The sequence below is a fragment of the Capra hircus genome, chromosome 11 (assembly GCF_001704415.2).
Source record: "Capra hircus breed San Clemente chromosome 11, ASM170441v1, whole genome shotgun sequence".
In the NCBI taxonomy this organism is placed as follows: Eukaryota; Metazoa; Chordata; class Mammalia; order Artiodactyla; family Bovidae; genus Capra; species Capra hircus.
Window position 1 is genome coordinate 100345567 of NC_030818.1, and position 60948 is coordinate 100406514.

General features: G+C 48.7%; 1 protein-coding gene across 4 annotated transcripts; it reads left to right on the forward strand.

Moving 5' to 3' along the window:
• Nucleotides 12792–60564, forward strand: FUBP3 (far upstream element binding protein 3). 4 transcript variants are annotated; one of them, XM_018055987.1, is made up of 20 exons: nt 12803–12905; nt 13796–14646; nt 24435–24540; nt 33855–33888; nt 36257–36306; nt 36657–36728; nt 38141–38198; nt 40226–40388; nt 41206–41304; nt 43924–44028; nt 45027–45129; nt 46180–46280; nt 48638–48779; nt 52587–52747; nt 53491–53564; nt 53884–53964; nt 54120–54196; nt 56976–57047; nt 58174–58301; nt 59195–60564. In XM_018055987.1, the coding sequence occupies exons 5-20, from the start codon at nt 36294–36296 to the stop codon at nt 59201–59203; spliced, it is 1458 nt and encodes a 485-aa protein (XP_017911476.1). In that variant the 5' UTR covers nt 12803–12905; nt 13796–14646; nt 24435–24540; nt 33855–33888; nt 36257–36293; the 3' UTR covers nt 59204–60564. The 4 variants fall into 4 exon arrangements, with proteins under 4 accessions (XP_017911472.1, XP_017911474.1, XP_017911476.1 ...); XM_018055983.1 differs by lacking the exon at nt 13796–14646 and having other exon boundaries at nt 12792–12905; XM_018055984.1 differs by lacking the exons at nt 12803–12905; nt 13796–14646 and adding an exon at nt 18276–18384.

A 60948-nucleotide genomic window follows, 5' to 3' on the forward strand; every position in this document is an offset into this window, starting at 1 on the left:
CATTTTGGTGAAAATGCAGCCAGGTTACTTCCTGCTGCCACATGGGGTAGCATTTTCTTTGGAAGCATCACATTTTTCCTGCTTCATGGCAGCCTGGTTCTAGAGAAGTGGTCATTGTTTTTCCCCCTGGCCTCCAAATCCAAAGCTGAGCCAAGTACAATACCAAGCTGAAGAGCAGAAACCCGGTGTTTCTAAGATGGACATAACATAGGAGCAGGACACCCATGTGACTGGGAGAGAGAAACCTGCCTGCCTGCCATGTGACTGGGAGGGAAGCCTGACAGATATTTCCAGGCTTCACTAGGTTCAGCACACACCCACACACACACACACTTTTAACTCTATCCCTAATCTGTAGGACCTGAAGACTTGAGGATCTCTAGAAATCTCCAGGTAACAAATAGAGCTTATGCTCTTACAGTAACTGTTCTTTTCCTTTATAACCAGCAAGTGGTCCCCCCCGACCCCCACACCAAATGCCTACTTTATCCTTTGCAGTGTTCACCACTGCTACCGCCAGCACTCCAGCCATTTCCGTCTGCTGACTCATGTCTCTTTCCCATCACAGATATCAACTACAGGCTTTCTTTATGGTTTGGTGATTATCTTCCGTCCTTTGTGACTCCTTCCTGGATTTTGTTTCCAGCCCTTGTCCTAACTATCTTGTTCCTGACACCATGTTGTCTTGGTGAGGATGGATTATTGCAGGCAAGAGACTTTCAGAGACCATACCTCAATAATCTATACACAGGAAGAGCCTTTGTTGGGTGGATGGATGGATGGAAGGAAGGAGGTTTAATGTAACAAACCCTAGCAGTCATTAATTACTCTCTGCGCAGAAGGAAAAAGTTTCACAGGCAATCAAATGATTTTGAGAAAGCCTAGCCAGGAAAGAAGCTGTCTGTTCAGTGCATAGTTAAGCATGAGGAGGGCTGAATGTGTCTAGTGGGGTACATGTATTTTATTGACGTATAGTTGATTTACAATGCTGTGTTAATTTCTGCTATACAACAAAGTGACTGGTTTATGTATCTATACACACACATACATACACACACATGGATATTCTCTTTCATCTTATTTTCCATGATGGTTTATCACAAAATATTAAATATAGTCCCTGAGGGCACGTATATTTTTGAATGCTGTCTGAGCATGACCCATTTAAATTCATCTTCTTTCAATCAAATCTGTTTCTTCTCTCACACACTCAAACTGTTTTGGGGTCACTATTTTTAGTGGACAAGAGTTGTTTTTTCCATTGTACCCTCTTCTCTCCTGGTACAAGCTATATTTTCTTCAAGCTCTTCATTCCCTTCTCAGGTCTATGGCTCTGAGATCTCTGAGATCTTACAACACTATGGCTGAGATCTATGGCTCAACTTTCTTCCCCCAAGATGGCTGATGTACTCTTTTATTCCCAGCGTATTATAACAAAAGTTTCAGATAGGCCAAAATTGAAAGAATTTAATAGTGAACACCTATTAACCCCACCTCAGTTTCTCCTATGAACATTTCACTACATTATCTTTGCCTCCTGTCTATTCACTTACCTGCCCCTCCATTAAGCACTTAATCCATCTTATTTTTGTTGCCTCTCAAGGTAAATTGCAGACATCAATACATTTCCTCATAAACCTGTATCATTCAGTACATTTCTTCCTAAAGGTGTATCATTGATTAGAGTACAATATTTGTCTGCATGCTTTTTCTTTCATTATAAAATTTACATACAATAAAATACACCAGTATTGACATATGCTAAATTCTGTACACATTGTTCGGCCCAAATTCCTATGAATATGCAGAACATTAACATTACCCCAGAAAGTTCCCTCATTCTCCTTTCCAGTCAACCTCCATCCTCAAATTTCAGAGGCAACTACCATCCTGATTTTTCCACTTGGGCTGTTTCCAGTTTTAGGCTATGATGAAGTTATTGTGATAGCTACTGTATAACTTTTTTTTAATGGACACATGTTTTCATTTCTCTTAGGTAGATATGTAGGACTGGAATTGCTGGGCTAAAGAGTGGGCATATTTTTAATTTATTAAGAAACTTCCACTCTTTTTTCTTTGGTTGTACCATTTTACAGTTCCCAAAACCATGCGTGAGCATTCCAGTTGCTCCATACCTTGTCAATATTTGATATCTTTTCAGTTATGGTTTTAGCCATTCTAGCCACCCAGCCATTCGGGGTGTCTAATGGTTTTAGTTTGTGTTTATTTAATGACTAATAATGTTGAGCACATTTTCTTGGGGGATATTGATCATTTATTCATCTTCCTTTGTGGCGTGTCTAATTTTCTTTTTGCCCACTCAAAAAGATACATTCACTCCAATGTTCACCGCAGCACTATTTACATTAGCCAAGACATGGAAGCAGCCTAAGTGTCCATTGGCACATAAATGGATAAAGAAGATGTGGTATGTTTATACAAAGGAACATTATTCAGCCATAAAAAGAATGAAATAATGCCATTTGCAAACAATATGGTTGGACCTAGAGATTATCATATTAAGTGAAGTAACTGAGAAAAAAAGACAACTATCATATGATATCACTTACATGCAGAATCTAAAAAAATTATTCAAATGAATTTATATACAAAACAGAAATTGACTCATAGACATAGAAAACCTATGCTTCAGTTCAGTTCAGTTGCTCAGTCGTGTCGGACTCTTGGCTACCCCATGAATCGCAGCAGGCCAGGCCCCCCGTCCATCACCATCTCCCAGAGTTCACTCAGACTCACGTCCATCGAGTCCGTGATGCCATCCAGCCATCTCATCCTCTGTCGTCCCCTTCTCCTCCTGCCCCCAATCCCTCCCAGCATCAGAGTCTTTTCCAATGAATCAACTCTTCACATGAGGTGGCCAAAGTATTGGAGTTTCAGCTTTAGCATCATTCCTTCCAAAGAAATCCCAGGGCTGATCTCCTTCAGAATGGACTGGTTGGATCTCCTTGCAGTCCAAGGGACTCTCAAGAGTCTTCTCCAACACCACAGTTCAAACAAATCAATTCTTCGGCACTCAGCCTTCTTCACAGTCCAACTCTCACATCCATATGTGACCACAGGAAAAACCATAGCCTTGACTAGATGGACCTTTGTTGGCAAAGTAATGTCTCTGCTTTTGAATATGCTACCTAGGTTTGTCATAACTTTTCTTCCAAGGAGTAAGCATCTTTTAATTTCATGGTTGCAGTCACCATCTGCAGTGATTTTGGAGCCCCCAAAAATAAAGTCTGACACTGTTTCCACTGTTTCCCCATCTATTTCCCATGAAGTGATGGGACCAGATGCCATGATCTTCGTTTTCTGAATGTTGAGCTTTAAGTCAACTTTTTCACTGTCCTCTTTCACTTTCATCAAGAGGCTTGTTAGTTCCTCTTCACTTTCTGCCATAAGGGTGGTGTCATCTGTATATCTGAGGTTATTGATATTTCTCCCGGCAATCTTGATTCCAGCTTGTGTTTCTTCCAGTCTAGGGTTTCTCATGATGTACTCTGCATATGAGTTAAATAAGCAGGGTGACAATATACAGCCTTGACGGACTCCTTTCCTATTTGGAACCAGTCTGTTGTTCCATGTCCAGTTCTAACTATTGCTTCCTGACCTGCATACAGATTTCTCAAGAGGCAGATCAGGTGGTCTGGTATGCCCATTCTTTCAGAATTTTCCACAGTTTATTGTGATCCACACAGTCAAAGGCTTTGGCATAGTCAATAAAGCAGAAATAGATGTTTTTCTGGAACTCTCTTGCTTTTTCCATGATCCAGCAGATGTTGGCAATTTGATCTCTGGTTCCTCTGCCTTTTCTAAAACCAGCTTGAACATCAGGAAGTTCACGGTTCATGTATTGCTGAAGCCTGGCTTGGAGAATTTTGAGCATTACTTTACTAGTATGTGAGATGAGTGCAATTGTGTGGTAGTTTGAGCATTCTTTGGCATTGCCTTTCTTTGGGATTGGAATGAAAACTGACCTTTTCCAGTCCTGTGGCCACTGCTGAGTTTTCCAGATTTGCTGGCATATTGAGTGCAGCACTTTCACAGCATCATCTTTCAGTATTTGAAATAGCTGAACTGGAATTCCATCACCTCTACTAGCTTTGTTCATGGTGATGCTTTCTAAGGCCCACTTGACTTCACATTCCAAGATGTCTGGCTCTAGATTAGTGATCACACCACCGTGATTATCTGGGTTGTGAAGATCTTTTTTGTACAGTTCTTCTGTGTATTCTTGCCACCTCTTCTTAATATCTTCTGCTTCTGTTAGGTCCATATCTACTACTGCGGGCAGGAATCCCTCAGAAGAAATGGAGTAGCCATCATGGTCAACAAAAGAATCCAAAATGCAGTACTTGGATGCAGTCTCAAAAATGACAGAATGATCTCTGTTCGTTTCCAAGGCAAACCATTCAATATCACGTTTATCCAAGTCTATGCCCCAACCAGTAACACTGAAGAAGCTGAAGTTGAATGGTATTATGAAGACCTACAAGACCTTTTAGAACTAACACCCAAAAAAGATGTCCTTTTCATTATAGGGGACTGGAATGCAAAAGTAGGAAGTCAAGAAACACCTGGAGTCACAGGCAAATTTGGCCTTGGAATGTGGAATGAAGCAGGGCAAAGACTAATAGAGTTTTGCCAAGAAAATGCACTGGTCATAGCAAACACCCTCTTCCAACAACACAAGAGAAGACTCTACACATGGACATCACCAAATGGTCACCACCGAAATCAGATTGATTATATTCTTTGCAGCCAAAGATGGAGAAGCTCTATACAGTCAACAAAAACAAGACCAGGAGCTGACTGTGGCTCGGATCATGAACTCCTTATTGCCAAATTCAGACTTAAATTGAAGAAAGTAGTGAAAACCACTAGACCATTCAGGTATGACCTAAATCAAATCCCTTATGATTATACAGTGGAAGTGAGAAATAGATTTAAGGGCCTAGATCTGATAGATAGAGTGCCTGATGAACTATGGAATGAGGTTCGTGACATTGTACAGGAGACAGGGGTCAAGACCATCCCCATGGAAAAGAAATGCAAAAAAGCAAAATGGCTGTCTGGGGAGGCCTTACAAATAGCTGTGAAAAGAAGAGAAGTGAAAAGCAAAGGAGAAAAGGAAAGATATAAGCATTTGAATGCAGAGTTCCAAAGAATAGCAAGAAGAGATAAGAAAGCCTTCTTCAGTTATCAATGCAAAGAAATAGAGGAAAAGAACAGAATGGGAAAGACTAGAGATCTCTTCAAGAAAATTAGAGATACCAAGGGAACATTTTATGCAAAGATGGGCTTGATAAAGGACAGAAGTGGTATGGACCTAACAGCTGACCAACTTAGACAGCATATTAAAAAGCAGAGACATAACTTTGATGACAAAGGTCTGTATAGTCAAAGCTATGGTTTTTCCAGTAGTCATGTATGGATGTGAGAGTTGGACCATAAAGAAAGCTGAGCATCGAAGAGCTGATGCTTTGAACTTTCATGTAAGAGAAGACTCTTGAGAGTCCCTTGGACAGCGGGGAGATCAAACCAGTCCATCCTAAGAGAAATCAGTCCTGATTATTCATTGGAAGGATTGATGCTGAAGCTGAAGCTCCAATAGTTTGGCCACCTGATGTGAAGAACTGACTCATTGGAAAAGACCTTGATGCTGAGAAAGATTGAAGGCAGGAGGAGAAGGGGATGACAGAGGATGAGATGGTTGGATGGCATCACTGACTTGATGAACATGAGTTTGAGACAGCTCTGGGAGTTGGTAATGGACAGGAAGGCCTGGCATGCTGCGGTCCACGGGGTGGCAAAGAGTCGGACATGACTAACTGACTGAACTGAACTGAACTGAGATGTTCTGGAGGTGGATGGAGGTGGTGGTTGCACAGCAATGTGAATGTACTTAATATCACTGAACCGTACACTTAAAAATAGTTTAAATGGTAAAATATGTAATCACAATAAAAATTAAATATTTATTTTAAAATTGATCAGATTTCCAAAACTAAAAATCATGATATAAACAAGTGTCAGCCCAGAGGAAGAGTAACAAGAACTCATCTGCGGCTGGTGGGATGTGGGTCTTCCTTTGGAAATACTGTCCACGTTGGAGGGCAATTGGGCTTCATCTACCAAAGCTGACGAGGTGTATTGCCTATCACTCCCCCCAACTCCCAGGAATTTCACCCCTGGGTGTACATCCTAGAGAATCTGCCAAACACTACATAAGCAGACAAGTTCAAGAAAGCTCATTGCCACATCATTTTGTCACAGAGAAAAGAAACATGGAAACTATTTAAATAGTGATCCATAGGAGAAAGAATATATAATTTCTGGTTTATTCATATAAGGGGATCACGGAGTGAAAGTATCTAAAATATGGCTACATATTTGAACTTGCATACACCTCAAAAATACATGTGGGGCCAAAAAAAAAAAAAAGACGCAAAGGATATATAGAGCATGATACTATTTATATAGCATTTAAAAGCATTACACACACACACACACGAACACAGTGACCATTAGAATGAATTTGTATAATTTTTAAAGGCATTACACACACACACATGAATACAGAGACCATTAGAATGCATATCACCAAGTTCAGGAAGGCAATTACTACTGCAGAGGGAAGGAACAGGCAAGGATCATGGGGGGTTACACCAGGCTCTTCACTAGTAACTGCAGTGCTGATTTCTTATGTTGACATTAGGACATGGCTATTCATTACATTATTCTATATAATTTGTGTATGTCTGAAACATTTCATAATAAAAATAATAGATCAGAGATTAAGATAATATGATGGGACATTGCCAAAAGGGTCTTTTCGTTAATTTACAGGAATCATTGCTCTTTGAACGTGTTTAGTTCAGTTCAGTCTCTCAGTCATATCTGACTCTTTGCGACCCCATGAATCACAGCACGCCAGGCCTCCCTGTCCATCACCAACTCCCGGAGTTCACGCAGACTCACGTCCATCGAGTCCGTGATGCCATCAAGCCATCTCATCCTCTGTCATCCCCTTCTCCTCCTGCCCCCAATCTCTCCCAGCATCAGAGTCTTTTCCAATGAGTCAACTCTTCGCATGAGGTGGCCAAAGTATTGGAGTTTCAGCTTTAGCATCATTCCTTCCAAAGAAATCCCAGGGCTGATCTCCTTCAGAATGGACTGGTTGGATCTCCTTGCAGTCCAAGGGACTCTCAAGAGTCTTCTCCAACACCACAGTTCAAACACATCAATTCTTCGGCGCTCAGCCTTCTTCATAGTCCAATTCTCACATCCATACATGACCACTGGAAAAACCGTAGCCTTGACTAGATGGACCTTTGTTGGCAAAGTAATGTCTCTGCTTTTGAATATGCTATCTAGGTTGGTCATAACTTTTCTTCCAAGGAGTAAGGGTCTTTTAATTTCATGGTTGCAGTCACCATCTGCAGTGATTTTGGAACCCCCCAAAATAAAGTCTGATGCTGTTTCCACTGCTTCCCCATTTGAATGTGTACTTGAGCTCAATACTGGGGACACAATGGCAAATATGGACATAGCGCTGCTCTCTTGGAAGTGACGGTCACGTGGGAGCATTAATCAGATCATCAGGTGAATGAATGCATGATTAAAATAGGTGCTCTGATTTCCAGAAAACGGATTGAGAGTTTTCTATGTGGAGTCTAACTGGCCCAAGAGGAATGGCTTAAAGATGCTGATGCTGGGAGATGCCCACCAAATAGCCCAGTTGGACCATTCTACACTGAAGTCCACAGTCAACAATCCTCACCTATGCTCACTTAATCAACCACTCAGAAGCATGAACAGGCCACCGTGTATTCCAAAACATTTGAGGAAAGTCTGCACCATGAAAGATAGGGGCCATAAAGCCTACCTACTTGATTGATAGATAATTACATGCATACATACAATATAAGAACAATAACCTGTAAGCCACATGAAATGTGCAATGAGAGTAAACTTTTATTTTAAAAAACTCTTTATCATCCTCAGAGAGACAAGGAAAGATAGTCTACCCAGGAAACAAGAACAAAATGCTGCTTTTTAAAGAAAGGAATGTTGGGAGAGCACAGAAGAGCTCTCAGGAATTAAAAACATGAAAGCATAAATGAAAAACCCTACAGAAAGACAGGAAGATCAAGTTGAGGGAATCATAAAGAAGAGCAAAAGACAAAGAGCAGGGAAACAGAAAAGATAGAACAATTCGAGGACAAGTAGAGGAGGTCTGTTACTCAAATGATAGCTCTAGAGAGATGAATAGAGAAAGTGAGGGGGGACATCCTCAATGAAATAGTTCAAGATAATATTCCAGAATTGAAGGACATTAATTTCCACATTGAAAGAGTAACTGAGGGGCCAACATAATGGATAAAAAATATATATCCACTTCAAGATACATCACCATGGAATTTCAGAACACTGTAGGAAAAAAGAACCCTGGATATTAGAAGACAATGAATGACGTCGTTGATGTTCCAAAGGATAATTATTTGCAATCCCAACTTCTACAACTATCTGAACAGTTGAGAGGGCAGAGTGGAGATTGTTTTGGACAAGCATGGTGACAGAAAATTTACCTGTGTGTATCCTCACAGGAACTTACTTGAGGATGTAGTACTGCTCTAGGAAGAGCAGGGTGGTATGGGGGCAAGACTGATACTCTTACTATGACGGTGAGATACAGGGTAACTTTGTAACCATCCAATCACTTAACATTGCTCTTAGGAATGTCCCTATTCCTCATCAGTGCTGGAGAGTCTTAATAATTTTCCTTTACTTTTAGATTTGATGTTGACATGCTCTTTAGCCTGCATTTGAAATCCCAGTGGAAGCGTGACATTAGAAAAGAGGACCTATGAAAACCTCTAAATGGAGAACACCCTGCTCACAAAGAGTTACTGCTGTGAATTCTTTATGCCTCATGGAGGAAGAAAAACAGTGCAGACCCTGAATACCAAGTTTCCCCAAGTTACAAATGACCAGATGCCAAGGATCCTTTGCATAATGAATACTGAAAACACCCATACAAAACCCTTTACGGTAAGGGTCTACCCTACAACATTCCACCTTCATATTTTGTTTCTCTGAATTTTTTTAGAAAATCATGTTACTGTTCAGAAATAGTTGCCTTTTCTCCCTAGAGGTGGATTGGATTTCTCCACCATTTGGCTGGTACTTGACCACTTGGCTTGTTTTGGTCAGTTAAGTGTAAGCAAATGTAATGCCTATCACTTTTGAGGCAGAAGCTTTAAAAGACAGGTCGTGCCTTACCACATTTTCTTTCCTTTTTGCCTTGATGATGTTTGATGTTTGAGACATAGGCTGTTCTATCAGCTCTGGTTGAAGAGTGAAGACAACGTGTTGCAGAGTTACAGTCTGCCTGTGATGTTCATCATGCAGCATGAATGTTCATGCTCCAGTGAGAAATAACCTTTCTTGTTATAAGCCACAAAGGTTTTGAGGTTTGTTACTGAAGCACAACCTAAGCTCTTCTTACTGATATAATGTCATTTCTGAGTGGCTTCTAGTTGCTGATATCTAAGGAGGCATTTCATTGTCATCAGGAATGTCTTTCTAAACCTCTGAGTGGGAATAGCCTATTTACATGACAGTCTCATATGCAAAATGAGTAACCACAGAGTATGTGATTTTTTTTAACTTCTGAGAATCTTCTTCCTACCCAATATGAGCAAAATCATTCCCATTCATTAATTTCAGAAATATTGAGAGCCGACCAAATGCCAGGCATTGTGTTAGGTATTAGGGAGAACAATGAACAAGATGATATAGTCCTGGTCTCAGCAGAAGTGTTTTATTCTAGTAAAAAAAAAAAAGACAGATAATAAGTACACAGTGATTTAAAAGCAACTGCAATACAAGCTAGGATGATGAAGTCTAGGGTGTTAGTAGAACATAGAACACTGACCTGACTGGGTCTGGGTCATTCTCCTTTTTGGTGCATCCAGAAATATTAATGAGAGTTGTCCAAAGCTTTTCAATCACTAAACAGGAACAATGGGAACCTCATTATCTTATTTAGGCATTCTATAGTCTTTGGAATAAACCTTGAACTGTGTCTTATATTTGGACCAATCACCCTGTTTTCATTCAAAGGGCGAGCCAGCTGGAATTTGAATGAATCAACACAGCACTCAGTCGTGTCTGACTCTGTGACGCCATGGACTGTAACCCACCAGGCTCCTCTGTCCATGGAATTCTCCAAGTAAGAATATTGGGATGGGTTGCCATTTCCTCCTTCAGGAGAGTCCAGACCCAGGGACTGAATCTGAGTCTCCTGCACTGGCAGGTGGATTCTTTACCACTGAACCATGGGAGAAGCCCATAAATCAATGTACTCATCTCGGAATTTTTTAAAATATTCAAAACACAAGTATCACTGATACTGGGTCAGCAGAGCCATTCTCATTTGGGAAGGTTGATGCCATATCCTTGATTTTTGCAAGAATAAGAAAGTTAAAACACTAGCAAACCCAGCCTGGACCACAAATAGATGTGTTGGCCTGCCTCATAACAGCATGTACACAGCAGCAACACAGCCAGCTATGTGATTTCCAACATTTCGGCCAAAAGTGATCATCTCCAATATTGCAATCTTGCCCAATTCTTTTATTTTACCATAACCTGAGGAGAAGGAAATGGCCACCCACTCCAGTACTCTTGCCTGGAGAAGCCCATGGACAGAGGAGCCTGACTGCCTCCAGTTCATGGGGTCGCAAAGGATTGGACATGACTGAACAACTAACACTACACACCATAACCTAGCAATTAATCCAACTTGGTTTTATTCAATTCAAAATAAGTTTCTAAGTACCTAGGGATACAGGGAAAGATAAGACTCAGTCTCTGCTCTAAAGGGACTCACAGTGGAATAGTGAAGTCACTAACAAAGGAAGAATTGCTCTTGGATTATTGGCCAGTTATGGCTCTTGCTGCTAAGTTGCTTCAGTCGTGTCAGACTCTGTGCGACCCCATAGATGGCAGCCCACCAGGCTCCCCCATCCCTGGGATTCTCCAGGCAAGAACACTGAAGTGGGTTGCCATTTTCTTCTCCAGTGCATGAAAATGAAAATTGAAAGAGAAGTCGCTCAGTCTTGTCCGACTCTTAGCGACCTCATGGACTGCAGCCCACCACGCTCCTCCATCCATGGGATTTTCCAGGCAAGAGTACTGGAGTGGGGTGCCATTGCCTTCTCCGGTTATGGCTCTTACTACTTTGCAAAACCTACAGTCTCCTATTAGTCTAACAAAAAGGCTCCAGAGAAGTCACACTAGATTTTATCTTTATTTTCCCTTTCTTAGCACTCATCTTCCTTCATAACTTCAGATAGCGCATACAATGGTTGACAACATGACTCTCCATTAAAATTCAATTCCTTAGCACTATAGGGCTTGGAAATATTAATCACGAGGGTTAAGCCAAAAAGGGGCACCCCAATTTGGACCTGCCACTGACACGATGGGACTCCCCTGGTGGCTCAGATGGTAAAGAATCTGCCTGAAAGGTGGGAGACTCAGGTTCGATTCTTGGGTCAGGAAGAGCCCCTGGAGAAGGGAATAACTACCCAGTGCGGTATTCTTGGGGCTTCCCTGATGGCTCAGTTGGTAAAGAATCCACCTCCAATGCAGGAGACCCTGGTTGGATTCCTGGGTTGGGAAGATCTGCTGGAGAAACGAAAAAGTTACCACTCCAGTTTCTTGCCTGGAGAATCCAATGGACAGAGGAGCCTGGCAGGCTACAGTTCATGGAGTCACAAGGCTCGGACACGACTTAGTGACTAAACCACCACCACCACCACCACCACCGCGACCACTGACAAGATGCGTGTTAAGCCCCTAAATCTTGTTTCTTTGCAGGGGCAGGGCGTTTGCTCATCTGTAAAAATGCACCTCAAAAGCTCAAGGTGTCTCAGTATTAAGATTCCGTCCCTCGCTTTGAAATATCCGTTATCTAGTTACTTAAGCCTTCCAAGAAGCCCTCTGGCAACACTGTTTTGACTCAGCAAGCAGTGAAGCAACGATGGTCCGGTGGTATTCCGTTTCCCCTGAGCCCGAGTTCGTGAAGGAATGTGCCAGAAGACACAACCGCTGGCTTCCACAGAAGCGTCCTTTCAGAGCCGTGTCGCTAAGCAACGCCAGGTGTGGCATTAGCTCATCCTACTGCAAACTGATGAGGCTGCAAGAACTCGGGCCCAGGATTCTGCAAACGTGGGGCACTGACATTTTTCTGGTGCTGTTGCTTGCCCTCCAGCCACCCTCTGGGTCCTCACGGTGCCATTTCAAACCGCTTAGTCCCAATATTCCTAATCGATGGTCACTTTCTGAGAGGGACAGCCAGGGTGCCGTCTAGGGAAAGCCACGTCACTCCTCTCTGGGTTTCCAAACAGCCGACAGCCGGGCATCTCGGACCACAGACACACGCCTCAAAAAGTCTGTCACGACATCGTCGACGGCCCTAGATGAAGTCGCGTCTGGAAATGGCCAGGGAGCGACCGGTGCCCTCAAGACCAGACGACAGGGCCAGCCCCTCCACTTCCGGCTGGACCGCGGTCACGTGCCCCGACCCAGCCCCGCAGACGCGGCTCCTCTCGCGTCGGCGAGCGTCCCGGCTTCCCTTCCGCCGGAAGCGGGGCGACTTTCCCTTTCCGGCTACGGGTCCCCAAGTGGAGCGGGAGGCCGGACAGGGTAGCCGAGCGGCGGTGGCGGCGGCTGCGGCGGCGGCGGCGGCGGCGGCGGGCGGCGGCGGCGGGCGGCGGCGGCGGGCGGCGGCGGGGGCGGTAATGGCGGAGCTGGTGCAGGGGCAGAGCGCTCCGGTGGGGATGAAGGCTGAGGGCTTCGTGGACGCTCTGCACCGGGTCCGGCAGGTACGCGCGCGGCCGGCCGGCGGGAGCACAGGAGCCCGAGGCGGGGCCGGTCGGGCCTGATGGGGAGGAGGAGGGGGTCTGGCCTGGGGGCGGGACGTAAACCTGGGCTGACGCCCCAGCTGGGAGCTTCGGCAGTTTCTTGGGGCGCCTGCAGCCGGGAGGAGCCATGGGATGAGGCGCCAGTGGGAGGACCAAGGCCCAGACTCTCGGGCGGGTCTCCTAGGTTCTTGCAGCTGCTGGGAAAGGGTTGATCCAGGACGCCTGGGCCCTGTTGCGCCCTCGCGCCGGGGCGGGGGCTGGACCCGCAGGGCAGCCAGCCTGGGATTCTGAGGTTTACAGGGGTAGGGAACTGGGGAGCTCACGGAGTGAACCCGAGTCTAGGCAGAAGGGGCCTGTCTCAGGCCCAGTAGCTTCTTAAAAGTGGGGAAACAGCCTGTTCAGACTAGGAATTAGAGGGTAGTTTACTTTTGAGTGTGCTCTGGGAGAGGGAAGTTGTTAAGTAGATGTGGATGGTCCATAAGACATAGACATTCCTTATGGGCCGTAGTTTTTCCTCTTTCAGGGAGCATGTGATAATGGAGTTATTCCAGCAGTGAAATTTGACCATCTGACAATGTCGTGCATTTTGTCAGAGTTAAATAAACTGATTTTTAAGAGATTGCAAGCTTCCCTGGAGAATGAATATGGGACCTGCCAGAAATACTCTTTGGTTTCTGGTATGATGCTTAGAACAGAACCTGTATTGTGTGTGAAACTTAGCGATAAGTTAGCTCTAACACTTAAACTTCTTTGCTGAGTGTCTCATACTCACCTTTTCCTATTAATTGTAGGCATACTAACGGATTCTTTAAAAGTTGGGCTATAACTAATTACTGCTTGATTCCTAACAGAAGGCTACAGGACCCATTGTATTAGAAGAAAGTCTCAACTCGGTCGCTTGAAGATATGGTCTTTACACCTCTTTCCAGTATTCCAGGGAAGGGAACCCTACCTGTTTCCCAGATACTGACTTTTCATTTTAATACTGATGCTCCTGTAGACATTACACTGGATCCCAGAAGTTTCCAAACCTGTGGTTCAGCCTAAAATTTTGTCTGATGACTTGTTACTTACTGCCTAGGCACCAAGCAGTATGCTAGTGAGTGTCCATCTTAGACTTCAGAGCAGCCAGTGGCCGTAATGGATGAACAGTGCCATCCAGCTCCCCTTCCACCACTCTGCTTGCCGGCGTGTTACACTGCTCTCCTCTACAGTACAGGGTCCTGAACCTTGTTTCTCACTGGCTACTAATAGGTAATGGCTTTTCACTCTGTGCTGATGTGTGACAATCACCTTGTCGGCCTCTGTATCCAGGAAGAAGTATAGTCACTACCCTAAAGAGCTCAGATCCTCAGTTTGCAGAAGGCCTATAGTTGAACATAAATGAATTTTGAACCTTTGAGAAGACTTTCTGCTTCTCTTGAGCCAGTGGTTGAACTCGTATTCTTGGACAACCTGCTCAAGAGGGAGGGAGACCCTCTGTTTATATGCTGACCTAATGTGGATTGTTGAAGCAGTGGTGTTTACTACTAGCAGAGGAAACTTCACTGGAACTGTTCCCAGCTCTGAAATGCACCATTGACTGGAGCAGTTATAAGCCCAATGGAGACAGTGCTGTAAGTGTATCACTTCTGAATGTTAACAGCTGGAGGTCGATACTATCTCCAAGGACTGATGGCCTTAAAAACTAAAGAAAACACAGGTTTGTGGCTGATTTTAGGTTTATTTATAGATTTGCACTGGGCACGAATGGGATGTTAGAAATCTAAAATATTGTGTGCTTATAGTAAAGCTTACCTCAAAGGGCCTCATACTCTTTGGGCATCTGATGGTGGTGTTTCTACTTTGCCATTGTATACACAGCATGTTACAGAGGTGTGATCTCCCCCGCCACCGCCCCACCCCCCCAACCCCCCCCACCCAGTAATTGGAGATAAAAGACCGTGTATTTCTTTAAATGATTGCAAAGCTTCCCCTTCTCTCAGGTACCCTTGTAAACACCAGGGTCTGTTGGTAAGGCCCTCATAAGTTAGTCAGGGAGCACTGAGCTGTCTGATGCTCAGTTTATCCAGAATATCACAGTAGAGTCTGAGTTGACCCTGCTGGGATTTGAACCTGTGGTTTCTCTTCAGTCTGGTATGTGGAGTTCAGCACCTAATCCACTAAGCTTCCCTCCTAGCCTCTTGAAGCCTCTTTTCATATCCTTTGGACGCTTTCCAACAAAGGGAGCCAGTTGTTGCTGTTAGTTCGCCCTGAGCCTGGCATTCCTATATCTGAAGGGAATCTCTGAAGATGTCATATAAAATTAAAAATCTCTGCAGCATCATGAAGTCCGGTGAGTTAATAGTGTTTGGCCAAAGGGCTCACATAGCCATCTTGTAGGAAAGTACACACACATGTAGAAAGGTGTTCTAATTCAGTCCCACTGGGGAAGATCTAAAACTGCTGGGTGCTTCTGCTTCCAAATGATTGTGACCAAGCCAGTGGAGAGTCTGTGGAAAGTAACATTTTGACCGGTGTTAAGACCTAGGACCTGTTCTTCACCAGCACATTTTTCGGGAGCTGGTGGGCGGCACGGGGCCTCAGAAGTCCCACAGTCTGCCCGGACTTGCTTTCCAGTGCCGCCAGGTCACACTTTGAGCCTGAGCAGTCGATGGTTTGGCCCCTGTGCTGTGGAGACACACCACGTGTCCTTTAACAGACTGTGTGTCCATCATTTAAAGGGCTGTGTTCATTTCCTGCTGCACACCCCTTGAGGAGGGATGCCTTTGCTCACCTCATGTGTGATGTGTGTGCTTCACGGCAGAGTCATGGGTACTGAATGCTCAGTCGCTGTGCATCCACTGAGACCATCTCAGGCATGCCCGCTGGTTGAGGAGCTCAAGTCATCATCTCACAAGGGGCTAATTCTGGTGTGTGCATTCTTTTGAACTTTCTCAGACACTTGAAGAAAAGCAGCATCTGCAGGACATCTGTGGGCTGCTCGGTATTTTACTTTGGTGGGACCCAGTAGAGGACCCTACAGGGAGCAAGTTCCTGGGTAAGGGTTTTCATGATGCGACTGAGTCCCTTTGGGTCACCAGACTTCATCTTTGGTGTGGAAAAGAGTAAATAATGCATTCCACTGGATGCCTCTTAACACCATTCTCATTTTCAGCTGAGGCTTCTTTATCTTTCTCGTAAAATCTGACAGCCCATGTGTATCATCAAACTAATGTTTCTGTTACATGTCCCAAATTCAAATTTGCCTAGACCAGAGATTTCAAACTGGTGGCCTGTGGACTAGAGAAGGCTCAGAGTGGTCCTGCAGGCCTGTACTGTTTGACCGCAGGGGTCCACCACTTGATAACCAGAACAATTCCATGCGAAAATGGAAATTTCCAGCTCAGCCCTGGCCACACTGCTCCCATGTTCTGCAGTGAGCTGGAGCTGAGTAGCAGGAGCTCAGTAGCAGCTGCCCCTTTGCATGTGATGTTGACTCTCTGGGTTGCCTGGGTTCCCACCACCTCATTTTATGCTGCCCATTGGATTGCCTAATCGGCAGCTTTTCCCCCTCATCTTTGTCCAAATTGTAAGTCCATACTGTTACTTGAAATTTCTAATGGAGAGAACACTGGGTGGAGAGTTAGGACATCTGAGTCTCCTGCAAATAGCTACATGACCTGGGGCCAGCTTTGCCTTTCCCAGCATTTGATCTACAAGCTGTTCATAGGTCTTCCATGGAAAGGGCTCATGGCCAGAGAGGTTTGGGGATACAGGGTTAAATAAAGGTGAATTGGCTTCTTTACTTCAGGACTTCTCGGAGCCCTTGTTGTGTTGTTACGCTCAGTCTTGACTAACTCTTTGCAACCCTCTGGGCTGCCAGGTTCCTCTGTCCATGGAGTTTTCCAGGCTAGAATACTGGAGTGAGTTGCCATTTCTCAGAACCCTAAGTTTGCTTCTATACATAAAGTCATACTAGGGTTTGGGATATGCATTGTAAACATGCCCAAGATCTATCACTTTTTACCCTCTTTTCATGAAACCAGATCATCTCCTGTGGATCAGACCTTAGGAAACATTAAGCTAGATAATCTCAATGACCCCTTCAAGCTCACAAACATTCAGAGCTTCTGTCTAGCTAGATCTGAAGAAAATTTTGACGGTATTATTTTGATTCTTTTCCTTTCGAATGTGTTGTGTTGGGTGTCTATTCAAGCTTCCCCTCTCCCTAGCTTTTCTGTGCAGTTCTTTCACTCTGTTAAGAATCACCTCTTAAAAATGTTTTGTGTGTAGAGTTCAGTTACAAGGATACTTGGGAAAGAATCGCCAATACTTTTGGAAGCATGAACTGCATTTTTATCCTAATGTCAGATGATAGCAAATCACTTGCAAGACCGAGTAGTGTTCATGGAAATGGTGATGTAATTCAGGTTGCCTGCCGCTATTTGAGGATCTGCTCAGCCCAGGACCCCTTGCTGGGTGCAGGGGCACCAGTAATGATTAATAAGACAAGCTTACCACTGGTTTTATCTTACCGGGATTAGCTCCTCACAACAACCAAGTGAAATAGTCAAGATAAGAGCTATAATTCCCATTTTATATTTGAAAATAATAAGCCAAATAGTAAGTTTTCTCAGAAGCATGCAAATAATTAATATATGTGATAGTTCTTGGACCCTGTCTTCTGCGTTCTAAGAGAGACTTGGTTCCTTTGTAGTGGTAGTTTTGTAGTTTTCAATTTCAATGAGAATTCTGCAGCAGGGTCTTCAAACAAAGCATTGAAAGGATGCTAGTGCAATTAGATGGAACATAACAGAGGGCTTCCCTGGTAACTCAGAAGGTAAAGAATCCATCTACAAAGCAGGATACCCAAGTTTGGTCTCTGGGTTGGGAAGATCCCCTGGAGAAAGGAATGGCTACCCACTCCAGTATTCTTGCCTGGAGAATTCTTGAACAGAGAAGCCTAGTGGGCTACAGTCCATGGGGTCCCGAAGAATCAGACATGACTGAGCAACTAACACTAGGGGAGAAAAGTAATGGCCGTGTCATCTTTAGGGCCTTTGAGGGGGTCTCCTAGCTGGAAGAGTATTTTGGCTTAGAGCCTCAGCTAGTCATCGTAGCATTTTGCCTATATTAAATTTAGCAAACATTTACCGAGTACTTTCTATGTGCCAAACATTTTGCTGTGTGTTAGTGAGGTTCTTTAACTTTTTTTGGAGCGTGGAACTTTACAAGACTTCCGAAAACTTTGAACTACGTCTCAGAAATATTTAAATAGTTCTGTCTGTTATTTCAGGAGGTTTATGAATTCTCTAAAGCTAACCCCTGGAGCTCCCAGTCAAGGAACCTTTGTCCTTGGAGTACCAGGATGATTGAGAGAGGTCCATGCCTCAGAGAGCTCCCTACAGTGAGGAGAGTATAATCAATAACTTCCTCCATGAGATCGCACCACTTAAAGGTAGTTTACACAGTGCTTTGCAAACAGATAATAGAGTGTTTAATTCTCACCAAATGTGGGTGGCCTGTAGTTGTCAGGAAAAGCTACCGAGAAGAGCTGATACCATATTCGATTGTTTTGGTTAATGCCAGTTAATAGGACAGGATCAGACAGGGCCCCACCTCTAATGACAACAGCAGTAGCTCCCATTCAGTGAGCTTGTGTTGTGGTGCGTGCCAGGCAAGGACTTTGATACAGGTTCTCTCATTTGATGGTTGCAGAATACACAGGAGGTGGTGACGTGTAGTGAAGTGATTATTAAGATGACTGGATTCATTCTATATGAGTTCCGATTCTGGTTCTGAAAATTACTAGGTTAGTGACTTTGGCCAAGTTATCTAACATCTACGCCTCAATTTTTCTCATCTGTAAAATGGAGATCGTGGATGGTGGTTTATATGGATACACACAGACATATAAAACCACCATGTAGATGCATGTATATATTTATGGAGTAGCTTGGGAGGTAGAGGTGGGTAGCGACTGAAAGGAGTTTGAGGCCAGCTTCGAGGGCACCGGTCATGTGCTGTTTCCTGATCAGGATGCTGGTTGCACAGGCATTTTTGTATATGAAAATTGAAGTTAACAACTTGCCTACGTACTTTTCCATATTAATTCAGTAAAGGATTAAAATAGCAAGGACTTCTCATTCCTTACGGTGTGCCCAGCATTGTTCCGGGTGCCTTACATTGTTATCTTGGTATCCCCTTGGATACAGTTCCAGCAGACTGGCTCCAAACCCCACAGAATTGAGACTAGTAGCTACTTTCTGAGGTCACTGTGAGGATTAAATGAGGGCACCATCAGACACTTAGTACACAACAAGCTTGATAGTCTGTCTTCATAGTAACCTAGGTAGTGGACTTGACTCTATCCACGGCTCTGGACCCTGCTCTCTGGGACTTGCTCACTCTTAGCCACTGGGTTCCACTGCCCTGGCCACATACTGCTTCTTCCAGCTGTGGAGAGCAGAGACTTTCTGTCCAGCCTGTGAATTCGTCAGGGGTGAATTCTCCAGGGCAGGGCCACTCGGGGCAACTTTAGAGCAGAGGTTCCAGGGACACAAGTTGGGTTCTTCCTCTCCAAGTGGTGGTGTGCGCTGTTGCCTCTGCTTGCTGGCCTCCTGAGAATCAACAGTGCCTCTTGAGTAGCCCGGACACAGCGTGTGGACAGCTTGCTGCCGCTCAGATGGCCTTGCCTGTTTCCATTGAGTATAAAGTTTCGCTGAATGTGAAGCTGTGAAAAGAGACACAGCTTCCTGTTTGGATTTATAGGGTGAGCTACTCTGATGACAGAACTTAAAGATGTGATTGATTAATTGCCCTGGTCCCTAATGTAAGTGAATTGTGTACCACCTTTAAGTGAACCTTCAATATTCTTTTTACTTCATATTTTAAAATCATTGTAAACTTTAGATTTACTTAAAATGTTTTTGAACCTTCATCCATGCACCTCCCCAAACTGCCTTGTGCTCCTTGGAAAACAGTGGTTTTGTTCATCCCTGCATTTTTCAGGGAGCAAGACCACTGAAGGTCTTGCCCAAGGTCATACACTGGAAGGGCCAGCTAGAAGAGCCGGGCTCATGACTGACTGCTGGTCCAGTGCTCCCCTTCCCTTCTCCACATTTCCGCTAGCTGCTGGCAGTGGAGGTTAAATGTCATGGCATTGATTTATAAATATTTCCTCTATTACCGTGCTTAAAACAGCACGGATAGTGAGGTAACCCACTCTTGCCGCCTTCCCTCCAGAAGGGGGAAAGTGAATCCAGTAGCAGAAAATCAGGACCAGCGTCCCCTCAAGGTCATGCTTTCAGATAAGCATTGGCATGGCCTTGTTCTTCTTGGAACATCCTGGCTTCTGTGGCTCTTTCCTGGCCTACGTCATATTAACTGAAGATGTACCTTGCTTCCCTTAAGCAGCTGCTGTTCAGGATGGTCAGTTACAGGCATGACGAATTGCTGGAGTTCTGTGTACTGGAACTCATTAGGCTTTAAGTCCTCCGGGAGTGACTCTGGTTAAGAAAGCATTAGGTGGAAGAAAGAGGGATAGTCAGCCCAGTGCCAGACTAGCATCGTGGACTCTGGAGTCAGGCAAGCCTGTGCCTCATTACTGTTTCTGCCACGTATAAGATGTGTGACTCTGGGCAGGTCACTCAGCTTCCTTTAAGCTTCACTTTTCCTTGTCTTAAAATGGAAATAGTACTGCTAACCTCCTAAAGAATCATCATGAGAGATAAATAAGATAGCATCTTTAAACTGCTCTTAGAGTGCCTAGACATAGTAAGCATTGATAACACTTTAACTCTTATTATTTTAGAAGGCATTTAAAAGGGACAGGGGAGCCTGGTGGGCTGCAGTCCATGGGGTCGCTAAGAGTCGGACACGACTGAGCAACTTCCCTTTCACTTTTCACTTTCCTGCATTGGAGAAGGAAATGGCAACCCACTCCAGTGTTCTTGCCTGGAGAATCCCAGGGACAGAGGAGCCTGGTGGGCTGCCGTCCATGGGGTCGCTAAGAGTCGGACACGACTGAGCAACTTCCCTTTCACTTTTCACTTTCCTGCATTGGAGAAGGAAATGGCAACCCACTCCAGTGTTCTTGCCTGGAGAATCCCAGGGACAGAGGAGCCTGGTGGGCTGCCGTCTATGGGGTCGCAGAGTCTGACACGACTGAAGTGACTTAGCAGCAGCAAAATCATTTCTTAGAACAAGGTTGCATTTGTTTGAATAAAGAAATACATTGTTTCTTTATTGCTATGAAGAAAGATTACAAAAATCATTGAAAAATACATTATAAAAATTACAAAGTATAATATACAATGTAATATCAATGTAAATTATGATATAATTGTGTATTATAATGTTAAAATACTTCTAACATTTGTTTAGCCAGGGTTCAAGTGCAGTTATTGACTTCAGGGCTGCAACTCTTAACCATTATCTTGTACTATTTTTCTCTTAGCAAAAATTTCCCAAATTTATAGCTGCCTAAAGCAAACATGATTTAAAAACAAATCTGAAATCCTCAGTCATGTTTTAGGATGCTTGTTGATTTAATCAAAGGTAGGAGCAGAAAAGCTACTGTAATGTAATGATTTACTATCTCAGCTTTGGGAGAAAGTGACATTCTGGCAATATATGAAACATAGTATATAAATTGTAAGGAAGGCCAAGGACTCAGGAATAACATCTTGGCTACTTTGGAAGGAAGGAAGAAACTCGAAGCCAAGAGGCATCAATAGAAGAGGGTAAAGAGGGACTTCCTGGTGCTGGAGTGGTTTAGATTTTGCCTTCTAATGCCAGGGTTACCAGTTCGATCCCTGGCTGAGGAACTAAGATCCCTTGCCTCACGGCCAAAAAACCAAAACATGAAACAGAAGCAATATTGGAAGAAACTCAGAAAAGCCTTTAAAAAATGGTCCACATTTTAAAAAGGATAGAGAGTGTGCCAGATATGCAGAGCTTATCCTGTCTTTGAGGGTGATTCGGCACACATGCTCTTGGGGGACTCCGCTGATAATCACACCCCTTTCCCCTGTGTTTCGGGGTCCTCCTCACTGTCTCTTGCCAATATGTTGGTCTGTCTTTAAACCAGTAATCTTGGAAAGCCCTGCATCAGCCATTTACCTGCTCAGTTCATTGTGGCAAATGAAAGGGTCTCCATGGGGGCATAAAATACTGCAGTATCCTCACCTTTTAATCACTTGCTTTCCCAGCTGAGTACTTAAAGATAATTTTTGCATCTCAAGTAAGTAGCCAACTTTCCACTAGCTTATCCAAAACAAATATAGAGAGCAAGATTGCAAGTTGGTGGTAAAATGCTGTTAGGCAAGATTTATATAGTATTTGGTTTTAGAACAAATGGCCACTTGCCTTGAAGTTAGAATATAGGAGATGAGGTTTCTATCAGCAGTCTCTCTTAACTTTGTGTGTTTAACTTAAAATAATATTTTAAAACAAGCACCTATCCAGGCTACTGTCATCTGTAGCCTCAACAGGGCAAACCCTTGTTTTTTAAGTCCAGATATTAAATTATATACATGTATATGCTCTGCACGGCATATGATCTGTGTGAAATGGGTGTGGCTGTGTTCTAATGAAACTATTTACTGAGACAGGTAGTTCACCAGCTACGGCTTGCTGACTTCTGGCCTAGAGTAATTCCTAAATGGTCTTGCTACTTTTGTCCCCTTAGAATCTATCTTCCTTGTCCAAGGGAATCTTTTAAAATCATGAATCAGCAAGTTACTTCTTTTACTAAGCCTTGTAGTTGCTTCCCATCACCCTTCATATAAAACCCAAGGCCCAAATTTTTCTGATAGTCCAGTGGTTAGGACTGCACGCTTCCGCTCCTTGGGGCACAGGTTCAATCCCTAGTCAGGGAACTAAGATCTTGCAACCCAAGGGGGTGCAACATTAATTAATAAATTCTCTCTATATACATATAATTCAGGCCCCTTCCAATGACCTCTAAAGCCCTACATGAACTGGCCATTGCCCACCTCTTGGAGTACATCTGGTTCCTTCTATTCTAGTGACATCGACCTCTCTCTCAGGCACATACCTGCCAAGCTTGCTCTAGCCTCAGGGTCTTGGAACAAGCTATTTCCTCTGCCTGTAATGCTCTTCCTCCTCGTGTAGGTCTCAGATGACAGCTGCCTTCCCTGGTCACCCCATTTAAAGTGGCCCCTCCTAAGGGCTTTGTGTGTCCTTGCTTTTTAGTTAGTATTGTGTATATCAGCAGCTGAAATGATCAGCTTACTGATTAGCTGATTACCTGTGACTCCCCCCTGACTCTTCTTCACCACTGAGCCTGGGACATAGTAGGCCCTCAGCTCTTGTTGGTTGAGTTGCCTTGTCTTACAGCCCTGGTATTTGTGAAGTGCTTTCTCATGTGCAAAGCTCATTTGTGTTCAGAGTATGTTGTTATCTTTCCAGAAACTACGAAGCAGATGGTATTATACCCGGAAGATCTTAGGCAGAGAGGAAAGGTACTTGCCCAACATCGCAGAACTAGTAAATGAAAGGATAAGACCTGATCCAGGATACCTAACATTAAGTTCTGCCTTAGGTTTTCAGTATCGTGACTGTCTTTGGTCATTTATTTGTCTAAAGTACTTTATGTTGGTTCCGGAAGCTGTCAGACTTCTGGGCACATTGGGACAACCTCAGGAAAGCTACCTCTGAAAGGCTCTGCTCTGGGACATCTGTGCTGGCCGTCCTTTAATCCACCCTGGCTTGTTAGGCTTAACTGAGGGACTAACATCAAGAGCAGTTGTAAACATTCCTTTGATTGAATCAGAGTTAATTTATGTGAGCGTCACATTTAATCCCTAATTCCTAGTAGACAAGTGTAGGAAGCTCTCCACAGCATCTGTTTCTGGCGGAAATTTAATAGCTGTGTTCTGTTCTTTAACTGACAGGTAAACATTAAAAGTTAAAGTAGCACTCACAGGTTATCTTGATTTCTCCAGTGCAAGAATCCTTCCAAACTAGCCTGGACAGACGGTCATCCGCCTGCTGTTGGGACTTCCAGTGAAGAGCAGCGTGTATTATGTTTCCATGTATTTCATCATCAGTTTATAGGGGTTGAAGTTTTAAGATGACAAACATTTCGAAAGAGCTGTCAGATTTGAACAAATTCATGGCCTTTTAAATATTGCTGGGGAATTTGTTCCTTAAGGAAACCCTGTGTTAAAATATTTTGAACAAAGTTCTTCATATTTTTGGCCTGCTTTTTTCCTTAAAACGTGTTTTAGCTGTATTTTAAGTGATGACTTAAAAATTTGCTTGTGGAAGACAAGTTTTTGGAAGTATCCTTTCAAAAGACACATCATTACTAAGACTAAAAGAAAATTCAGGAGTGCAAAGTCCTTGTCCTGTAGCATTGCTTTAATTAATCTCCTTCGGGTAGAGAAATGGGGTGACAGCCCTTTAAAGAAGACTCTTGTCTTCCTGCCTTGGTGGAGCCATGATTTGTTACTGAGTATTTAAATCTGGTTCTCTCTGTAGATTGCTGCTAAAATTGATTCAATTCCTCACTTGAATAATTCCACACCTCTAGTGGACCCCTCAGTGTATGGCTATGGAGTACAGAAGCGGCCCTTGGATGATGGAGGTAAGTTGCTGTGAATGCCTTTGCCTTTCAGGTGGTAGTAACCCTGCCGGTTCAGTTGAAATCTGTGTCAGCCATTCCCTTAACAGCTTTCTCCAGCGTCACTCTAAAGAAGAATGGTTGAGGGGAAATATTTAAGATGATTTTCCTCAGCAGTTCTGCAGTGTTTGAGTTCTTATTTGCCTTGATAATACAGGAAATCTTTTCAGCTGGGCGAGAGGGTAAAAGACAGTCTTAAAGCATCAGCTTGGAAGTAATTTGACTGCTTGGAGTTTTGCTTGATTTAGCCCTCTGTTATTCCAGTGCATATGTGGAAATTGAAGTTTCCACTTTTCTCCAAAGAGAAACTGAGATTGGGGTATGGCTCTGAAGAAGCTGTGACTACATGCTGACCTTAAAGAAAGGAAGGAGGGGTCATGACCTTCCTTCAGTCTCTGCTGGGTTTGTTTTTTTCTTCTTCTTCACCATTCCCATTTATAACAGGCAGCTAGCAGCATCCATTTCCCTTTCATTCATCCCTTTGTTTATTTCGTTGGTTTGTTTATATACCCTACTCATCCCCAGAAGGATTTGAGACCACTCAGAAGTGCATATTACCAGCACTTCGGCTAAGAGACTCAGATGGGTTTCTGCAGAGCACATGGACTTCCTTTATCGTGTTTCACCTCCTGCAAAGTAGGACCGTGAAGGGACCCTGTAATACGCGAGGCTGCGCATGAATATGCGCGCAGTGGCTGGGCCAGTGTCTGCTCTCGCTGTCCTCTCAGTCTGCACATGTGCACAACCATGTCGGTATGTTCACGTGTCACAGTATTAAATGAAAAAAATCGAAGTATACAGCAGTAGATATTGTGTAATCTTCTTTTCTTAAAAAAAGTGCATGTTTTATGTTCTCGGAAAAAAACGTAATGTGGCATGACTGCTCTGGTCTCTTTGAGGATTCTAAAAGAGCTCGGCCATGGGTTTTATAAGCAGAATAATTGTATAGACTCTCACGGTGCAGATTTTAAGGGTACAACACTCAATTTGGGTGTCAAAGTTCTTGTCTATTTAAGAAAATTATCAGTGTTTATGATCACACACACAAACTCGTCCCCAGAGCCACTGGAACTAAGGTGACCATTTACACTGCTCCTCTGAATCAGTGCTCTGTGGTCGTCTTACGTTTGATCGGTATCAGTGATATCTTAGGCTAAATATGAGTGATTTCATTGTCTGCATTTTTGCCTTAGCAGAAAGCTGTCATGCAGAGTAACCTTCTCTACCTTTTCGGGACAATCATGTTTCACTTTCCCTTACAGGACATCAGTGTAAAAATAACACGAAGTGCCTGACTCTGAGCATACGTATTGTTAATGGACAGTGTTTCTCAGGCCACCATTTCCAGAAATGGAGATCAGTGCATGCCACAACTCTCAGCCTTGTTTTCACCCACTGCATGGTGTTCAAGTGTAAAATTTGTGCTTGCAGAGAATAGTATGGCTATGTCCTTTGCCTAATGAGGGCCTAAAAATTTGCAAATGGAACCTTTGGCATCTTGCAGACGTTTTTTTTCTCCCAGTAAGAGATAAAGGTTCAATCCCTGGATTAGGAAGATCCCTTGGAGTAGGAAATGGCAACCCACTCCAGTATTCTTCACTGGAGAATCCCATGGACAGGAGCCTGGCAGCTACAGTCCATAGGGTTGCAAAGTCGGACACAGCTGAGCGACTGAGCATGCATGCGTGCAATCCTTTGCACACCCTTTTGTAAGAATGTAGCTAGTAAGTCACCAGCAAGTCCAGACTCTCGCTTGAAACTCCAGTCCATTATTATATGTATATCGTCACCTCTCTTTCGAGAACCATAATTTTTTGCATGTCTGCCTTTGGGGGACGCAGTTCTTGTGAGCAGAGAATGAATGCAGTTTCTCTCCTCCAAAATGTTACGTCTACTTTTAGTAGGAAAGAACTGAAACAGTGCTTTTCACCTGGGCCTGGGTCTTCCGTCATCCACAAGCCTGTGTCTCTTACCACAACAACACTGTTTTGAACTACAAGAGATTTCCCTCAGCATTGTGATTTGATAAAATTAACCCTCTCTTCTGTTTAGATAGCAGAATTCCCCACCCCCCCCCCCCCGCAAGTTGGTCTCTGTAGAATTTGAGATGTGCTGAGGAGCTTAGGGAGAGCTGGGCATCTGGGTCCTGCCCCAGGCTCTTGTCAGTTGTCCCCTGACAGGGCTGAGGTCACTGGGCCAGTTCTGTCCTCGTGACTAAATATGTGGATAAACAGAGCCCGTCATGAAAAGAGATGCTCATGTTTATCAGACAGCTTTCTAAGGGTCACAGTCTCAATGCGAGGTGAAAGCTTAGGAAAGCAGAGACGGGCAACAGGCAGGAATCCCGGCACTTTTTTCTTAGCCAGAAAGATTTCCCAGGGCTTTGCCGTTTTTTTGTTTGCTTGGTTTGGCTCGGAAATTTTTTGACAGAAGTTCAGCAGATCGCTTAAGCGGTGTGAACTTGCTAACTTTCCTGTGGAGCCGGGTTCTTTGACCTTTAGGAGGTTAAAGTGCAGTCCCCTAGAGGTTTTTTGGAGGTGTTACTTGAGTCTGTTTAAAAGTACTGCAACTGATAAGTCAACCAGAAAGAACTTTAACTTAGGGCTAATTCGGGACATTGGGATATGCAAGCTCATGTATGAACGGGAAGATTTTCAACAGTGCTAGGCAGTAAACCAGAAAAAAAGATTTGTTCCTGATGCAGAAAATGATCTGGGGTCGTTGTGTTCCAAGGCAGTTTGGAGTTGTCCGTCAGACGGCCAGTTCAGGAGCCACTTGGAACCCAAGAGCTCGATGCCCAGCTTCTAGGGCCGGCCTCGGGCTGTGGCCTGGGAAGCGCAGCACTCTGCTGTCCTCCAGCTTCAGGTCAGGTCCTTTGAACTCTGAACATCTGTCGTGGCACCCACACTTTCTCTCGGTCTTTGAAGTGTGCCTACCGATTCGGGAAGGGCCCCGCGGGTCTGGGTGTGACAGCGTTCCCATCCAGTACCTTCTTCAGGCTTCCACTGGACTCACGGAACCAGTTCCATCTCTGGTCTAAGAGCTGTGGCCGCTTCCGGAACCCGGGGGCCCAGCCCTCCCCAAGGTGACCCCCGCCTTCTGCCCTCTAGGCTGGCTCCCCCGTTCTGCGCTCTGCGGCCGCCTCCTCACGGGGCTTCTCTTTGCCTAGCTGACTCCTCAGTCTAGGGCTGGCCGTGGCTTCCTCCTGGAGCCCTGTCTTCCTCCTCACCTGTGACTGTCCAGTGCCCTGCTCCCGCGCCGCCTCTCCTCTTTGGTTCCCCCGGCCCTCCTGGCACCCCCCACCTGCCGTTCTCACACGCCTGCCTCGGGAAGGGGTCCGAGACGGCCCTCAGCTCTGACAGCAGTTCACCCATCTTCCTGGGGCTCGTCCCGCATGCATTCTTCGGGAGGCAGAGACTGTCGCCTCCTGCTCCTTCCGGATTCCGCATTCCATGGTCAGAGAGATGGTTCCTTGATTCCCCTGCCTCGCTCCTGCAGCGAGTGAGCGCTCCACGTCCACGTTCTCCCTCTGCGCTTCCTGTGAGGAGCCTGTAGGAAGTTTTTGAAGAGTAAGCTCCAGATTTAAGAGAACAGAGCTAGCTAAGTGATTTAGAAGTGCAGCTTTCCGTTTAATCTGCATCAGAAGTTGGCAAACTGTTTCTCAGGCTTGTAGGCCATAGGGTCTCTGACCCACTCACTGAGCTCTGCCATTGGCATTCGAAAGCACTTAGACCACACCTAAACAAGTGAGCAGGACTGTGTCCCCTAACTGGTTGTTTACAAGAATGGGAAGCCAGCCCTCCTCTGGCCAGCCTTGTCAAATAATTAACTCCAACACTTGCTTAATCCTCAGTTAGGAAGGGGTGTGAGGATCCCCCTCCCTGGTTTCCTTAAACCTCCCTGTCTCCCCTATCCAACTCTTGACTGCCAGAGAAAGCAGGTGATTTCTGGCATTTCTGTGGAGCTGTTGACAGATGGACGAGGCACTCTTGCCACTGTCTCCTCCATGTTTCCAGGGGCAACGGAGCATCTTACCCAGGTTTTTACTCTGGGAGAGATTTAGGTCCTCATGTCCCCGTGAGCTTTTTAGTTGAATCAAACAGACCACACACTGTCCCTGTCTCTTCTCTGAAGAGTGGCACCAGAGTTAGAACCTGGGGTAAGTAAAGAGCCGTTCAGGGCTGGGGGCTGTCACGCTAGTGATTTTGAAAATATGCCTGCCTTTTCTACCAAAGGTTCACCTCTGGTGCTTTGGTAAGACCATTTTACATTGACCACCATTTCTGTTCCTCGTGTGGACAGAAATGAAGTGAAGGAAGGAGAGTTCTTAGGTGCGCTGCCAAATGAATCATTTACAGGAAGATTGGAAGGGGTGTGTGTGTGTGTGTGTGTGTAGTCCTTTCCAAGTTTCGTTTCAGCACTTGTGGCATAAGGCAAGGAGAAGGAGGAAAAAACAGTGCGGAGGAAAGATTGTTTAAGGTCCCAGGCTTTTCAGAGAGAGAAGAGGGCAGAGAGGTGCCTGTGCTCGGGAGTAGTGAGGGCTGGTTCTTGCAGCCGCGTGGCCAGGGTGTCTGGACCCCTGCCCCTGCTCCTCAGTGGGGAGCATCTACTTTGCATGGACAGGAACATGTACCTCGGAGCTGCTGCTCTTTTCCCCGCGTGGGGGGGGTCATAGTGGATGCTGCAGATGTGAAGAGCGGAGACTAAAACTCGGTTCCTAAGAGTCGCAGGGGAAGAAATCAGGGGTGTTGTCAAGTAGTAGTCTTCAGGCCAGGGTGCGTGACGTTTGCCTGGGGTGGATGAGCTCACGGATCCTCCTCCAGCTCTTGCACCTCTGTGCACCCTCTCCCTTTAAACGGACGGATCTCTGAGAATCGTGTCTGCTGGGGATTCCACGTGGGGCCTCCCCTTTCCACACCCTTTCTAATAGCACCCTTCTTTAGTTTGTGGTGGCTCGTCACCAGGAGAGGCAAAGTCCTCAAACACCTCAAAAGGGGTGAGTCTGTGGGTCCAGTGGTTAAGAATCCACCTGCCAATGCAAGGGACGTGGGTTCCATGTTTCCATCAGAACTAGTCACTGCACACTTGCTAAAACACGTGTGTAACTGTGTTAATAAAGTTTATTAAATACATATCCCAAATATGTATCCATATATAGTCCCTTCTGTTTTCTATTTCATTTTTTAATAAAGTTGGTTGTGCCCCCCCCAAACTGGTTTCATTACTACTGGATGAAATAAAAATAAGCCATAGTGCTGTAAATAAGCATCGCACACTTTATTTTTCCTCGTAATTTTCCTCCAGAGACTGCTGGTGGGCGCTGGCACTGGGGAGGGGTGCAGGTGCACCCCTAACACCTCTGCACCCCTGGAGGCTAGGGTAGCTGCTGCTCATCGTGGAGCCTTCTGCTTTCCGCACTAGACTTGAGGCTGGTTTGTTTATGGCTGTGTGGATCTTTGTTGCCATGCTCGGGCTGTCTCTGGTTGCAGAGAGCAGGGGCTACTCCAGTGGCCGTGCCCAGGCGTCCCACGGTGGTGGCGTTTCTTGTGGCTCGCGGGCCCTAGAGCTCGGGCTCAGTAGTCCTGGCACACGGGCTTAGTTGCCCCAAGGGATGTGAAATCTTCCTGGATCAGGGAGCAAACCCATGTCCCCCAGATTAGCAGGCAGATTCTTACCTGCTGAACCACCAGGGAGGGTGGAACTCTAAATTGCTTGAAGGCAAATATGACCTTGCTCACCATTTTATGCCCAAGACCCAGCGTGGCGCCCAACACCCGAAAGATGGTGCAGGGGTCACCTGGGCACAGGCATTCATGCCCCTGTGCCCTTTGCTGAGGCACCTCCATCAGTCAGATGAGACTGGTGGTAACAGCCTCTGCCTCCCCGGGCACTTGCAGGACTGGATGGGTTTGTGCCGGTGAGGCACCTAGAGAAGCACCATTGCAGACGTGGTGGGCCTTTCCCGTCACGGGGCACATTCAGCTGCAGCTGAGAGGGACATTACTGGGATAAACTTGGATTTACGCTCACTTTTAAAAAATAATAATTTGCCAAATTAGTAACAGGTTACTTGCCCAGGGACTCTCAGCTGAATTTAGCCTGTCAGTGTGTTTTGGGCCCTAGGGCATGAGCTGCTGCATTAGAACACAGGCAGCCTTTGTGTTGTCCTTGGGAGAAGAGCTTTTCAAAGCTGCTTTGGAAACTGCAGGAGTGGCCGCAGCTAACTGCTGCTGTGGCTGACCTTAACCGGGCTCAGAAAGGCGCTGGTCAGAGTCGCGGAGTCGGGGATCCAAGCGCGGGCGCAGGCTCGTGTTCTGGGGCTGAAGCGGAAGGTTCGGTTGGTTGGTGGGTGTATCGTGCCGGTCGCTGGAGCCCTGTGGGCACGTCCTCCCTGACCTGCCCTCTCACCCGTCCGGTCCGCTGCTCTATGTGCGTGTTTCCGGTGTTAGAAGCGATGCCGGGCGCTTGGCCCCTTGGGCTACTTTGAGGCGGGGCGTCGGGGGCTAACCATTAAGATTGTGTCCCCAGTGATATTTTGTTAGTATTATTTTGGAGCGGGCCGGGGGTGGGGGGGAATGGAGACTGTTTTTCCTCCTCTCTAAGGTGAAAAAATGTGTCCAGTGCCTAATTTTTTTCAAAGATCATGATTGAAATCAGCAGCAGATGACTCTCCAGAAAGGAGTTCTCGTGTTGTTTTTTCTCATGGATGTTTTCTCTGGGACGCTCATCTTTCCGTTGCCCAGATGGCCTCCCATTGCAGAGCGTGCAGGGATAAGTGAGAACCGCACCTGAGCATGTACTGCACACACGTGCCAGGAAGTCTGGAGGCCAGGTGAACCATGGTTGACCAGCAGGTGCCATTAAGAGGAAGTAGGATTGATTTTATTCAGCATTTTTCCTTTTTTTACAGTAAAATGACTAGAATTGTTAAATCGAGCTTGCTCGACGTCCCCATATGCCTCCGTCGTCTGACCCTGTTCATCCTGAAGACGGAGAGAAGCCCCCCGTTTGTTTGCCGTATGAGTGTGGCCAGTGTCCCTTACCTAACTGCTGGTTTTCATTTTTAGGCACCAAATGGGAATGTTTCAGAAGGGAGTGAAACTTTAAATCTCACTTTTTCCTCCTCGAGCGCTGGCATTTGCGTGGAGGAGAGAGACGATCTGTGCTGAAGAGTCCAGCACTTAAAGGCTTGGGTGTGGATTTGAATTTGATTTCCCTCTTCAGCAGGGGGCTCCCAGCAGCCCGTCTGTTCATGGGATGACAGTGCGCGCCCTTGGATTTTCCGTCTCTCTAAGCACCTCACCACCGCTTGTTGCCGGAGCAGTTGGCTGTCAGAAATGATACGGTGTGTGTGACACCCGTGACACATACTTTGCTGACAAAAAGAATTTCCTTTTTTTTGATGAGAACAAAATTTCAAATGGCTTTTGGCCAGGAGCCCTCCGAACGTTCTCGTGAATCTCATGAAGTCCTCTGGCAGTGTCACCCTTTGCCGTGCTGCCGCTTTTCTAGCTGAAGTATCGGTAGATCGGCCACCAGGTAGCCCGGCAGACCCTGAGCCAAGGTCCGGCCACGTTGCCCCAAGCAGGGACTAGTCCCCGCTCTTCGGTGTTTGTATCACGTCAAGACATTTCAGTTTCTTTGTCCTCGCTGGTTTCTTGGCCCCAGGGGAAAGAGTTCTGACCGTGAGCAGGGATGCTGAGCGTGACCCTTAAATAGGAACGGGTGACCAGACGCAGCGGCTCTCTGTCGTGGACCTTCTCCTCCCGCGTGTTGTCCTCTCGCCTGCTGCCTCTGCTGTGGGCGATCCTCTCTCACAGCGTCCAGGGCCTGAGTGGGCGGCGAGGAGTCTCCTCTCGGGCCGGTGCCTGTCCGCTTCTCACACGGAATGGGAATCGCGGGCACGGCCTGTGCGGAGTGAGGGTATTTGTCATGCTCAGACTGGAAGCCCAGAACGAAAATGTTTAAGAGTCGATAAAGAGCAGTGCTGTTATCTCTGAGATAAGCAGGGTGAGAGTATATACGGGCGGTGTTTTGGCTGTAGACCATTATCGTGCCATTGATCAAGGAGAAATATGGTATTGACTCAGTAGCTTTGTGTACTTTTTTGCTGTGTGTTTCTCCAGGCTTTCTCTTCTCCTTTTAAAACATCATGATCTGGTTTCTTTTCCTTGGTTGTTTTACAACCATCTCCTCTGCGGTCCGAGAATGACAGGGTTAAGTTCAAGCAGAAAGAAGAGCTGTTGGAACCCTAGATTTCAGATGTTGGACATGTCCCTCTTTGTTCTGAGGCTGATGTAATTGATTCTTCCCCACTTAGCGTGTATCTGTCCTTCTTATAGCTTTGCCGGGAGACATATTTTTGAATGCTCTTGTTAGCATTTTGTAAGATTCATTCAGTTCCTTGTGATGCAGTTGGGATGTATACTTTTTCATTGTCTGCTGACGGTGTTTCCTGGGCTGCGTTTTCCGAAGAGAAATACTGTAGGTTCAGTTTTTGCTGATGGCTGGTGGAGACGCTCATCAGTAGCTGAAAGAGGAGAAATGAACACAAAGCATAGCAGAAGTGGCGTTGCGGGAGTGTGCTGCAGACTTGGTTTTCATAATTAGAGCCTGTTGGGCACTGTCGTCTCTGTGAAATGGGCTTGAAAGACAGTTGCTCACTCCTAGCATCCGTGGCGTCCAGACTGTGAGGGTGGCTCAGCGAAGAGGCCCAAGAAGGGAGGAGGCCAGCTCCTCATTCCTCTCCTTGAGATGCTTATGCTCCTGGGAGGGTAAGGAGCGTGGGGGGGAAGCCCCATGGTGTGGCCAGCAGGAACATATGTGCACGTTCTTAGAGACTGCAGCTGCCACGGAGCAGTCCTTAACAATGCTTCTGAACGAGGAGGTTAAATCTTCTCATTTGTTTTAAAAAGGGAAAGAAGGGACCCTGGCCATCTTTACATTGAGTTTGGATCCCAAGCGGGAGGGAGGTAGGAAGTGAGAGGGATTTAGCGAGCAGGATTTTCTCCCAGGCTGCTCAGCATGTGGACACACAGATCAATTTCTTATCCTGCGTTCAGCTGGACACTGGGTTAGAGACTGTTGATCACGACATCCCCTCCTGTTTCATATCATGTAACGCATTCATTTCAGCCACTGAGCCTAAATTACTGTTTGCTTTCTTTCTGCCTTTCTTTTTTTTCCCCTCTCTGAAATGGTAAGAAGTCGTGTAAGGATGAAGTTAGTTTATCCGTGCTAATGCTTTGATTTTTCTTTTTTCTTTCTCTTTGCCACAGTAGGTAACCAGTTAGGGGCCTTGGTACATCAAAGGTAAGCAGTGGGTTATGTTTTATTATTTATTGATCATTTCTAATTGTTTATTGATCCACCATCTGTACTAGAGTGTTAGAAAGTCAGAGGTTGAGAGTGTGAAAAACCATGGGCTAGATTTCTTTTTAAGACTCAACTTTTTTTGTAGCCCTTTCCAATATGGTGTAAGCTGAAGGGATAAACTGATACTTGGTATTAAAAATCAACCATTATTGTAAAACTGAACTTAAAAGACTTCTGGGATGTTGAAGCTGCTCTTTCTGTCCACATATGTTGAATTTAAAAGTAGAGAATGTGAAAATTGTCCTCCTGATTTGATGGTTTTCCCCATGTTCTGTGAATCATTCACCTCTTTGCTTGAGAAAAGCCATGCTAAAGAAGTGTGACTTGGCTGGGCTTTCCCAAGATGGAGCCTAGGTTGCTCCAGGAGTCGGGGCCCAGGATGTGGAAGCCTGAGTGCCCTCCCCCCCCCCACCGCCTAGTTAGAAGCCTCACCCCAGAACCTTGGATGGGTGCCCCTTGATTTCCCTTCCTCAGTTTCTCCCCACTACTCTCCCATCAACATTGAGGATTTAGAGAGATACAGAGACCTCTGGGCTTTAAAAAGGCCAGTCTGTAAGACAGGATATTTGTGGTCAGAGTGCTACCCTTCTAAAAGAGCAAAATATACAGGAAACCCACGAGGCGGGGGGGGCGGAGGGGGCGGGGGGGGGCGGGGGGGCGGGGGGGGGTTCCCTTCCCTGAGGCGTGAGACTGCATGCTGCGTGCTCATTCCTGTAACGTGTCATCCCTAACCTTCAGCCCTGGTGATGAAGTTATAGCCGCTTGTATTCTCTGCCTGTTTGGGAGCTTCTAGACGTCACCGGGCACTATCCTGGTGACTTTTTTGTTGTTTCTTTATTTGCTTGTTGTTTGGTGTTTTTTTTTTTTAATGAATTGAAATACAGTCATTTAACTGAGGTTGTGTTAGCATCACATGTAACTTTCCTATAAAGCCGTAGTTCGTCAGGATTTTACTTTGCAAAACGTTCGTGCTTTGTGCCTTAGAACAGTTTCAGCCTTGGGTTTATAATAAGGCCTTGTCTTCCCGGGAGCCCAGGGAAGCTCATCTTAACTACATTTTTCCCTCAGAGAGAGTCTGCTAAAATTGTTCTGCGAGCCAAGGAGCTGCCTGAGTTTCTGAGTGGGGCTGGTGCTGAACGCCTTCTAGGAAATTCCCCAGGACTGTCTCCTGAGAGTAGACAGCTCTGTGCTGCAAGCGCAGGTAGCGGCCTGGCGGCTCCGCGCCCAGGAGCCCGGTTACCTTTCACCACCACCAGGGGACGTCCCAGCAGGGCCCTGGGTCTCTCGTCCAGTGGGCCGTTCAGGCCGGCCAAGGCCTGGCGTTAGCATTTACAGTCTACCTGCTGAGGAAGCCAGGGATCCACGTGTCCCCAGAGACGTAGAGAACCCTCGTGCATGTACAGCATGAGGATGAAAGCGCGGGAAGCCTGCGGCGGCGGCGGCAGCGGTGTTCATGCTGCCGCGGCTCTGCTAAGTGCTGCGCTTTCCCTGAGAACATGCGCTTGATCCAGCGCTTTACGTGATGTGTAAAGATCCAGCTGTGTAAGGGAGGTTTGAAAGTGCTTGCTTTTTTTTTTTTTCTTTTAAACTACTTGCATTTAGTTTTCTTCCCAAGGTAAATGTTTAGATTTAATTGCTTTCTGGGGTGTTGGGCAAATTGAATATTGTCCACAACACACTATATGGCAAAATTTGAAGAGTTGTTTGAAAGAACCAATGCAGCAGTTGTATTTTTTTTAAAAAAGGCCCATAATGGATGGGGTAGCATTTAACAGAAGTCCCTTGCGAATAAGCAAGGTAATCATTCTGTACTGGTCAGCACCAATTAGGCCTCAGCGGGACGCTGGTTCATTTGGGACGTCTCATCCCACGAGGCAGATAAATTAGAGGGTGGCCAGAAAGCAGTGAAAAGATGGGAAACAAGGACTGTTGACAAGTAGCTGTCTCTCTCCATCTGGGAGACCAGAATCGAAGGCTAAGCACGCCCCACACCTCAGAGGACCTTCAGCTGTTCAGCACTGCTGAGGGTAACTTTAGGAAGAAGTCAGTGCTTAGTGGAGCTGGTGGTTCCATGAAAGAGGTTTCTTGCTTTGACATAGGGAAAGGGAGGCTCGGGTCTTTGCAAGAAGTGACTGATCAAAGGGGTCTTCACGGGGGCTGCCTTTGCAGATGGTTGTAGACTTGTTGGCCATGTTGGCATGATTTACTTGACACGATTGCCAATATGGGAAGTTTGAGGAGCTGAAAATGATGGCAGACTTCTTTATTCTGTGTATTTTTCCAAAATGTTCTTTGTTGTTTTTAGGGCAGTAATAACAGAAGAATTCAAAGTGCCTGATAAAATGGTTGGATTTAGTAAGTATCCACGTTATATGCTTTTTCCCTGATTCCTGTCCCTCGTGTTCATTGTAATCCCCTTAGCGTGTCTGTCACCTGTAGCAGAATGCTCTGCACACTGCGTTCTTCAGAGCCCCAAAGCGCTGCCCCAAAGCGGGACTCCCTGCGGGAATGTTGGGCCATGGGCTTCCCGCCGACTTCAGCTGGGGTACCTTTCTTGTCTGCTGTGTTTCACGCACAAGTTCTGTGGCTCGCTGGTTTGTTGTGCCGTGAGCCAAGTATAAATGTTTGTTGCGTTAATGAAGTCATCTGCGCATGGTTAAATGTGGAGTAAGGGGCATATCCTGACCCTGTTTCATCTGTTTCAGTTATCGGCCGGGGAGGTGAGCAGATCTCACGGATTCAAGCAGAATCTGGTTGCAAAATTCAGATTGCCTCAGGTAAGGGCTGATTTTTCATAGATCTCAGTGTGGTAGAAACCAGTCTTTATTACAAAGTTTTTCAGACGTAGTACCTCTGCCTGTTGCTTATAGGGGCTTGGTAAGTACATGCGCTGGCTGTTTTCCCTGCAGTGGAGCTGGCCTCCCAGGTGAGAACCAGAAAAACCAGAGCAGAAGCAGGTCCTGGCGAAGCTGCCCATCTGGCCTCTGGGGAGACAGACCCTCTGCAGCTCTGGGCCCAGTGTGGTCCCTCCCGAACACCTGCTGGTCCCGGACCTCTGTTTTCTGCACCAGAATGTGATATCAGGCAGAGTGGGGCCTGGAGGAGTGCTGCTGTGGCTCTGGGCTCACTGCTGGGGTCTGCTCACCACCCCCCTGGAGTCGGTGGTCCCTGCCCTTCATGGGAAGGGGCCGGCTGGAGGCTCTGGCTCCGTGAGCATGTGTGAAACACAGTTCAGGACCTTCCCCAGTGGGGTCATTTTGACCACGTGAGATGGAGAGACACACACTGAGGAAGAAGAGTTGTTACTGTCGTTTATAATTTCATCATCTGAGTTCGACCGCTTTCCACAGCAGAGGACAGGATTTAGAGGACATTTGACGACAGAAATGTTTGTCATTTTAAAAGATACTTCTATAGTGTCTCGAAGGCAGTTGCTGCTGTTGGCCATTTGTCTTTCATTTTTTTGAACATGAATTTTCAGAGGCAGGTTTTTGTTGTTGTTGTTTGTTTATTTTTAATTGGAGGATAAGTGCTTTACAATGTTGTATTGGTTTCTGCCATACATCATCATGAATCAGCCATAGGTATACATATGTCCCCTCCCCCTTGAACCTCTCTCCCGAGGCAGTTTTTTTTTCTAGGAACAGAATAAGGGTCCCGTGTGGTGTTGGAAAGTAAGGTTTTTTTCCCTCTCGTCAAATGGCCCAGAACCAATTCCACATGGATGTCACTGTTCCCTTGGCATATTTGTGCGGTTACTGGTAATAACTCTGACGTGCATACCATTAAACTCCACACTAGTGTGCCTCAGAGCTGCCGGCAGGTACCCTTTAAACTTCACTGCAGGTGGACAAACTGAGGAGCAGTGGGTTAAGGGACTCTGGCACTTACTAGCACACTCGTGGGTCAGGTACGCAGCTGAGGCTGGTAATTAGGACCAACGCAGAGCCCACGGCTGCATCCTTCCCGCTGCCCCCTGCAGGACTTGTTTTTATTTGGAGAATCCAGGCTGGAGCTCCCAGCTTCATATTCTTTCCGCAAGCGGGAGCAGACTGTTTTTCTGGGAGCTGGGGCTTCTGTGGGGCTGGTGTAGAAACCAGCCCGAGAGAGACAGTCTATACACAGAGGCGAAGGCGCACGGTTGCCTGATGCCCACCAACACACCTCGTCTTCTTGATTCTTCTTGTAGAGAGTTCTGGGATTCCAGAGAGGCCCTGTGTACTTACCGGAACCCCAGAAAGTATTGAGTAAGTTTATTTTATTTACTTTCTCCTTTTCACTCTTCTTCCTCCTTCCCCAGCCGGGGAGAAATGGAAGGGCAGAATTGTTACTGCATACTGTCGATCTTTGCCGCAGTCTGGCCACGAAACGCAGGTGCTTCCTTAGAGAAGGATCTGGGAGGTTGCCACGCCAGGGTAGTTGTTCTCTTACCTTAAACACAGAAGGTATCACCTGTTTTTTTCCAAACCCTACAGAACTTCTCACAGCTGTCATAACACCTACTTCCTAAAGCAGGTCCTCCAGAGTGTCCGTTCACCCTGCCTGAATGCTCTCATTAACTCACTTCTTCCTTGTTAATAACCTCCTTTACCTGAGCAGGTTTGGATCAGTTAAGCCTCTCTCACTTAGGGAAGCATTGAGAATCCTGGCATCAGGTCTCTTGCCTGGGGCTGGTCCCATCGCCCTTCTGATATCTGTGAACCCAGTGAGTCTACTCTTGGTGGCCGTTGCCCCGCTCAGAGGGCCCTGTGGACCAACCAGAGGGTGTTTTGCCTCTTGGGGCCCTTAGAGCAGCCTTGGGACAGGCCTTGCTCTCATACACACATGCCCAGAGACCTGTACCAGATGCGGGCCTCCTAAGTCCCAGAAGCTCCTGGGAAGAAGGAGGTACTCACCCCGAGTCTGCTCCGTCCCCTCTTCCCATCTCCCGAGCAGCGTCGCGTCTGGGGACAGGGGTGCCGAGATTATGTCTGGCTCAGTAGGTAGGGCTGTTTTATTGTTTCCCTTTCTCAGGGAGTCTAGATGAGTTTAAATTCTCTTGTTCTGCTGTAACATTGCAAGCAGTGAACCAGAATAAACACCACTGGCAGGTGTGCATTAGAGGGCAAGCAGGATGCTTTTGCTGGAGTCAAGGCATTTTTCTTCCAACGCAGGTTAATCTAGTACACAGGCAAAATATTAAAAAGCTGCTGTAACTGAGAAGATGCACACGGCTGACTCCACACAAAGGCTCAGGACTACAACAGGCAACATCCATTTCCTGCCGTTCACCTTCTTCCTCCTCTTCTAAACATTCCTGCTTCCTGTTCTGCCCAAGCAGTCGAGGCAGCAGGGTTATAACTTGAATAGAAAACCTTTTTTTTTTTTTGCTTCAGTGCGCAGTACAGCCAGCCTGTTCAGTAGCTATTAAAGGAACCACAAAATAGATCGTACCTGGTGATTCAAAGAACAAACACTGCAAATAACAGCCAGGGGAGATTCTGGTGCAGAAAAGGAAATTGGCCTGACAGAGGACCTCAGTAGGCTGGATTGTACTATTTCACCATTACAGTTTCCCTACCCCTCCCCCGCCCATCGCCTCCGCTGTCTCCAGGTACATCAGCATAACATTCCAGGGGAATGCAGGCTTTTGACCATCCGAAAAGCACCAAGCAGGTGTACATGGCCCTGCAGTTGAACCGGGGCCCTGCCTCCTTTTCTTCCCCACCCTTGAAACTGAGCTAGTGACTCTTAGCCCTAGCTGAAAAGTCACCCAAGCAGTCTGGTTGGTTATGGAGAAGAAATTCGGAGTTTGAGGGTTCAGATGACGACTACTAACCCTTGCTCTCTTTCTTTCATCCCGTCTTTCTCCTTGCTTTCTCTTCTGCCCTTATTTAACCACCGTCCGTTGAGCGTGTGCTCTGTGAGGAGGGTTGTGCTGGACTGGGGCGCAGAGAGACACAGGGGGATCAAAGGTAGGCTCTGCCACCGAGGCTGCTGACGTTTGCATAGGAGACAGGCGCGTGTGTGGCATGCACACGAGACACAAGGGCAGGGGCAGACGTGGAGGGGCTGCGGCGGGACGTTGCTCTTGTGGTGCGTGTTGCTTTCGACTTCCAGCCCGGTAGCGTGGCGGATGGCAGAGACCTCCCGGGTAGTGGGGGCAGCAGCTGGAGCTGGCTGGAGGGCAGCCTTGACCCCTTCTTGTGTTTCCCTGGTGCTGTTTGTCCCTTCCCGGGCGCCCAGAGCATTCACTTAACCACTGGTTCTCTTGTTGTTCTTCTCCCTCCCAAAGACAAGCCAAACGGCTCCTGGGGCAGATCGTGGACCGCTGTCGGAATGGACCCGGCTTTCACAATGACGTTGACGGCAATAGCACGGTCCAGGAGATTCCCATCCCAGCATCAAAAGTGGGTCTGGTCATCGGCAAAGGCGGGGAGACGATAAAGCAGTTGCAGGTGCGTGACCCCCGGCCAGCAGCACTTCAGCGGGCCTTCACTTGCTTCATCTTCCCAGCTCGGGGGGTTTGGTCATGGCTCTGGCTGGCCCGAGCTGGGCTGGCTGTGCACCACGGTGCCGGACTCCCCCCGAAACCTCTGCCCAAGGGCTTCCACACTTCTGAACATTTACTGTGGCCAGGCTTGATGCCAGCTGTGACACCAAGGCCTGGGGTCCCCCTGAACGGGCAGCACCCGCTGTGGCAGTGAAGCCCTGTAGAGACTCTCAGATGAAGATCCTGTGTCCAGAGCTAGCAGCACTCCTGCTCATTAGCTGCCAGGCCATAGGTGCAGTCGTGCACTTTTCTAAGGCTCAGGCTCCTCGTCTGTAAGAGCAGGGAGGCACTGGCCTCACTGTTGTCATGAACTAAAGTAATGCCCATTATCTTTATTTATGTGAGACCCTGAGCGAGGTGCCCACTACTGCGTAAATGCTTCATGAACTGCTCTGAGCTCCAGATTCCCTCATCTGAGACATGTGGGGCCAGACGTGCTTTAGGATTTAACGCCCCCAGCAAGTTCCGGGGCTGCACCGCGTAATCAGATGGAGATTTCCATGGCTGAGCATAGTAATAGTCACAGTCACTGCGAGGAGGACTAGAAGTATGCTTCCGTGAGTTTGAGTTAGTTTTGCTGCCAGATTTCATTAGGAACAAGCTCTTATTTCAGGGCTCAGGGCCTTTGAAGTTGCAGGTCAGGGTTGTGGCCTGTGTGCTGTCGCAGAGCCCAGTCCTCGGAACCAGAAGGCTTTCTGCTGAGGACCTGTGTGCCCCCACAGGAGCGGACTGGCGTGAAGATGGTCATGATCCAGGATGGCCCATTGCCCACGGGAGCAGACAAGCCCCTTCGCATCACCGGAGACCCGTTTAAAGTTCAGGTAGGAGAGAAACCGTGGGTCAGGCAGGTCCCGGGTGTGGTGGCATCACTTGGTGGTGTACTTGTTATGTTTTTATGTCATTTGGGAAAGCATAAGTGGGGTGGCCCTTGATTTAAGGTAAGCTATCTTCTCACTCCAAGTTTGAGGGTGAAAAGAACTAGATCATGCTGCCCAGTACCAGGGCTGCTGGCCACATGCGGCTGTTGGAATAGTTCAAATTAAATAAAAAGCAAGTCCTTTATTTACACAGGCCATGTTTCAAGTGCTCAGAGCCAGCCAGTCCATGGAGGCTGCGGCAGGGGCAACGCATGCAGAGAGCTTGTCCACAGCACAGACGATTTTATTGGCTGATGCAACTCTGATCCGATGCAGTTTCTGATGCTGACCTGTGATCAGCTCAGATGCAGGCTCCGTGTGGCTTTTGTTTGTTCTCTCGACCCATTTCGACGAGACAGCTGGCTGGGGTGGGAGGTGACTAAAAAGATGCCCGGACCACGGAAGGCACGTGCGTGCCGTCATCGCAGGCACCCCGTGTGCCTCCGAGGACCGCCCCCAGTGCCGAAAGCGGGCAGGGGCTCAGGTCTCAGTCATCCAGGGGCTCCGCCCTCCAGCTCTGTGACTGTTGGCAGGAGTGGGCGTGGGAGCATGTCTGTCCCCGTGAGACACGAACGCTCGTTTTTCTGCCGGCCTTCGCTGCATTTTGAATCTCTCCAGAGCGACACACCTTGGATCCAGCCTGGCAGCAACAGCTGTCCTCTGTAGGGGATCTGGGGCTGTGAGCTGGGTGAGGCTACCAGTCTCTGACAAAAGATTTCCCCTAGTTCTTAACACTGCCGTTCAGCTGAGCTCAGGTGATGGTCCCTGGTAGATGTCATCTGATAACACTTTTTTCTGGTCAGGGTCTTCATATAAAACAATGATTTGAAAACAGGATTGAGGGCAGGTGATTACGGTGGCTGCTCTGCTTAAGTTCTAGTCAACAACGCGGCCCTTCACACCCGCCCTTCACTCAGCCCCGTCAGGTCCCCCAGAGTTTCCAGCCTCTTTAAATGTAGAAAGACTGTACCTAACCCTCCCGCACTTGGCTCATCCAGTCCAGCCTGTGGCCTCCACTGCTGTGTGTCATAGAGCTCTTTGGATGGAGGGAAGAACTGGCTGGACAGCAGAAAAGCCACCTCCCAGAATACCTCCACTTTTTCCTTCGCTAATGGAACATTTGGCTTTTGTAGGAAAGGTACCTGGGCAGAGAGCTTATTTCATTGATGTTTCATGAATTTGCAAGAAAATTATTATAAAGGAAAGTTTTTAGTATTTTTAATTTAAAACTTTATTTTTTTATTTGGGAGAAGCTGTCTGCTGTATTTAGGGTAAACTATTCTTTGGGTTTTTTTTTTTTAATTTTCCAAATTTTTTATTATGAAAAACTGCAAATATAAAAGTTGAAAAGATAGTGTAGTGAACATCTGAATACCCTCAACCTGCTTATACCATTTGTGTGTGTGTGTGTGTGTATATATATTTTTTATTTTTTTGCTTTACCATTTGTGAGTAAATGGGAGGTACCATGTCCTTTTCTGGGCTTCCCAGGTGGGTCAGTGGTAAAGAACTCCCCCCTACCAACGCACAAGATGAGGGTTCAACCCCTGGGTTGGGAAGATCCTCTGGAGAAGAAAGATGGCACCCCAGTTCAAATATTCTTGCGTAAAAAATTCCATGGAGAGAGGAGCCTGGCAGGCTATAAGTACATGGGGTTGCCAAGAGTCAGATGCAACTGAGCACAGGCGTATGACATTTTACCTCTAAATCCTGCAGTATGTATCTCCTAAGAGATACTTTTTTATTAGAAAGCAGCCTAGGAAAATAGTAGTAATACCATGACATCATCTTACAGTCAGTCCGTATTTCAGTTTCTCCAAATGTCCTCGGACATTGCTGTTTTGGTTTTTCTTGTTGTTTGATTGGATTTTTCCAGAACTCTGAACCTTTCTGGGTTCCCACAAGACCTTGACTTGTTACATGTGGTTGCTCCTTTGCCCTGGCTCCTCTGGAACTGGTGCTGGCCTGGGCGGGATGGACTGACTCAGGGACCTCCGGGGGGAGAGGACCCTGGATATGCCTTAGAGATGGTCAGGTGTGGGGCGTGGGCTTGCCAGTTGGGAGGAGACACTTCAGCTCTGCGAGCCGGCAGGTATTTGTAGGCTCCTGGGCTGACCTCTTCCCTTGACCTCCCTGGAGCTTCTCTGCTGAGAAAGCTACCCCACAGTCAGAGCTCTCAGATACCCCCTCTCCCTGCCAGAAAGAGATGGCACGCTGGAAGTATAGTGGGACGACCGTAATCGAGTTCTGACCCAGCCCAAGTGTGCTGACCCCCGTGCGGCTTTAGCAGACAGCGAGCCCTTGTCTGTGGACACTTGAGATTTGATATACACGCCATGCTGCTCGCCAGCAGCCTGCCCCCGTCCCAGGTAACAATAATAGTCATACAACACAGTGAGTTCTCCCACAGCTGAGCACCTTCTGAGGCTTTGAGCCCAACATAAGAGGGTTTCATCTTTCACCTGGTGTCATGTGTTTTTTCAGGGCTGTTTTCCTTAATGCCTTTTATCTGTATTTACGCAGCAAGCGAGAGAAATGGTCTTAGAAATCATCCGAGAGAAAGACCAAGCTGACTTTCGAGGTGTACGCAGTGATTTCAGCTCTCGAATGGGAGGAGGCAGTATAGAGGTATGCTCGAGTTACAGGTTAGTATGCAAGCTTAAGGTTGAAGGCCACGTTCTGTTAGCATTCAACCTTGAGCAAGTTACTTAACGCCTGTCTCATCTGCAATACCTGATAAGTATGCTTGCTTCCCTGGGGGTGTATGGAACGAGTGTCAGCTGTAGTGAGGGCTGCCAGCTGCATGCGTTTCAGGGACTGGGGTCTTTCCCCTGGCTTGGGGTTGTGCTTCAAGGCTTACCCCACTGCCCAGATGAAGACCCAAGTCCAGGTTCTCGCGGTGACCTGTGTTGTGATTGTATCTAACCCCTAAGCCTATTTTACTGATGAGGTGGAATGGGGTTGTAATATATCCTTGATGTTGCTACAGCGTGAGTGGATCTTACAAACATGATGCTTGATAAACTCAGCCCAAATGCAGAAGGCCAGACATCATATGGTCCCACCTACATGAAGCGTTAGACTAGGCAGAGAGACAGAAAGCAGAATAGAGGTTACCAGGGCAGTGTGGTTCCACAGATACCGACTGCTTATTGGAGTGATGAGAAGGTTTGGGGCATAGGCGTCAGCGATGGTTACACAGCACTGTGATGGTATTTAATGCCGTTGAAATGTCACGTTTACAGTGGTTAGAGTGATACATGTATTTTACCACAAAAGAGTGAAGGACCATGTACCAGCGTGTATGGTACATTTATGCTTATTTCATAGAATTTGGAAGATAAATCTTAAATATTTTTAAAACTCTTTATCAGGTTTATTCTTGCTTTACTTCCTTTTTGTAACTATGTTTGATCAAGTCTCATACCTGCTAGATGCATTTAATGGACAGGAATACAATCATCAACCACAACATTTTTCCTAAGAGGAGAAAAATATGCTTTATGTATCATTTCCAGCAATGTGTTGTAATAAAAGTCATTGTATGTATACACACTTACACCAGACTTGCAGAAAAGACAGGTTTGCAGGGAAATGCTGATGAGGTTTTGTTTCTCTGTGCTCAGGTGTCTGTGCCTAGGTTTGCTGTCGGGATTGTAATAGGAAGAAATGGGGAAATGATCAAAAAGATCCAGAACGATGCCGGTGTGAGAATTCAGTTCAAACCAGGTTGGTTTTGATGATTCTCGAAATCTTCAGCATTATGAAGAAGTAAAGAACACCTCACAAAACAAGGTCTTTGTTTTGTTAGCCCACTGTGTGTTCTTTACTCTCTCTCTCACCTTTTCTCTCTTTAGCAACATTCTGTTAGCAGATTTCCAGTCCAGTTTCTCCTCCGGCCCTCATTTCTTTCTGTGGATTTGCTGGCAGGGTCATGCTTCATGTACCAGAACACACTAGCCCAGGAGTGTCCAGGCCTTTTTCTTTTTTTTCTTTAGATCAGTAAAAGTTAAGGGAGTAGGGTTCAATATTAGCATTTCCAGCTTTTAATTTGCTAATTAAAGATTTAAGAGCAAACACCTTATTTTTTATTTCATAAAATTAAAGATAAAACCATTAAAAAAAAAATCTTGTCCTTCCCTGGTGGTCTAGTGGTTAAGGTTCTGTGCAGGAGGTCCCAGGTTCTATCCCTGGTCAGGGAACTAAGATCACACAAAGCACCGTGGCGTGGCCAAAAAAAAATCTTAAGGACAGTTCTTTAAGTGTTACAAATTTACTTTTATGAGCAAAATTATCTACAGTGTCTTTATTTTCCTCATCTCTCTGAAAACGAGAAAACATGATAGACATACTTGGAAAATACGGCCATAGCTCAGGTCTGTTTTCAAGTTTAGTTTCTGTAATTTTTTTTTTTTTTTTAACATTTATTTATCTGGCTACGCTGTGTCTTAGTTGCGGCATGTGAGATCTAGTTCCCTGACCAGGGATCCGACCTGGGCCCTCCGCACTGGGGGCACGGAGCCCTGACCGCTGGACCACCAGGGAAGTTCTGTGATACCTCTTTTAAACGGCTGTAATTGCGTAATGAGGTTTGACAGAGACCGTGCAGAAAGATGTAGCCATGCATGTTTCCCTGCCTAAAATGTGTCCTAAATGTAGAGATGTGTTCTTATTACCCCTTCAGTGGTGGTAGGAACACTGACTGCAAATCAGATTGATGTTTGTTTCCTCCTGAAGCAGGGCTTTTCTTAATCCCATCTCTCCTGTCTTGTTCCGCAGATGACGGTATTAGTCCAGAGAGAGCTGCACAGGTGATGGGGCCCCCGGACCGATGCCAGCACGCAGCGCATGTCATCAGCGAGCTTATTCTCACAGCACAGGTGGGTCCGCCTCTCCAGAGTTCTCGTGTCTCACCCTGGAGAAGCACCCTGGAGCAGTCGCCTCCTCTCAAGTCCCATTTCTAAAAACCAGTACTCTCATCAGTTACCTCCCTCCAAGATTACAGCCAGCAGCTTCTCTCTGTCTGTCTTTTAACTGCCTTCATTTTATTTTTTCCCTGCCAGTTTATTATTATTATGCCTTTTTATTATTGCAGAATCTAGATTGTCTTCACAAAAGTAAGTTCCTGACTATTTAAGCCACTTGGAGGAGTCACAGTGCAGCCGGCCGGGTTTTGAACAGTCGGGCACACCTATTATAAAACAAGTCAAGTCTGCTCTTAGCAGGCACTTCGTGATCGGCCAGAATTTTAAAGCTGTCTTCAGGCACCAGAGTCCGCACTCACGTTCACATTTCTCTGGAATGAGAGCGGGCTCATGTGACACCTTCCCCCGCTGTGTAGCCCGTACTCCCCATTGCTCTGGGGAGCTACTGTAGCTGCTGGTCTGTTGTCATGTCATGTCTCCCAGGTTTGTAGGAAAAGTCAGAGCAGTAGGAGCTGAAGAAAGAAGTAAAAGGTTAGAAGCCATCATCCCAGCTCTACCATCTTTGATGTGGCCTTTGGCAACCTAGCCATTGAGCCCCTCTGGGCATAGTTTTCTCAGCAGCAAGCCAGGGAGGTTGTTTGTACCTGGTGGTACACCCCACATGATCCCCTGAGTCATCTGGGAGTGTACCTGTTGACGTTACAGATCCATGGACCACCACCTTCCCCACCGCCCCACCCCAGATTCCTGAATCAGAATATCCAGGAGTGGCTTGGGCTGCCCATAGTCCCCAGGCAGTTCTTAGGATGAGGCAGGTTCAGAGAAGAGTCACGGATTCCTGTCTGACATCCTTCTTCGTGGTAAGAACTGATGATCCCGGAACTGCAAAGCTGTGAGATGAGGAGACAGCCTTGTCTCCCAGAGCCCGAGGCATCCCCTTGTAGAAAGTCGGCTGAGTGTGTGATCTCATGTAGATCGCTAAATCACCTTGTTTGCTGGTCGTCTGTCGCTCATAAAAGCAGAGTGCAACAGGAGGCAGTCGTCAGCTCGGCTTCCTGCTGGTCTAGATTCCGGGTAGACATTCGGTTCACTCTTGGCCCACGGCAGCCGGTTCACTTACTCTGCGCTGTGTCACGAGTCTGTTGAGCTGCCCCTTCCCTGAAGGAGCTCTCAGCTCCACCGGGTTTGCCCTCAACATTGAAAAGATTTTCAGGGCTGCTGCTCCTGAGCGCCTCACAGAATAGAGGCCGGAATGGCTGCTTCGGCCTGGAGAGAAGGGGGTCTTCCTCTCTTGGCTGCCAGATGTGGGCCTTCTGTCTGCTGGGCGAACAGTGAGAACACATCGGAGGCCCCTCCAGCCCCAGACCACGGGCAGGTGTGCCTGGCTTCCCCTCCCTCTTTTGAGGAATGAGATAACCAGTTTTGGTTGATTTGCTTTTGTTTTTAACCCTTTTATTCCTCTTGCTGGTTGGATTGCAGGGTGCTGTGCTTTAGCCAACCCTTTTCGACCCCATGGACTGTAGCCCGCCAGGCTTCTCTGTCCATGGGGCTTTCCAGGCAAGAGTCCTGGAGTGGGTTGCCATTTCCTCCTCCAGGAAAGAAAGTGAAGTTGCTCAGTCATGTCCGACTCTTTGTGACCCCATGGACTGTAGCCTACCAGGCTTCTCTGTCCATGGGATTTTCCAGGCAAGAGTACTGGCATGGGTTGCCATTTCCTCCTCCAGAGGATCTTCCCGACCCAGGGATTGAACCAGCATCTCTTAGTTTTCCTGCATTAGCAGGCAGGTTCTTTACCACTAGCGCCAACTGGAATTGCAAGGTAGTCTGACTCTCAGAGCAGTGTCTGAATTGTTCTTTATAGCAAACCCTTGTCGGGGGAGGGCCTGAAGTCACCCTTGCCACTCACGTGTCACTTTCAAAAGCCCATACGTAGCTCTTCAGGCTTCTGGTAGGCTCAGCACTGAGAAAACCAGCTCCTGATACCTGTAGACTGGGGCCCAGTGACTAAAACTCTCAGATCAGGGCACTGGGCTTCAGACCTCAGGCTTTCTACCTGACTGCCTGGTTTAGCTGGGTGTGTTGGTGCTGTTTATGTAACCACGTGATTTGTCTGCGCACGTCTCCTCGAATGTTCCTGTGATTTGTGTTAATCCTGGTTTTAAAGGAGCACGTCAGAATCTGAAATGTGGGAGAGGTGCTCGGGTCCTGACGTGTGGCTTTGATCGTGTCCTGTCGCTCAGCCTCCTTCCCAGAGAGGGAAACTCGTGCTGGAGGCAGCGGGGAAGCACCACTTGAGCTCCGCTTCCTTCCAGGAGAGAGACGGCTTCGGAGGCCTGGCGGCGGCCCGGGGCAGAGGCCGCGGCCGCAGCGACTGGAGCGGGGGCACCCCCGGCGGCGCCCAGGAGGTGACCTACACTGTGCCAGCTGACAAGTGCGGCCTCGTCATCGGCAAAGGTAAGCGGTGCTGCGCTGCTCAGCCTGAAGGCAGACAGGCCGCACGTCCAGTGCCTCCGAAGCACGAGGTTCACGCCATTTTCTACCCTTGACCAAAGGGGCCAGGTGCGAGGCTTCCGCTGCCTTCCAAGGCACCCTCCTTGCCTGGGCCTTCTCATGAACGGGGCAGAGCGAGTACTTCATCACCACGTGGAAACAGATGTTGTATAAGGGAGACCAGCTACTTGCTGAAGCAGCCTGGGTTGTTGGAAAGGCACAGGTGAGGGGCCCCTGACTGTTTGTCAGTGGACTGATTGGGGATTAACTCACTTGCAAGGAACTTGAAGGAACCATTCAGATCATTTCTTCCAAGAAGATTGCTTTCTGACAAGTGCGTCACTTTTTGCCTTACTGGATTTGGGTTTTTGGTCTGTATTGACGCAACATGTGAAAATGGCTTTTATCTTTTCAGTATGTTTACCATGAGTAACAGACACCCTGTGGAGGGAAATAAAAATTGGTTTGTTAGTTGTTTCTAGGCATTTTAGAGAACATTAGGTAAGAAGCCCTTGTTACTGGCTAATGTGGCTACTGCTTCAGTGAAAAGCAAGGGAGAGAGCAGGCCGGGCTCTGGGCCATCTGAGCTGGCCCGGCAAGAAAGGCTGCTGAGAGCAGGTCCGGGCCTCTGAGGCAGTAGGCCCGGCTTCTCTGCCCTCTAGGCAGAGCCCCTGAGCTGGTAGGAAACTCCTGTTCAGCACTGGGTGTTCTGTTTGCTTCTCAGTTCATTTCTTTTGTACGTATCTGACAACATATGGAAAATATAAAAACCATTTTCTCCCAGAGTTTCCCCAATTTCTGTGATCACCAGGCATCTTCTAGCCGTTGGAGGGGTGCTGGCATCCCACAGAACACGGCCCAGGGACATCTTCACCCCCAGAAAGCCGAGGCTGCCGAGGCTAGTGCCCCCGAGCTGGCCTTCGGTCGTCTCCCAGAGTCCGTTCTGGGCCCTGCTCTCAGACACTGTGTGTTTTATGCCCTTTTAAAACGCTTTATCTCCTGTATCTGTGCTGTCTCTTGGTTATTAACCTCTCAGAGGTGGGAGGAATGACGTGAGTTTGTTCTGATTTTCTGGCAGGGCATATTCATGCTGGGAGGTGTTCAGTGGACATTGTTAGCTGCCCAAATGCTGCGATCATTCAGACATGTGACCCAGACCGTCAGCTGGCCTACTGCCATGACATTAAATCCAGCTGACGCCTTGGAGTTCGAGAGTCAGATCTCGGTTTTTCTGTGCTTTTGGAGAACAGTCATGTCAGTGAAGGTTTCATGGGAAGTGTCTTCTCCAGAGCTGGCGGAGCCTTGCTCTTGGTGCTGTGACAGTTGCTTGTAGTCGGTGATGCCTCAGCGCTCACAGGACAGCCTGTCTGTCCTCTGTAAGGTCCTCCTGAGTGGTCCCCAGAGGAGGGAGGCGGCAGAATGCAGCAGTCGCAGATGCTGTGTCCTACCGCTCCAGGAGCAGCCTCAGGAAGCCAGGATGTATTTCGCTGGGGCAATAGCTGGTGTCTTTCTATAACTCCCTCCCCACAAGGGCTGGGTCTGAGGTCTTCCTGTTTCCTTGGGAAAGGTGCTGGGGTGAGGGGCGCCACCCGCAGGCAGGCCTGCTCCCACCCCCCCACCCCCCACCCCCCCACTACAGCCCTTGGACAGACGCTGCGCCTCCCTGGGCCCCTGCTGGATTTCCATGATAAATACAGCAATGGTGACAGATAGTGTGGCCAGCCCTGCTCTTGTCAGCCAGGCCTTTTAGCAGGTTTGATTAATTGCTTTACGATTTCACGTCCGGCCGGGGGGCCACTGGTGGGTCGCTTCTGCCCCCCATCAGGTGGAAGAATGGAGCAGGCTGCTGAATGTGCCTGGAGACAGCCACCATGTGCCAAGCTGGTGACCTCATTTTGCAGGAAGATGAACTTAAATTAACTCCTTCCGGCCCCTTGCAGTTTTTCGGTGCCTCCTCACTGTATTAGCATGCGCCCGGCGCCTCAGGGAAGAGTCTGGGGCTGCAGGCCCGAGTGCCTGACCTGAAGGAGGGGGCTGCTGGCTGGGCCTGCGAGTTCTCAGTCCCAGGCATGCATGCCCTTTCGTGCTCTTGGCTCCGGGACCAAGCGGTCTGGGCAGAAGTGGGATGTGCAGTGAAAGGGTCTCCCACCTATTCTTAGCTCTTCGTCAGTCCCCCCAAACGCTCTTGCTTAGGAGCGAAGCTGCTTACCTTTCATGATGCAGAGAAGAAAATTCACAACCTGTGGGTAAAGGTTAGTAGTTTGGGGGCCGGGAGGGGCTTGTACCGACCCGGAAGTAGAGCGAAGCTGCTGAAGACTACGACTTTTCTCGCACTGGTTAGCGCTGCCCCCAGGACCATGTGTTTGCTCGAGGCAGAAAATGCAGGGACGCTGTCCTTACACTGTAGCAGATCTTCAAGAAAACCATCCATTCAGCCTTTGGGTCAGCTGGGCTTCTCTTTTTATGAATTTCCTTTTAAATTGAGCACCACCCTAAATCCAGCTAGCATCCTGCCCAAACTGATGCTGAGCCAGGCTTTCCTGAATGCCCACAGCCGCCTGGTTTCCTTCCTGTGATGCCAAGGGCCGCTCACGCTGCCTTCAGGGAGAACGGCCAGACCCAGGCCCCATCTTGGCTCCCAGGCCCTCGGAGACTCCCCTGGTGCTTTCAGGATGAGATGAGACAAGGTGCAGGCCGTGCCTGTCGATGGGGCCCCTTACTCACCTTCGCCTTGATCCTTTGTGTACATGTGGGTTTCCAGCCATGCGGGTGAGGGGCAGGCGGGTGAGGGGCAGGCTGGGGAGTGAAGGATTGTGGACACATTAGTATGAAATGACAGTTGGAGGTTAGTTTTGACTCTGGGTGGGGAGGGGTGACACAGAGACTGGCCTCTAGCCTTCGCTTTGATCCTCTGAGGCTCCCTGGTACCCTACTCCAGATTTTATACAGACTGTTCTCCAGTTTTATAAAATCCTGTGCTCCAAATTCTCCTTGTATTCTGGCTTTACCCCACCCCAAAGAGCAGAGCGGATCTGTAAGTTCTGTGAAATTTGAAAAGAAGAATCAAACCATTGTTACCCCGGTGGAGCTTTTGTTACGCAAATTTCATTAAGAGACTGGGACTCTCCCAGATTTTCAAAGAGTCCAACTACATTTTCATTAGCCCCGCTCCACCCAGGCCTCTGTGACCCCCATCCTCAGCCTGCTTCTCTGTCTAGACCCACCCCCGCCCCCGGGGAACACAGAGATTTGAGAAGCGACAGGACGGGGAATTAAAGGCCGGATGGGCTCTGGGTGTCGCTGGGCCTGTGGCCGTCTGTTTGACCTGTGGAGGGAGGGGACCAGCTGTGCGGTGACCCCCCCGCCCCCCGCTGGGGCCGTAGGCCCCCATTGTGCCAGGGAGGGGCCACCGGCTCGCCATCCTTGAGCGGAGAAGGAGGGAGCGCCTTCCCCAGCTGAGCTCACTGTGTGTAAATCTGCAGTCCAGGGCGCCTCAGCCCAGGACAGAGACAGGGACCAGTGGCTGCTCCATGGGCTCCATGCCTCAGCCTGGCTCAGAAAGCAAGACCGGCTTCACCACAGAAGTCTGGTTTCACAGGTGAGACAGCCCTAGTTTTGACTAGAACCATTCTCAAGCATAAGTGGACAGGACTTGTCAACTCTTAGGACTAGCGCTGGTGGGCGGAAAGCTCCCCCTCCTCCTCTGTGAGCTCCAAGCTTGGGGTTTGCCGCAGTCGCTGCTTACCCTTGTGTCTGTCCTGCCACCCACAGGGGGCGAGAACATCAAGAGCATAAACCAGCAGTCGGGAGCGCACGTGGAGCTTCAGCGGAACCCCCCTCCCAGCACCGACCCCAACCTGCGGATATTCACCATCCGGGGGCTCCCTCCGCAGATCGAGGTGGCCAGACACCTCATAGATGAGAAAGTTGGCGTACGTACGCGTGCCCTGCCGCCCGGCTCGGGAGTCGCGGGGGTTTCTTTTGTCTGTCCGAGGTACCTGCTTCCCCCCAGAACCTCACACTTCCTGGGCCTCTGGGTCCTCCTGTGACGCAAGGGCCGCAGCCCCCTCCCCCTGTGCCGAGGGGCAAGGTCATGGTGCAGGGACACGGGCCAGGCCCAGACGCGCAAGGTGCCCCTGGCCACCGCTGCTCGGCCGAGCCGTGGCCCCGCAGGCTAGAGGAGCAGCCAGGCGGCAGCCTCCCCCAGCTCTGCCCCTGGACCCCCACGGGCCTCACCCTGGTGGCCAGCCCCTCAGGCAGCGTTCATTGACTCTGGCTTTAGTTTCAGGCGCCTCAAAGCAGATAAAGAAAGGGAGTGTTGATGGAGGACAGATGGGCCACTGCTCACCTCAGAGGGGCCGTAGAGTGGCAGAGAGAGCCGTGGGCCAGCCTAAGTTGACGGGAGAGTCCAGCAGGTTGGTCCCTCCCCCAGGGCGGCACGCCAGGGCAGGCGCGGTGGTGCAGGACTGGCGGCGTGGCGCATCGCCACCCAGGGGCAGCAGCCGCCCCGCAGTCAGGCCCTTCCGCGGGGAAGGAAGGCTAGTGAGTGCCGCAGGGTGCCTTTACCCCACGAGTCTCTGTCTCCCCGGAGGCTGTGGTTCGTCCCGGGGCGGGCCTGGGCAGAGGGCACCGGTGCAGCTGGCGGGCAGTGAGAGTTCCCTCTGTGCCCTCACAGGGGACCAGTCTCGGAGCTCCTGGACCCTTTGGACAGAGTCCCTTCAGCCAGCCGCCTGCCGCACCTCATCAAAAGTGAGTCTTCTGCACCTGTGTGGACTGCGAGACTTCCCTGCCCACCTAGGAGGCCCTCCTTTGCAGCTATTCTGGGGATGCCAGCCAGAAGCCCGGGGTGTGGGCAGGACCCATCCCCGTCATCCCTCTGGCCTGTCCATGGCTCACTGACCAGCGCTGGGCTGAGAGCCTGCCCAGAGGGCAGAGGGTCCCCTGGCCCGCCAGCATCCCCAGGGAGGGCTTCCCGCCCTGGGCTGGGTTGGGGAAGGGAGTCTCTTGTGAAAGCCCTTCCTGTGTTGGGTCTTCAGCTCTTGTCTTTATTTTTCCCACTTTCTTTCAGCACCTTTCCTCCAAGGAGCTCAGGGTGCTTCCCAAACATTGCTGCTAAAGTGAACGGAAACCCCCATAGCGCCCCTGTGAGGTGGGTGGCCTGCCTTCACTCTGCACACTGGCTTCTCGGGAGACCTTGGTGCTGGGGGTGGGGGGGGATGACTCTGGTGGGGAGGGGGTGGGGGATGACTCTGGTGGGGAGGGGGTGTGCCCTGGCCTGGAATGAATCGCCCTTGTCCTCCGCAGTGGTCCTCCCGCCTTTCTGACCCAGGGCTGGGGCAGCACCTACCAGGCGTGGCAGCAGCCCACACAGCAGGTTCCAAGTAAGTGATTCGGGAGGAGGCAGGACCGCCCCCCACCCCCCAGACAGGCCTCCTGGGGCTTGGGGCACGTCTCCAGCTCGGGGGGACCTGGGCCTGAGGACTCCTCAAACCTTTCTGTCCCACCAGCCCCGTCCTCCTCAGGGCTGCAGCCTTCACTCCTGTTCCCTGCCGAGGGTCTGAGAGGCCTGCGGTTTGGCCTGAGTGCCCCCGCCCCGCACCCCACCCGCCCAACCCTGGGTGCCCACCCTCTCTCTCCCTCTGGTCTCCACGCGGCTTGGCCTGAGTGCCCCCGCCCCACACCCCACCCGCCCCACACTGGGTGCCCACCCGCTCTCCCGCTCTGGTCGGCAGCTTGGCCTGAGTGCCCCCGCCCCACACTGGGTGCCCACCCGCTCTCCTGCTCTGGTCTCCAGGCGGCTTGGCCTGAGTGCCCCCACCCCGCACCCCACCTCCCCTGCACTGGGTGCCCACCTGCTCTCCCCCTCTGGTCTCCAGGCGGCCTCCTCCCTGTCTTCTTTTCTGGCAACATCTTAGGAAGGGACTCTTTCTATCTCCTGAACTTTCAGAAAACACAGTTAGAAAATTTGTTCTCTTAAGAAAACTGATTGTAAAAGAGAAAGAGGTTGCTGGAGTCACACCCACACCCTCTCTCTAGCCTCCCATCAGCTTCAGGGACTCATTCTTGAGTTCTGTCGCTGGTAAAGCTTATTTTTCATAGGCTTCCCCCATACCACCACCACCTCCCCCCCGCCCCCGCAAAAAAGAGCCAAAAGCCCCACGAAATTGCTTACCTTAGGTTCTTTTGTTTTCGGACATCTGAAGGGCCAGCCTGGTGATGTTTGGAAAGCGCTCTTCAGCGCCTTGGCAGGCTTCCCTCGGTGCCAGACCACTGGACACGCTGCAGCTTTGCTCTCAGGGGCTGGGCCCGGGGTTCCCCCCACCCCCCAGCAGAGCGCTGGCTGTGAGCCCTGCCCCAGGCACCTGTCAGATCCATAGCTGGAGAAGCACCCAGGAGTCCGGAGCCTGGCTGGATGGCCTTAGGCGTGTACCCCCTTCTCTGGGGCTCCGTTTCTTTTGTCAGTGAAATGAAGGATTTGGATTTGATTTTTAAAGTACGTGTGATCTCTGACACTGCATGGCTGTGTTTTTTACCTTCTCTTCCCTGGCATTTTCTTAACAAAACGTTTTACACGTGCAGAATATCCTTAAGAACTCCACCACGAACACCTTCACACCACCCAGGTTCTTCCTCCCCATTGCGCAGTGCTAGCTCTCCCCGCAGCCCGGCACACCTCCTTTCCTCCTATTCCACCAGAAGGCACCCCCAGCGTGGGAAGCAGCCTGGGTCAGGGCTCTCCCATGCCCATCACCCAGGACAGAGAACTGGGGAGGAGCCCCTGACTGGTGAAGCTCTCCCCTAAAGCTGCAGGGTTCACGTGCGTCTCTGAGGGCCTGGGGGTTCCTGCAGAGCCCACCCTGCTGCTGCCCCAGGCCCAGGTGGGTAAGGAGTCAGCAGAGGCACGTGGGCTGGGGAAGCGGAGCGCAGCTCGTCCTGGTTCTTCACCAGCTTCATCTGTGCTGTCGCTTGGTTTACTCGGGAATTGAGAATTGATTTTGGTCCGTGAAATCTTGTTGAGAAGAAAAACCCCGTTGCCCACGCCCTCCATGTCTGAGCAGGGTGCTCCCTCTGCCCCGTTCCTCATGCCTGGCCTTCTCCGATCGACAGCCTCCTGTCATCAGCGTCCAGGTCCGAGTCTGGTCCTGTCATGGTGGTCCTGCCCCGGTAGGGAGGGGGTTCTTTCCCCAACCCTGTGCCCCTCTCAGTCCTCAGTAAATTAACTCTTGGGGAAAGCATTTGACCATGAAACCTGATTTTGAGTATGTCCTTCCTGCCTGAGGATGAGATGGTTGGGTGGCATCACTGACTCAGTGGACATGAGTTGGAGCAAGCTCCAGGAGTTGATGATGAACAGGGAAGCCTGGTGTGCTGCACTCCATGGGGTCGCAAAGAGTCGGACACGCCTGAGCGACTGAACTGAGCTTCCCACCTGCTGCAGGCGGTGATTCTAACCGAAGGAAGGACATTGGTGGGGCCTTCACAGGGGGACACACAGGCCAGCCCTCAGCAGAAGAAAGGTCCCACCTTGTCTGTGGTCAAGTCTAGTAACCGCCGCCCCCCCTACCGCCCGATGCCCCAGACTGACTGCTGCTGCTCTGCACCTCCCACCCCAGCCTTTCCGCACCCAGTAATTCAGAGAGGAGGGCAGGGGCCACCCCACACACGTCCTCTACCCGCCAGCCCACCCTGGACAGCGCGAGGCTGGGTGGGGGTCAGGTGTACATTTTGGCGTCAGTCCCTCGCTGCATGTACTTCGTCTTGTCATCTTGAGCACAGTTTCTGGAACTTTCCCTATGTGTCTCCTGTAATTTTCTCCTTGTCCAGAGGCAGCCATCAGTCTTTGAATAGAAGGGGCAGCGCAGGGGAGTAGTCAGTGCCGTTTGGACTCTCTGTCCATCTGAGGGCCAATCCAGGGAGCTGCAGACAGCGCTCGGGGCCTCAGGCTCTGGCCTTGGAAGCCCAGGTCTCTGACCCAAGGGAGTCAAGGCCGCTCCTGCTGCTTGCCCCAGCCTCATGGGGCTCAGTGGCATCCGCCCCCGCTGGCCTGGGGGGCCCTGCCACGGGTGGGCCTGAGCCGGCCTGCCTCCTGCCTCCCAGGCCAGTGAGTGAGTGCGGAGAGCAGGGCCCGGAGCCCTGACTGCCTCTGTGTTCTCCGCGCAGGCCAGCAGAGCCAGCCGCAGAGCAGCCAGCCTGACTACAGCAAGGCCTGGGAGGACTACTACAAGAAGCAGAGTGAGTGCTTCAGCCTCTGCACAGGGAGGGGCCCGGAGCCCGTGGCCCTGTCACCTTTGCCGCGTGCCCTGTGTGCGTCCATCTGGGCATCTACCTTTGTCTGCTCCACCCACCCCAACCCTGTCAGCGAGACGCGCGGGCGTCCTTTGCCTTCCTCCCCTCCTCGATTTTCCCTTCCGGGCTCCACACGGGGCGAGCCCCAGCCCGGGCTGTCCACGTGAGAACCCTTGGTTAGACCCAGACCGGCCGGGGGCTGTTGGCTGTTGGCCGCCTTGCCCCCGGCTGCTGCCCGGCTCTCCCCGGCCATCGCGGGCAGGTGAGACGGGGAGGAGGGAGACTCAGGCTGCGAGAGGGACTGAGGCCGCGGGAGACTCTGAGGCTTTTCTTCCAAAGTAAGCTCTTCGCTGTGCCAGTTTTCTCCACTAAGCCAGTTTTTTTAAAAAGAGGAGAAAACTTCATAACGGCAACCCCCCAAAAAAACCTGCCGCAAGTGAATCATTTAAGGTGAGTCCTGAGCCCTCTGTGCGCATCCCACAGTGCTGGGCCAGCACGCTTAGGTGTGGCCAGAAGAGGCATCTCGTGTCTTGAGTCTGAAGGGTGTCACTTGCTCTGAAGAGCGTGGGTCAGACACTTGTCAGAGAAGCAGCCATCCTGTGTTTGCGATCGTTACCAGGTCCATAGCCCTTCTAGGGCCGGGGCCTGGTCAGCGGGGTCACCGTCGCCCGGAGCAGCCAAACCCCCCCAACCCCCACGGTCCAGATTCTGGACCCCCCTGGGCTGCGATGCCCTGTGCAGGCGCGCGTACACACCCCCACCGAGGCACCCACTCCTCGCCCTCCCTCCTCCCACTCTGGCCCCGGGCACTGGCAGGGAGCTGGCTGGACAGACAGATGGACGCCGAGGACGTGGCTGATGACAGAAGCAGACTGTAGGTGTGGTCGGGGCCCAGGCGAGGGAGCGCTGACAGCCGTGCTTGGGCAGGCCACATCTGCCCAGACAGTGTGGGCACCAGGCGCTTGGTCCAGGCGCCCCCTGGGAAGCCTCCCAAGAGGCTCTGGGAAGGGGTCCCTGCAGACTGACCATGCCCTTCCCCTCCCAGTAACTGGCGCTCTGCTTTGCCCGTCAGGTCACGCCGCCAGCGCCGCGCCCCAGGCCAGCACCCCGCCGGACTACACCATGGCCTGGGCGGAGTACTACCGGCAGCAGGTTGCCTTCTACGGGCAGACGCTAGGGCAGGCGCAGGCCCCCAGCCAGGTCTGTAGCCGATCACCCACAACGCCGGGACCGCCCCGGCCTCTGCTCCCCCTCCCTAAGCCTTCTGCGTGTGCATGACCCCGGCCCAAGCAGTACAGAGCCACCACCCTGGCCCCCTCCTCGCCCCTGCTGGAACAAACTGGAGCCTCTTAGGGAAACAATAGGTTAGGCAGACCGCCGAGCTGAGCGGCCTCGGTGTCTTCCTCTGGACCCAGGCTCCCAGTTGTAAGTGAGCATGCCAGGCTGAGCTGGCCCCGGGCAAGCGTGGCACTGCCCCTGGGGACTGTGGTGGCCACTGCCCAGTGCTGTTCTTGAAGAGGGTGGGGTGGCCAGGCTGTCACGCTCATCCCCAGTCAGCAGTGAAGGGCAGCAGGCGGAGGGCGAGTGCCCCCTTCAAAGGCCGGAAACCAGAGGGCTCTGTCCAGAAACAGTTTTCTTCCAAATGTGGGGAAGACAGGGGACCAAGGACTCCCACAAGCTGATGCCAGTCAGGTCCCTGTGGACAGTCCCTTGGTGACCACAGGCCCTGAACCCCCAGACCAGTCTGCCGTCTCACTGGGAAGCTGGGCCCTGTGGGGACAGGAGTTGAGCGGGGGCGGCAGTAGGTGACCGAGGAGGAGTGTCACTCGCTCACTCCCCTCTCCCCGCCCGGATCCCCTGTGGAAGGAGGCGCCTGAGGCTTCCTGTGTGAGAGCTTGTCTGGGCCAGATCCCTGGGTGCGAGGCCGGGAAGGCACTTAGACATTGGTGTTCACGCGGGTGTGTGTGTGTGTGTGTGCACGCCCAAGCACACGTGTGCCAGCGTCCGTTACCTCCATGCAGACAGAGCCCCAGACAGCACACCAGCACCTGAGACTGCCCTCAGACTAACCTGTCTCCCCCTTCCTTCCACAGGAACAGTAGGACCGAGACCCGTGGCTCCCCTCCCCTCAAAAGCATTGTGAGCAAAAACCTATTTGTAACAGAGGTTTTTAGATTTGCAAACCCTTTGATGAAGAACCTTTGTTTTGTTCTGTGAAACACTATATTTAGATTAACAGAATTTTTCTAAAAATCGGGAGAATTAGTTACTAAAAATTGCTGACAATTTTTGTTTCATTATTTTTGTTCGTTACTTCAAATGTATAAGCTCTGGGAATCTTTTTGGAGCAATACCTGCAAATTCTGGCCCCAGAATGTGCCTCAGAGCAGTGACATTTCAACATGGTGTGTTCTGTTTTCGTTTTGTTCGTGTGTCTTTTTATTTACAGTTTTTTCTGTTGCAACAGAAAAAAGTGGCTTGGAAGTCTTAGGTGGTGTGTAACAAATTCTTTAAAAAAATTTTTAAACAGTATTTAAATATTCTTAAATGTGTAAATTCATTAAATGTTTTACTTCTAATTTCTTGTATCTTGGCTGTCTGGTTTTATTGCATTTTTTAAAAAACTGAACTATTATGTATTGTAATTAATTATGTGCATTCTGAATTGAGACAGATAATTGTATTGCTGTCCAACAGGGATCGGGAGGGGGCATTTTTTAGGGTTTGTATAATTTCTAGAGTTCTAAAGGGGTTAATAATATAAAAATGTTGTTGTGTGTTTAGCAGACGTCTTTTCACGTCTCCATTATCTACCGGTTGCAATTGTGTATCTAAGACCTCCAAGCTTGTTTTAAAAACAAAACAAAAAGCCTTTCTCTATTCTCTCAGAAATATAAATACTGTTATTTTTAATATTAAAAATAAATTCAATATAACTTTTAACAAACACTGTGGAACATTAAACCGCATAAAAATGTAGTAACTATTTTTTAATTCCAAGGTGTTTTTTGCTTTTTTCTTTTAAATATTTTCTTAATATTTGTCAAATTAACTAGATGAATAAATAAATCTAGCATTAACTGCAATATGAATTAAATAATTTTGGTTTAATAAAAGGGATAATATGATTTCCAATGTTTACTGTAGTGTATCTTGTACAGGTAACATGTATTTTTAAAGGAAAGAAAAACGGAATTGAAGCTATTTTTTTTCTTGCATTTTTCAGTTGACCTGGGGGACATTCCGTTTGAGATGTACTGAAGTTACAGTGTCTGGGGGGTTTTCTCCTTTTTTTTCCTTATAATGCTTGAAATGTCTAACTATTAAAAAAGGCAATTGGAAAATGTTATGCATGTGTTTATTTGTTGTTTTTTTTTTAAAGACGTGTTCTTTTTATTTGACTGACAATTCATTTTACACTCTACATAATAAAATTTCCACAAGACATCTTGTGGGCAAAGTATTTTTCGGTCTGTTTGCTTCCGGTCTTCTTGTTCCTCCCGTGGCCCCTGCCTGCCACCCGCCCCCGCCCACCCCTCCAAAGAAAGGCAAGGCTTCTCAGCCCGTCACCGTGTGCTGCGTGGCTGCGTGGCGGAGCTGATTGGGCACAGCCTGCATTTGCAACTCCTTCGTTAAGCTAATTTTAGCTTAATGGCTGTGCATCATCTGACAGTTTTGACTTTAGAGCCTGGGTTACCATCAGCCCCTCTTACCTGTCACATCTACACATCTCTCTCGATGTGGGTGTGACACCAAGAAGTCAGTAACGGGTCTCCTTGCTGTCATCATAAGTGGAGCCGAAAGATTCACAGAGGGCAGTCGATCCGGGGGTGGGGGGGGCAGGGTC

Excerpts from the sequence above, each read along its gene's own strand:
- FUBP3 (XM_018055983.1), top strand. The coding sequence starts at position 12,822 with ATGGCGGAGCTGGTGCAGGGGCAGAGCGCTCCGGTGGGGATGAAGGCT. Across the intron at positions 40,389-41,205 it reads AGACGATAAAGCAGTTGCAG|GAGCGGACTGGCGTGAAGAT; the intron begins GTGCGTGACCCC and ends GTGCCCCCACAG. Across the intron at positions 45,130-46,179 it reads GAGAATTCAGTTCAAACCAG|ATGACGGTATTAGTCCAGAG; the intron begins GTTGGTTTTGAT and ends CTTGTTCCGCAG.